This window comes from Haliotis asinina, chromosome 9 (assembly GCF_037392515.1).
Source record: "Haliotis asinina isolate JCU_RB_2024 chromosome 9, JCU_Hal_asi_v2, whole genome shotgun sequence".
In the NCBI taxonomy this organism is placed as follows: domain Eukaryota; kingdom Metazoa; phylum Mollusca; class Gastropoda; order Lepetellida; family Haliotidae; genus Haliotis; species Haliotis asinina.
In genome coordinates, this window is record NC_090288.1 from 35,924,497 (window position 1) to 35,996,585 (window position 72,089).

At 40.9% G+C, this 72,089-nt stretch overlaps 1 protein-coding gene and 1 long non-coding RNA gene across 2 annotated transcripts in view; one reads left to right on the forward strand and one right to left on the reverse strand.

The window, feature by feature from the left end:
* The first annotated feature begins 2,876 nt into the window (after positions 1–2,876).
* LOC137296666 (uncharacterized) lies at positions 2,877–46,174 on the forward strand. Its single transcript, XM_067828485.1, has 41 exons — positions 2,877–2,949; positions 8,092–8,196; positions 9,778–10,011; positions 10,655–10,825; positions 11,701–11,835; positions 12,167–12,304; positions 13,564–13,701; positions 14,607–14,744; positions 15,377–15,514; positions 16,934–17,071; positions 17,830–17,967; positions 18,783–18,920; positions 19,477–19,617; positions 20,043–20,180; positions 20,828–20,965; positions 21,072–21,206; positions 21,643–21,780; positions 22,922–23,059; positions 23,308–23,439; positions 24,484–24,621; positions 26,193–26,330; positions 28,263–28,406; positions 28,727–28,832; positions 29,382–29,461; positions 30,630–30,680; positions 31,220–31,542; positions 31,732–31,819; positions 32,125–32,201; positions 32,906–32,942; positions 33,374–33,471; positions 33,929–34,057; positions 35,546–35,688; positions 36,282–36,417; positions 37,080–37,226; positions 38,085–38,184; positions 39,649–39,722; positions 40,803–40,946; positions 41,808–41,942; positions 44,271–44,431; positions 45,286–45,421; positions 46,109–46,174. The coding sequence occupies exons 1-41, from the start codon at positions 2,877–2,879 to the stop codon at positions 46,172–46,174; spliced, it is 5,295 nt and encodes a 1,764-aa protein (XP_067684586.1).
* A 24,584-nt stretch (positions 46,175–70,758) lies between these two features.
* LOC137295700 (uncharacterized) overlaps positions 70,759–72,089 on the reverse strand; it is a 1,457-nt gene continuing 126 nt past the window's right edge. The window contains exons 1-3 of the long non-coding RNA XR_010957592.1: positions 72,049–72,089; positions 71,401–71,532; positions 70,759–70,840 (exon numbers count right to left, since the gene is read on the reverse strand). The exon at positions 72,049–72,089 is cut by the window's right edge and continues 126 nt beyond it. This is a non-coding gene — a long non-coding RNA (uncharacterized lncRNA). The remainder of the gene's footprint in view (positions 70,841–71,400; positions 71,533–72,048) is intronic.

The window sequence follows — 72,089 nt, forward strand, 5'->3', positions numbered from 1 at the left end:
TGTCCACCCAGTGGAGGAGGGAGGGGTCGGGGTAGAGAGATGGGGAAGCATTAACTCTGCACTCAGCAATATACAAATTATATGGCAGCAGTCTGGACCACACAATTTCGCAATCAACCGTATGAGTATCGATCAAAGCAGTTGCGATACGATGACGTGTCAAACAAGTCACCTTCTTGACCACCCGATCCCTGTACCACAGGTACGTACGTGCAGCGTAATGAGTCATACAATTATACTATTGAAATATCATTTACAAGTTCTGCACTATTTCAGTATTTCTGTATGAAGAAGGTATCCTATTTGTGTGTGTTAAAGAGACAGTTATGACCAAAACGGCAGGGGAGATCCTATAGAACCAAATCATGGAGCGAAGTAACTTATTTTATGTCACGTACTTATATTTATTCACGATACACGATACGAACTTTCTACTTTCATGTACAGGAAAACTGTAGTACAAATGGGGTTGTGCAACAGATAGAAAAATGACCACTCTTCCTTTGTGTGAGCGAACGATGAAAGGTTGTCAGCGTACACCTTTAGCTTCGGTTCAAAAATAGCGATGTGCTTACAGAATTCCTACCTCATATTTAATGATTACTCACGTAAAATATATTTTATTTAAAATTTTAAGCGCTACTCGGGGCATATGAAATAGTTTTTTCGCCTCCATTGCCCCTGCCAGTTTCAACACTGAGGAAATGGGTGTCTCTATTTTATGGTGGTGATATTATATTGATACATTAATATGACGTGTCCCTCTAATCAGCAGGGTCATTGAGAGGTGGTTATTGTGATTTGAAACCTCTCTTTGACCAAATATTATGAAACATTCCATCCAATAATAATAAAACATGGAAACTGTAAATGTAAACCTTTTCCTTACTTCTCAAAAAGCCTCTGTAATGAACTTATGCCGAAACACATTGCAGCGCCCTTTTCCACAGTACCTGTCATTACAGTAGATGTTATGTCACCACGTGTCAACGATGTATACGAGTACAAGGAGGTATTATTGTAGTATAACATATGTAGCACAATACACCTCAGTGTTGAAGCGACACCAGCTGAGCTGAGATATCCGACCACATTTCCATATGTGTTCTCTTGTGTTCTTATGTGTATTCACAAGTTGCTTTATGTGCTTTGTCCCCATTGTGTCCTACCGACACAAAAGTTATTCATTTCAATTTAAAGTGGCTTTTGTAGCTGCAATAAAACGCTTTCCCAGCCGAAATATGACTATGTCATCTATACTATGGCTGGGGAGGTGTCATTTGTTTACAGCCAGTCAGGCAATGCCCTGGGAAGTCAACGGTTGCAGTCCAATAGAGCGACATTCATAGGTGACTTTGAGGAGGAAACCTTTGAAAGAAAGAATAGACAAGTAATGCATATACACACTGTTACACTTTACCATTAATTGTCAAACTGTCAATTTTGATTACAAGACAAAAGAAAGGTCGGGTCGTGGATAGACAAATGTAAATCCTTGGTCAGATGGTTTGTGTGATACTCCATATCTGCTAATGAATGAGAATAATCGAAAGCTGATTTTAGGTTAATAATAACCATACAAACCGGGCACCAAGAGACGTATCGCACATGTCCCCATGTGTAGAATCAACCCCAGATACAAATAAACACTTTAAACATTATGCTGCATCATCGCAACTTCGATTATAATTCAACGCATATTCAAGGAACCCATTAATTAGTAAAACATTGTATAACTGATGCGTCATGTATAATAACAATAATTCTGTAAATAAATGTTTGAAGGAAAACCCAAACAATTATACACCATGCGGCAATTCCCCTTCGCATAGGGCAGTGGGGTGGCCTAGTGGTCAAAACTGGTTTAATTCCACACAAGCACACAATGGGTGAAGCCAATTTCTGGTGTTTACCGCCATCATATCATCATATAACGAAAGCACACACACGTTTTCATATCTTGGCATACTTTCCAATATTAAAACTGTGAAGCAGAGATTTCTCCTTTGATTACCACAATGTTCGACACTATAACTACAACTGTTGTGCATTCTTCATCTAACCCAATGGTCAAATAGCTTAGACATGTCATTATCCGACGATCATGTGTTCGAATCCGAAAAAGTACAGGTTTATCAACAACCGTCACAGAACTCGAGGATTCCTCAAGGCAGTTATACACGACCTTTCACCTTCACTTTCTCGATTAGCCGGCATTTTATCATCCAGCTATAAATATTTGTCAAGCAGCGTATAAATCAATCCAGTCACTCACATAATGCGTGTAGTACTATTGGTACTAGTGCTCAATTTGCATCCTCGTCCATTTGATGCAATACCATTCATTACCATATACATGATAAAGACTATCAAAAAGCTTTTCACACTCATTTGTATATATTCTTCTTGAGAAAGAATAAATGCAAAGTTCTGTCATAAGATGAATCAAGGGAAGTTGAACTTGATTGAATACGGGTGCCAGAAGTTTCCATATCAATGTGTAACTCACTTTGATAAGATTCAATAAACCGTAAAATAGCCCAGACATTAATACCGTCGTAAACCCGTTTGAAAATAAAATCCAGCATAGTCATTGAATCCTCTGACGTTTTCTGTATTCAGTACACTCCTAACGCGCAAGGCTATGTGTGAATAAGGTGGTGACAGGGGTGTATGCTACCTTCTATTCATTTCTGCATACGTTTCTATCATATGAAGAAGGTTGTGCTGTAGATGAACATGGAAACTGGTTCAGTAGGGTTAAACCACTACGCAATATGCAAACTCTTTTTCGGTGATCAGCGTGATTACTACCGGCTGAATTATCTGTGATGTATCGATACGAGCTCAATATGTAGTCCTGGGTGCTATTTAGGATGGATATATTCAGTTCAGTGATCCTCAGGAGTGTTTGTCTTGCCGTGGTGTTGTGGTCGTTCAGTACATCAGGTAGGCGTTGTCATTCTTCAGTATCCAGGAATAGCCTTGTGCTGTGTTCATGTGTATTGCCTTTCGTTCTGTACATGATCTTTTCCTAATAACATCTTTCAAAATACCTTCCGGAACACCGGTGTGCACCCCTTTAACTGTTGATTAGTTTTACTTATGCTGAATGCTCAGTGTGCTGGTATGTGTTCAACAAACAGTCTTGTCATTCTATCTGTCAGCATATGAATATGAATATCTGTCAGTCCAGTGTATGAATAAAGTCACAAATCCTCATAAAACATAATAATGGAACAATATCGAGAATATTATCTTCTGAAAGCTCGACCAGACCAGCCTGATTCGTAATATATTAGGGTAAACAGGACGAGGCCTGTCACTGGTCGCTGTATGATATCAACACAAGCATTTATTCTTTGCATGTAACAGTCACGAATGATAAATCGAAATGTAGACCATCAGTCACATTTCATTATTCCATACTTCCCAGAGAGCAGATACTACCTATTGTAACAGACTATTTCTTACTGACAACATTAAGTTTTCTTGATCATTTTGTTTTCGTGCGTGACTTCTATATAACATCGACACAAATACAAATGCACAAAAAGGTTCACAATCTTTTTACCTAAACATTTAGTCGGCGCTGAAACAATGCCATATTCATATCACAGATGCAATAGAAATACAGAATATCTCAACAGCCACACCTTCCAGCCGCGTACATTATTCCACCTGGTTCAACCTCTTTTATTCTCCTATTGTCCCAGTTACACACTGACATAGAATACACAGCTTTATCGTTTACTAGGGAACAAAGAAAATATTTGGTATACAGAATATATGTATGATCTCAACCGAATTCGTCATGTAAATAGCGTAATTTATTCCTGGTTTCAATCTTCACCAGCTCTGTGTCACCTTACCCTGTTTCACATAGTAAGTACTAGTATTCGCCACACACCGTCCTCGACAAGCTGTAAGCTGCATAAGAAAACATGGGTGACAATCTGGAATGAATATGAAGGTGAATAAGTGGGTGACCTCTCTCTTTCGACGCACGGTGAACCGATAAAAAGAATTTGGTTGAACATTGTATTGTAAGGTTGATCGCGGTATGGGAAACGTTGGTGGTATTCAATGTTGTACACAGCAAGCAAATACGCCCCGTTAGTTTATGTATCATGTTATGTAAATGTAACGTGCATAGGATTTTGTGAGAGGTCATGGTTTCTTTCACTGGTTGTAAGCTCACGTTCCCGTGATGGAGTGAGTGAGTGAGTGAGTGAGTTTAGTTTTACGCCGCACTCAGCAATATTCCAGCTATATGGCGGCGATCTGTAAATAATCGAGTCTGGACCAGACAATCCACTGATCAACAACATGAGCATCGATCTGCGCGACTGGGAACCGATGGCATGTGTCAACCAAGTCAGCGAGCCTGACCACCCGATCCCGTTAGTCGCCTCTTACGACAAGCTGAGTCGCCTTTTATGGCAAGCATGGGTGGCTGAAGGCCTATTCTACCCCGGGACCTTCACGGGTCCGTGATGGAGTGAGACTGATTCACGTGTACAATATTTATTAATATAAAACTGGTACACCCTGTATTATATTTGTTGGTGGTTCACTTTTAAAGGGATACCTTGCGAAAGCGGAAATGGGTATTGTCGGCTATATATTAAAAAAGTAGTTACATGAAACATCATCATAAAAACTAGCATCCAAAGGAAACGCCACCAAATATTTTTCTGGTCTAAAATAAAATTGAAGCAAAATATGGTAATTCTGTATGTTTCATTGCAAAAATCAAACGTTCTGTAACAATATTTTATGGATAACAAGAAGAAAAATGACGCAGCTCATGATCTAAGACACTGAGGTGCATTATCCAGTATTCGATCGCCAGTGCAGAATCGACTTGGACTTTCTGGGTAGCACATATTCTTCAATGCCACCTCAAGCTGTGATGCAGGTCCGAACCCGGCGTCAAACTGAGTAACTGAGTCCTCTGACGTCTTTATTCGGGATCCGACGCCATTTTTTAGCAAAGCAGCTACCAAAGCGTTCCTCGCCAATGGCTGATTTTGGCGTTTCCGAATATGACCTCCCAGTTATTCCCAAAGGTGCTCAAGTGGTGACAGATCTTGAGGAGCTGGAACTTGCTTCCGGCACCAAGGTTTACTCTTCGTCAGTTTCGCTGCTGCCAGTGTGGCACTGTCCTGGTTTATCTCAATCTAACACGTCGGTGTTGCCGAGACAGCGTCATGCCCTTGAAAGGTCGATCGACACAGAGGCCATACATGTGGAGTCGTCTGGTCACACTATACCTGCTGACTGGATGTCCAATACTGTCGGCACTTGATGGCATCACAGTGGCGTATCACAGTGACGTATCGGTCCCTCCAGCGCAACACCCATAAATACAGGTCTTCATGCTGGGTAGAGACCTTCAGTCTGTCACTCTGTGGCCTGTCTGCAGTACTGCCAGTCTGTCCTAGACGTATGACAAGTCTTTCGAAGGTGGATGTGCAGCCTCTAATGGTCCTAGCCACATGCTCTTGTGTCTGTTCCATTTGTAACATACCGACTGCCGATTGCTCTCGCCCTCTGTTCGGGTATTAAACGATTCGCGTTCCTGGTTGTCAGTCGAGTATAAACCTGGTTAGTTTTTATGCCCTGATTTGAAACAGGTAACTTTGTGCACTGTTTACGTTTTATTCATGTAAATTCGCCTTTTTCCCACAAGATAAGAAATGCAAGTGCAACAGTTCACTGGGAACAGACATGTTGTGTTCGAGATCTGTGTTTTTGGCTATTTTCAAACAGACTGACAATTTATTTTAAGAATTTACAGTCGTTTTTATTGTGGCAGTGTTTCCTTTGGCCGATAGTTTACTAAAATATGTTTATTGTAGAGGCGTAAATCGGCTAATTTGAATAGGTCCTGCATATAGATCTCACAGATGTTACGTTGTTCAACACACGGCAGTAAGTTCAAGGATGATCATGATCTTGTCTCAATATAGTAATACAACCGAAGAACAGTACCGCTCAATACAAGAATGCAGATATGTGTGTCCGTGCATGCGCGCGTATGTGTGTGCGTGCTTGTGTACGTACGTACGTAACGTACGGATTTATTGACTATGCACGTGAAAATATGTCAGTCTGCCTCTCTCCTAAAGTCGTATGATTATGGTCACTCATATGGCCACATATTTATTGTTGGCAATGTCGATAACTTACTCACTCACTCACTATCTCAAGAGACACACGACTTTCAGTTCCAAAACTATTTATTCAAAATTTTGTATTGTAACTGCGTTGTTATAGACCCAGGGCTAACCCAAAGTTAACCCCAAACAACTTCTCACTGAGCGAATGAGCGAAATTCTATTTGAAGCACATTGACATTATTTAAAGAAGTACATCTATTCAAAATTAAGGACCAACCATTATCAATATCACTATGTCATTAAAGTTAATGCTAGATACAAATACTGATCTCGTGCTGTTGAAAATACAATAAACAGCTTTACAAACTGATCCTAAAGCTATTTTGGAAAATAATTATTTTCCTATATTAAATTGCTGACGCCACACAGTCCTGTAATGTCAAGAAAGCTGCGGCTTTGTCGTAAACTATTACCACGTTATTTTGTAGGAATCGTTAGCATAACGTATCCAAAGTTGACTTTCTAGTATGTGGGTAATGCGGTTAACTACACATTAGTCATCATTAGTCATCTCAGTGGAGTATGTAACTTGGTAACCTTTGGATAATGGCATGCCCTCAGAAAATATCATATGAAATATGCATATAGTATTGGATGACTTCTCGTCATAATCAACAGAGTTGGATTGCTTGATTTATACTTAGGTGGGGGTTGTTCAGCACACCACCATATAAGTCTTTCAAAAACATTCAAGCTGGCTCTATTTTAATTATCTTGCAAGCTGACACTTGCGGGACCTTCCTTTATTTAGTTCGAACCCTTGGCATCATGCATGAATAGGTGAAAATATTTGAATAAGTTATGTGCTTATGATTGCAACATCTGACAGAGTCACTTTAACAAGCGATTGCAGTTTCATATTGCCTTTTCATACACTTTCAATAGTTTGAGTCAAGCCGACTTCTCCCTATCCCTATGTTCATAGAAAAATGTTCTTCCAAAGGTTGTTTCCTGAAATTCGTGCTGCATTTAAATTTATTGCAGATTTTGCGTTTTGGGAGGAGTACAATAAAAAAGGGGTCAAACAGCTTTGGGATCGTGAAGTTGAAACATAGCAAGATCAATTTGTTTGACAGATAATATATAGAAAAATCAAAATTATTATTTCCGAGGCCGACTACTTTTGACCGACCCACGTATGCCGATAGTCATTGAGTGGCAGCCGCATGCCGTACTTACTCTTGTGTTATGTTTAGACACACTTTTTGGAAGGTACTACAAGGTACTACAGCCCAATGACCCTATACCTTGCGGACTCATTTTCTCAAGCATATAAGGGTGATCGAAATCTTAAATCTAAACGGAAGTTAAGAGAAGAGGGCAATCTTTAATTATCATACTGTTTTGTTGGTTTCACACGAAGAGTCTAGCCGACTTCTGTCTGTCCAAAAGACACTAAATGTTTCTAGCATAGTTTGTTGGTTTCACGCACACTTTTTCTCATTTTGACTGATTTCCGGTTAGCGTTTTGCTTCAAATTGATAATCAGTTCGTAGCAAGAGGCATACAGTACATGTAATGTAAGTGACAAACACTTTTCCTCATCCATAAGACAACTACGTTTATGACAGACACGCGTATAACGAACATACGGATGTAACGAGTACTTTTTCGTCCCTGTCATATGCTGTACCTTTTATTCGAAAGACGGATAACTGCAGTTTATTCGAAATATATTCATTGGTTCCTTTAAATTCGTCATAACCAGATTTTCCTGTTTACGGTGAAACCCGATCATTTGCACGTTTTCGATAGTGAGTGAGTGAATTTAGTATTACGCCACACTCAGCAATATTCCAGCTATATGGCAGCGGTCTATTCTTAAAAAAGTCGATAAAAATTAAAAACCAGATAACAGGAAATCCGAAAACACTGTCAACAAATTGCTTCTATTTCTTTGTTGCAGGCCAGGACACTTGCCATTGTTTAAACCCTACCCAGTGTTCCACTTTCCGGGAGCAAGGATGTTCCCCATGTCAGTCTCCTTGGTGGGGACCCTACTGTCAAGCACGTAAGCTGAAGATACATCATTTAACTAAAGAATTTAGCCTAACATACGCTCAGGACATAAAAGCACGTATGTCATACCCCAGTAACTGATAATACTTTGTCAGAATTTTTAGCACTGTATATTCTAAACTGTACACGAATCAGAGAGCTATATGTGGACAACTAGGGGCGAAAACTTAAATTTTACAAACGTTTCATTAATTGGGTGGTGATGGGAAACTGGACCATTATAAATGTTAATGATATCCATTGTGAGTTGACAGAGAATGTGGTTTGATTCGAAACTTAAGTGAAAGTATTTTCAGAGTTGTTATCAAATGACGCAGAATCATAGTTGTTACCGTTACTAAATTTTGAATATTTACATCTTTTGTAATTTTTATTTATTTATTTTTTGAAAGGGAAGCAGAAATGTGCAAATGATCAATACAATTCATCACTCGTGTTTTTTTTTAATATGGAAATGCTCAACGGGTCTAAGTCAATTGGTTTTAGCCGATGTAAGCTCTAAACAGATTCTCCACGTACTCAGCTCGTTTTTATACCAATATATTCAACATAGAATACTCAGATTCTGTGTAATGTCGATATGGTGAGTGAGTGAGTCTAGTTTTTCGCCGTTCTTAGCAATATCAAAGCAACATCACGGCGGGGGCACCAGAAATGGGTTTCACACATTGTGCCCATGTTGGAAACGATGCCGGTTTCTTCGACGTGACAACGGACGCTTTAACCACTAGGGTACCCCAGCGCCCCATGTCGATATGGAGAGGATCAACTGATAAACAATATAACCATACCTCAATCCTGTACATAGTTAACTATGTTACAACCAAAACCATTACAACAAAGTGATGTAACGATTTTTTATCCCGACCACTTGCGATATATTTTTTGGGGGAAATGCGTACAACGGTTACAACGAACCAAACTTAATTACTGGCCCAACCAGTTCGCGATAACTGTAGATATTTCCGGTCACGATATGGCTGCAAAATTGCCAATCTGACAATAAAATTAACTCACTCACTCACTCACTCACTGTCGCACGATCGTTTCGAACCAGAGTAGGGGTGGTGGGGTAGCCCAGTGGTTAAACCATTTGCTTGTTTCTCGAATACCCGGGTTCGATTCCATCGATACAATGTGTGAAGCCCATTTCTGATATCCCCCGCCGTGTTATTGCTGGAATATTGCATAAAGCGGCGTAAACCTAAACTCACTCACTCGAACCACAGTAGCTAAAATGCGTTAGGCGGGGCGGTGGGGTAGCCAAGCGGTAAAAGCGTTCGCTCGTCAAACCGAATGAATTTCTGGTGTTCCTCGCCGTGATTGAACTGGCATATTGATAATGTATTAAAACTACAAAACGTTCCTTTGTAATTTTAACCCCCCCCCCCCCCCCCCCCCCCCTAAAATGTTAAAACTACAATAGGTTCAATTCCTTTGTAATACAATGATTATTGAGCCCTTGGCAGATCTTTAAAGGCAACTGAAGGCAAATGAGAATTGAAATATGACTAAAATCCATGCCGCATTGTGGGTTTATTCGTTTAAACGTACATATATTTTGTGTTACCAGAAAACATAGCTTACTCCCAGGTCACCGAACAGAAAAGCGTGTACATTGAGTATGACGGATTGGGGAACATCGTCAGTATAGGCAACAGCAACCTCGCAGTAGATGGCAGCACGGCTACGACTGATATTAGGACCTGTGCTCGGACGTTACGATATACTACAGGAACATATTTTACCCTACGTCTAACTTCATCGCCCCGGATCGCTGGCATACGGGCATATTTCCCTATCGCAGGTAAGTATGATCCGCATGAAGAATTTGCCATTTTTATCAGAGAAGATCCGGGCTAGAAATGACTTTCTGCAACTCCATGGATCGGGTGGTCAGACTCCCTGACTTGATGTGTGTGTGGTTGTTGCATGTCATCGTACCCCGTTGAGGAGATGCTTGACACTTGCCATCGGTTCCCAATTGCTCAGATCGATGCTCATGCTGTTGATCACTGGATTGTCAGGTCTACATTCGAGTATTTACAAACCGCCGTCACATGGAGGGAATAATGCTGAGTGCGGCGTAAAACTTAACACACTCACTCACCCCATTTAGGATATCGATACGGGTGATGTCAGTAACTTGATTGTTTGATCCAAATCCGATCCTTTACAAACAACCGTAGCTGGAATACCGCTGAGTACGGTACTAAACACAAAGCAACAGCACAGAAACAAAGAAACTTGTTTGTGTGCGATTTAGATTGTTGTGGTGCTTGGGTTTTTTTTAACTTTTAACATTTTTGTTTTCGTTTTTTGGATTACCGGAAGGGGTGTTATGTGTCATTTACATGTTTCTTGAAGTTTACATGAATCTTACGTCTCTGTTGGTTTAATGTTGAAGGTAGAATCACAAGATTTACATTACTGGCCTTTTTCTTCACCAGGAGATTCACTGGAAGGTCTCCAGATCCTTGTGGATGGCGATCTGTGTTTCGAGTCCACCACAGCGACATTGCCAGTGGACATACCGTGTACTTCAACATTGATAGGGAGTAACATCACACTGTACCTACCTCGTGAGAGATACCTCTCGGTGTGTGAGATTGAAGTCAACGGTGAGTGGAAACAAGACACCTTTCTTATTAACAATGTCCTCAGATGTACAGTTGTACGAGTTGATGATTGATTCAAAGCGTTTGGGTGAGTGAGTGATTTTAGTTTTACGCCGCACTCAGCAATATTCCAGCTATATGGCGGCGGTCTGTAAAAAATCGAGTCTGGACCAGACAATCCACTGATCAACAACATGAGCATCGATCTGCGCGATTGGAAACCGATGACATGTGTCAACCAAGTCAGCGAGCCTGACCACCCGACCCCGTTAGTCGCCTCTTACGACAAGCATAGTCGCCTTTTATGGCAAGCATGGGTGGCTGAAGGCCTATTCTACCCCGGGACCTTCACGGGTCTCAAAGCGTTTTGGTGATATGGTGCTTGCATCTTGGCACCCGTTCGACAAAGAGTGCTGTTGTAGTGGCCAGGCCAAGGATTCCAAAACAGAATGTTTCCAGCATTCGTATTTGCAGGGAGATGACATTTAGTTCCATTTTAAGCGTCCCGGGTATCCTCCTGTTGCGATCAGGCTTGAACGATATACCTATTTAGGTAGTGAAATGAGACGTGATATGTATCACACATGTATTTAGAGATTATGTTCAATTGTCCTGTGCATCGCCTTTTGGACAAGTAATATATGTTCCCGTGTTTCTTCAGTTGAGCGGCTGACTTGTCTTTGCACCTGTTTGTGACGGTCATAATTTGGCGAACTCTTCAGTTCATCATTGTTTGAAAGTCATTAATATACATGTGCTCATGTTATAGTTGAAATCGCTTTTCACAAATATTTCTCACGGATGTGGAAAGAGTTATGTCTGTTAAATACTGGTATCATGGTTGCGAATGCACTCTGTATCCTGACTTAAACTTTCAGTATGTGGAGATGGGTGGTATGGCGCCCAGTGCGAGAAGCGATGTACATGCAAGGAAACTGACCCTATATGCAACCCCATCAATGGTGCTTGTCCTTCCGGTTGCCCAGATGGCTATGGTGACGTGGACTGCAAAGGTGAGTAGTGACTTCGTTTGATTTAAGACGAAAACGCTTTGATCTATTTTGGTCTGTGTAAAGCTAAAACAATATTTATTTCTCATTATACGCGCACATGAATTGCCTGATGTTATACTATCGTATCGTAACAATAATGTTATTACCTTAAACACACACAGTTCTGTGACTATGGGACAGGTTCCATTGGTTGAATGCAACATAACAATTATCATTACGATAGATGTTAAGGTACGGGACTGATGGTTGAACGAAAGAACTAATTCAGGTTGGGCAGGAGAAAAAAAGGCGATTATTATGTCATGTGTTTATGATTGTGTTTATGATTCAGTATGTGCCGATGGCCGTTACGGCACCAACTGCTCCGGTGTATGCGGCAACTGTTTAAATGGGGTGGTATGTGAAAAGACGACTGGAGAATGTCCAAACGGCTGTGCTGTGGGGTTCTTCACGTCAAAGTGCAATACACGTGAGTATACCTTGAACTGATTTACGGACGTTGTACGTGTGACACTGTGTGGCAAGGCATATGTCAGCATTGGTGTTGTTTAGTAATGTTAGAAATGCAATACATACATTTAATAACAAAATACAAAGTCGTACCCAGCTTTGTGAACGAAGGTGTGTTTTCAGTATATGACCTCCATAACTGGCTTAAATTTCTCAAGTTCCATATACATGCTGTAATTACTGTTGTAAACTATTAATAGTTTTAAATGTTTGTTGACGTTGGCAGGATTCTGTTTAGTTGTGAGAACCTGAACTTGACTGATCGTGGTTTATACATTGTAGTACATGGTATTTGGTTGGCATACTAGCAGCTGGAACACATGGCACTTTGCGTGGATAGCAACAGCGTCTTTTATTGTCTTTAACCCGTGAATATCCGGGTTAGAATTGGTCTTCTCGTAAGAAGCGACTAACGGGATCGGGTGGCCAGGCTTGCTGAATTACTTGACACATGCCATCGTATCTCAATTGATGGATGTTTCAGTGGCATAGCTGGAAGTCAGATAGAACGAATACGGATGACAACGCTGTGCTCTTGAATTACAGAATGTGTCTTCCATATATATTTATTCTGTCAGTTGATGGATGTTCATTAAATTGGTCCCTGGATTGTCTGGTCTCAATTACTGACAGACAGCCACCATACAGCTGGAACAGTGCGGCGTTAAGCAACAAACAAACAAATAAACAATTATGCTTCTGGCATCCTCTTCAGGCGAATCAGGATCTTGAAATACCTCTGAAACGTCGGCCGAAAGAATACAAGTAGTATCTATGTTATGGAAAGTGTCATATATTCAATGACATTGGTTACACATTGCCATTTAGAAAGTGGTCAAATGTAACATGTGTCATATTTTTTGTTATAACACTTTCTTCCATTTTCGTGGAAGTCGCGGTGGCAGAGCGGGTTAGACGGCTGACTTTGTGTGATGGCGATTAGGTGTCTGACTCTGTGGGTGCGGGTTCGAATCCCAGATGAGACTCAACCTAAAAAGCACTAGAATTGGTATTTTACTAAGAAAGTGTAATCCCTAATATGGCATGTTACTTTCAATGACTTTGTATCATAAAGCCTGGCACAAAAATACATGTACAAGAAAATCTTTAACCCGAGCAAAGTTTTCATGCCACATCTATGATCATTTCGTAATGTCTGTAACAATATATGAATGATCAAAACAAAACCATTGAAATTAACCCACAATATCCTTTCAGAATGTAGCGATGGAAGATTCGGACCTCAGTGCGCATCAGTGTGTGGGTCGTGTCAGAACAAGCAGCCTTGTGACAAGCAGACAGGGGCGTGTCCTACTGGGTGTGCACCGGGATTTTCCGGAATCATGTGTTCGACACGTAAATACACGTTATTACTTTTCTGATAATATGCTTGGCTTGCGTGGTTCATAACTGTCACGTCCAGCTACGACAGTGAAAACAACTTGAACTGTCGCTTCGAGCACCCGTTCCACTCGTCTTGAATTAAAGTACTTTAGGTTTGAATCGACCGTTCAAAAAAAAATTAAAATGAAGGTTTCAGTATTTTAGTATCCTTACACCATTCTTCTTGAACTGAGTCACAAAAAAATACAATACAGATAGAATTAAGAATACGCAAACCTGTTGATATTTCGTTAACACAAAAATATATTTACTTATTTTTTATTGGTTACAAGTCTTTCTCTATTTATTTCTGTATTCGTTTTTGCGCTTTTTATTTATTTATTTATTTATTTATTTATTTATTTATTTATTTATTTATTTATTTATTTATTTATTTATTTATTTATTTATTTATTTATTTATTTATTTATTTAAATGTTCTTTGCCACAGGCATGTGACCACAGGTTTTAATTCATAGTAATATCTAAATTTCACTGAACAACGTAGGTCCGATGGTGCCATGCCTGTCATGCCAAAACTCATTCATGAGTGCAACTGTATCTTTGTTAGGTTCCGGTCATGATGCAAGTTTATGTCTCGTGTTCCGTCCCATTCAAGGACACGTGAAGATCGGACTAGAACTGTCTTCAGCAACCATGCTTGCCGTGATGGGCGACTAACGGGATCTCGCGGTCAGATTCTCCGACTTGGATGACCTATCTCGCACACTAGTTGCTTAGGTCGACGCTCATGTTGTTGATCACGGGGTTGTCTGAGTGCAGCAAACGTACCTGACACCCATTCCCATTTTGTTTTTGTTATATACAGCTGTGATTTGGGTCTACTCAGCCCTATGTGTTATGTTTCGTGTACCCAGCTTGTACTGCCGGAACGTATGGGACCAGGTGTCAGTTTGCTTGTGGACGATGTCGTAATGGTGACATATGTGACACGGTGACGGGGATATGTTTCAAGGGATGTGAAGCTGGGTGGACGGGCGTTACGTGCAATACAGGTAATCATTCTACGTGTCACTGTTCTATTTGGCTGATCTATGAGCTGGAGCCGATCGCTGAAATATCTTGTGCTGTGGAGATTAATTGCACGTACGCAAGTGAGAAAGGCTTAACCCCTTTAGCAACATCATAGCAATGTCACGGAGGGGACACGAAAAGTGTGCTTCACATGTTGTAGGCATGTTGGGAATCGAACTCGGGGCTTCGTTGTGACGGGGGAACGCTTTCACCAATAGGCTACCGAACCGCCCCTATATTAGCACCATATTACGTTACTATATGTAAGTGCATATGCATGAAAACATATTATGGAAGAATTATTAGACAAATGCTTGTACGATACCAAATGTCAACAATACACATGTGAAGTCCATTTCCATATCACCCCCGTGATAATGCTGCTAGTCGAGTATTTGCTAAAAGCAGCGTAAAACTAAACTCGCTCACTAGCTTGATTAATAGAAATAAATGATTTTTACCATTCGCAGTTATGCAGTGATCACTTCAAATAAAATCCTTTTGGAAAACGATGCACGTGTATGTGTGTATTTCTGTGACCATGGTATAATCAAGGTTTCGCAAGAATCTTCAGTGTTGTTCCTTTCATCAGTGAATGTGTTTCTCTTGCTAGAATGTGGATTGGGGACGTTTGGTCAAGACTGTGTCCAGACTTGTGGACACTGCAAAGTGAACACTGTGTGTAACACTGCCAACGGATTCTGTCCAGATGGGTGCAGTCCGGGTTTTGCAGGGTCGATTTGTCAAACAGGTAGAACGATAAATGTTTGGTAGTTTAGGGAAAGGTTGTGTAACAGTGCAATAAAGGCATGTCTGTTGACAACATTAAGTGTCTGTGTACACACGTACGTTTTAATGCTTGTGGAAGCCAGCATACGTGCACATGCGTGGGAAAGGCAGCGTACGTGTACATGCATGTCGGAGCCAGCGTATGTGTACCCGCGAGCGGAAGCCAGCGTACGTGTACACACGTGTGGCAGCCACGTGCACATGCGTGTGGAAGCCAGCGTACGTGTATATGGGCGTGGTACTGTTGTGAGTAACAACCATCACCTTAATCATCCGGTACATTTGGTTGCTAGTTACGACCAACAATGGTTACTCGAAACCAGTTCTCGCCCATAAGTACAACGGGGGATCGCGTTGTGTTACGATTAAGTATTCGCTTTTAAGTTTGCATGTAAACCATCCGACAGGCGTGTTTATCAGTCAATGACCCACAATGTATGTGTGGCAAGGAAAAAAACAAATGACAACCCATATATGCAAGGCAGTACATTACCCACTGTTATGAATGCGTAGCTGGAACCACATTACTTGTACGTGTGGCGGAGAGGTATTCACTTAATGCACGTACGCAAGTGAATTGTCCATTTTATGTGTTTGGCAACACAGACGATGGAAGACTCATTGGCAATGCATTTATGGCAATGCATGTCGCTTTACATGAATGTGTTCACAGAAGTTATGCATTTGTATGTATGCCTGTGTGTGCAATATATGTCGATGAGCGAGCACTGAATTTTTGTGTTTATGTAAGCGTGCTCACCCTAGCCAATCGAAAGTATTTAATGCATTTATGTCAAAAAAACCCATACATTGTCGAGCAATGAATTGAGTAGTAATGTTTACTTCCCCGTGGTCTTAAGATATCACTAAATGAAAACTTACAATGAAACTTTTAGTTGTAGAAACATGACGGAAACCTTGACTTGTTACTTTCAGTTTTCTAAACTAAGCGGAAACTCTCATTGTCTGTCTCCGGATACTGAAACCTAGCGGAAACCTACATTACTCAGTATGCATTAGGTTTCTGCAAAAACCGGAAACTAAATTATTTTTGCTGTGACGTTTCTACATTGCATAACGGAATGCCAACCCTTCACCTTTTGTCCAGTGGCATACATTCTATGAGCATTTGTGTTGGTTCTTTTGTTTAGAACTGAGTGATATTTTATTACAATACAAGGCACCACTAACAGATAGAAAACATTTTAAAAAGTTCTCTGATAAAACAATTTTTTCACAAACAAGCTACATCTAATTTCTGCATTCATTTTAACTTACTTTTGGTAGTAATTTATGTATTTATTTTCTAAATTAATTTATTGTGTTTGACTTAAAACTGTCAATTCATTTATGAATTTATCATTTGTAAATTGTATATCAGAATGTCCATCCTTCACCTATGGGTCCAGCTGCAGCAACAGATGTGGGCAATGTAAAGCCTCAACACCTTGCGACAAGATAACTGGCTTGTGTCCTAACGGCTGCGAACCAGGGTATAAACGGCCTTACTGTCGATCAGGTAAATTAGTATTGACCAGCAACATAGTCAACACAGGCCCTCGCATCCTTACGAGGACTGGAGATAACATAAAATGAGACGGCCCCGCCTCGAAATGCTTCTCAGTACTGTAAATCATGATTTATTGCAATGTTAAGCATTTCGAGTCGTCTATCTGTTGTCGACTGATTGCGTTGTTGCTATGAAATTCTTTTTTTCACTTTTCACTTGCAATACAGTTCTGATGACAGATAAATCTGAGCAAAACGTCCATTTGGAGGAAACACTTAAAATTCGTATTTCACAGTGGTTGCATGTTTGATTTAATGTAAAATACCCATGTTGTAGCATGTGATGACAGGACATACAGCATAACTGCGATTCTTCCTGCATTTTTTGAGTATGATTTAATATATAAAATCCCCATGATGTAGCATCTGATAATGGGACATACAGGGTTAACTGCAAAATCTTCCTGCATGTTATTCAATATGATTTAATATTAATTCCCAAAGTAGCAGCATATAATCATGGCACATACAGGGTAACGTTTTAATCTTCCTGCATGTTATTGGACATCATTTAGTTTAAAATCCCCGTTATGTAGCATGTGATAATGGGACATACAGGGTTAACCGCGAATCTTCCTGCATGTTATTCGATATCATTCAATATAAATCCTCATGTTGTAGCATGTAATGTTGGAACGTACAGGGTGAACTATGAAATCTTCGTACATGTTAATCAATATGGTTTTCTATAAAACCCAAATGTTGCAGCATGTGATGATGGGACATACGGTGCCAACTGTGAGTCTTCCTGTGGGTCGTGTCGAAACAAGGCACCATGTGATAAAGTAACCGGAAGTTGTCCTAGCGGCTGTGACCCTGGGAAGACTAGTAACCTCTGCGTGGAAGGTAACGAGATACATCTTGAATGTTTAACTCGAATCTAAACATCGAAATAAGAAAGCAATAACCCCGGAACCAATATGCAAATTAGCTTGAATATTAGCTTTCTGTTCCACTCTGTTCGATAGTAACATTTTCGGAGCATATGTCATGACGGTCTGAAAACAAGGATTATGTACTGAGCAGTACTAAATGATGAGCCCAATGAGACCCCTGGTCTTCAGGGCCATGTTTGTCGAAAGAGGCGACCAATGCGATCGTGGTTAACACATGTCATCGTATCCCAACTGCATATATCGATGCTCATGCTGTTAATCTCTGGATTTGCTGGTCCGTACTCGGTTATTTACAGGCCATATACAGGTAGAATATTCCAATGGACATGTCAAGCTAGCAACAAAATAGATAATGACTGATCTATTTATGCGTAAAACTGTATATGTGTGTGTGTGTGTGTGTGCGTGTGTGTGTGTGTGTGTGTGTGTGTGTGTGTGTACACAGTTTATTAATATACTAAACTAAAATACTAAAAATATTTTAAACACCCAATATGATTAGACAATAATAAACTAGGTCAACCAGTATTAGGACTTCATTTCTTTCTGAAGATCCGATAGCTGAGTGAATTAGACCGTTGACCTGTCTCTTAGAGCGGGGGTTCGAATCCTGAATTGGACTCAACCCTAATAAGAAACTGTATAATTACACTTTCAAAAAATATTACATGACGTACGTTACACTTAAAAAAATAATAGATGACCTTTTTCCGAAAACAGCAAACACGTGTATTCACTTCAAACTTTTGATATTTATCACTGCAGATTGTGCGGAAGGTACCTATGGCTCCGGGTGTTCATTCACCTGTGGCCGATGTCGACCGGGTGTGGTGTGTGACCGAGTGGATGGTTCTTGTCCGTCCGGATGTCAAGACGGGTACAACGGGACGCTATGTGTGCAGAGTAGGACTTTTTTTTTTCACCTTGATAACATTATTGTACAATGATTTTTCAAACCGAATGATTTTATCATATATTGGAATGTTTTCATGATCCTGATAACGTCAATTTCTGCACTTTCGTTGATTCTTAAGGTCGAAAGCGTTATTCATTACAGATGAATTGCGCACAAATATCAGATAATATTTTTCTGTATAATATATTGGAATGAAATACCTCGTTTTATTGACCGCTTCAGTATGGTTTCTAGAATATTTTTGGCTTTTTACATGGAGGACCGAAATTCCATTGTCCATTTTTGACTAATCCTTAAAGATTCGGGTTAGAACTGTTCTTCAGAAACGCTTGCTTGTCGTGAGAGGCGACTAACGATCGTATCCCAAATGAGTAGATCGATAATGCTGATATTGATCACTGAATTGTCTGGTTCGTACTCAGTTATTTACAGACCACCGCCATACAGCTGGAATATTGCTGAGTGCGGCGTTAAACAACAACCTGTCAATTGCAATGCCTCGAAAAGGAGAAACTATGCTTCACCTGCACTGATTCATTTCAGCTTGTCCCAGGGGCACTTATGGTTTTAGCTGTTTCAAGAGATGCGGTCAGTGTCTTGACCTGGATTCATGTGACTTCGCTACTGGAGTATGTCCATCAACCGGATGCCGTCCCGGTTGGAGAGGGGCGCTCTGCAATGAAGGTAGAGCGCGTGCTATACATTGGTTTCTGTCAGAAATAAGGCTTGGGAAGTTTAGCAGTGTTAATGAGTTTTTAGATCCTGACACACTCGTTATTACAAACACTCATTCTCATAGCGAAATGCATCCTCGGAACGAGGCCAAGTCAAAGTTATTTTTGTTAAATGGCAAAAAAAATTAAAAAAAAAAAAAAATAAGAATATAAAAAAATGTTACGCGCACAAATAAAAGTGACGCGATGCACAAGGAACATTTCACTTTTTTATTTCGCCTTACACTTTCAAGCGTGAACCGCACTGGCTATATTCTGGGATTAACGGTCTATATTTCATGTACGAGTGACACAGATAAGTACTATTAGGCGTCCACGTCCTGTGTAACGTCAATATATGACTATGCGTTTACAAAACTGCCCTCGTGTTCCCAGTGTGCACGGGCAGGACCTATGGCAGCAACTGTAACCAGCAATGCGGCAACTGTAAAGACGATGACCAATGCGACAAGGAAAATGGACGGTGTCCCAACGGCTGCAAGCCAGGATACAAATGGGAACAATGTCAAACCAGTAAGTTTGTTTGTTGTTATTGTTGGGGCTTTGTTGCCAGCTTCGTCTTTTTGTTTTGTTTTGTTCGTTTGCTGGGGGTTTTGTGGGGGTAGTGTGGTTTTTCTTTGTCGTTTGAGAGTGAAATCTTTGAACATTCCCCAAACAATGTCTATATTTAAGTGTTAAAAGGTTATCTTAAGTTATAAAGTGCTTAAGCGTTTAAGCGCTTAAGCGCTTAAGCGCTTAAGCGCTTAAATGCTTAATTGATGCAAATTGCGAGTTTCGTTCTAATGTAAATCCACATATTTACTGTCGTGTTTTACATTGCCGCGTATAGGTTGACATATATTTTGAAGGTTGATTACGGCCTGCTATTACACGTACACAGTACTACTTAAATCGTCAAAACCAATGCTGAAAACAGACAACATACAGTAATTTACATATTCCCTCATATTGTAAGAAGGTCTGGCCCCAAGCCACACAGCGTTTGTAGCGTTACGGCCTATCGTAACGCTATGCTTTAACACGTGCTTACGAATGGCTCAATACTAAGAACGCTTTGGTTCTTGCCAAAGCATTAATATTACGTTGCATATAACGACAGCCAACAAGGCACTATGTACGAAAACCTTGGAATATCATCAAGCATACAACCACTCTTTCAGAATGCGACCCCGGAAGATATGGACAAGGTTGTAGTCTTGAATGTGGGAAGTGCAAAGATGGCGCTGCGTGCGATCACGTCACCGGATCTTGCCCAGACGGATGCGTAACTGGTTGGACTGGTGTTAACTGCGACAAAGGTACGGCATGTCAATACTTTACACGAAACTCACAAAATTCATTCGCCGTTTCACCTCCTAATGTTCATTAATCAAATTTTGTTGGTGAAATCGTGTTTATTTCCAGAGTGTCCGAACGGTTACTATGGTGACGCATGCGTGAAATCATGTGGCCGATGCAAGGACAATGCCCCATGTAACAAAGTCACAGGACTGTGTTCCGCTTGCGCCCCTGGCTGGATAACGGTCTACTGTAACACCAGTAAGTGCTCCTGTGATGCAGGACTGTGTATACAGCATGTAAACAACCTGTTTTTCTAAATCTGAAGACATTTGGCATGAGTGAAAGAAATGTATATCCACAACCCCAGAAGATCCGGGATAGAATTGGTCTTCAGTATCCCATGCTTGTCGTGAGAGGCGACTAATAGACTCGTGTGGTCAGGCTCGCTGACCGAGTTCATTCATGTCATTGTATCCCAACTGCATACATCGATGCACATGATGCTGATCACTGGATTGTCTGATCCAGACCCACTTATTTACAGACCAGCGCCATATAGATGTAATATTGTTGAGTGCGGTGTTAAACAACCAACCAACAGTAATTCATATTTGATAAGCGAAAGTCATGTCAATTCAGTGAACGGTCTCAAGTCTTTTGCTAAATAATTTAACGTCTTGTGTGTTTGTTTCAGACTGCCCAAACGGCACCTTTGGCACGGAATGTAATTCTCCTTGCGGTGCCTGTAAAGACGCCGCTTACTGTCACCACGCGACGGGTGATTGCCCGGATGCATGCGAACCCGGATGGCAAGGCCTCAACTGTCTGACGGGTGTGTGTTTCCCCAAGGATCATCTATTACACAAATATTACGTATTTTACTGATATACCGGTGTCATTACACATTCTGTGGAAAGGAGCTTTTAAACTGATGACTTTTACATTGCTTACATGCACATTTACATTGTAAAATATGTTATACGGAATGATCACTCGGTAATGATATCACGTCTTGATACAATCGATGACGTCATAAGGTCATGATACAATCGATGACGTCATAGACCTCCTCTAGATTTGAACCCTCCCATTAAATCAATGGAAACAGACAGCTGAATGGAGCATCGACCACACTGTTAAATCCGGAAACATACTTTATGAGGAAGTTCAAATGCATATGATTTCAGAAACTGCATTTAACCGTTTTCAGTGCTTTACGACACAAATATTCTAATGAAACCGGAAAACTAGTTTAAATCATAGTGCAGATAGCCAGGGCGGTTGGGGAGCCATGTGGCTAAAACGATCTCTCGTCACGCCGGAGACCCGGATTCGATTCCCCACTTTGGTACAATATGTGAAGCCCATTTTGGTGTCCGCCTACCGTAATATTGCTAGAATATTGCTTAAAACCCAACCCATGCCACTCACTTACTTACTAAAGAAATACCTGAGATGTTCTGCAACCTATGTTTAATCGGGTGGTCAGATTTTGTGACTTATATCCTGTCATTGTATAAATATTGTTCATATCGATTCTTATGATATCAGTCGACCGATATCCGTGATCCGGACTTGATTATTTACAGGCCGTCGTTAATACGCTGTTCAAGCCCCAAAGCACCAGAAATATATTTTATATAGCTCTTTTAATAACCAATTTTGTCAAAATAATTTGGCTATCTACAAAGGACGCATTTCTGTCACATTTTCATATTCAGCTGTAATGTATTGAACAAATGTCGTTCTTTCGTAATGTCGTGAATAAAGCTATCCTCACTTGTAAGACTAGAATTCAGGCTGAACTCCATGCCTAGTATTCTTATATATTGTATTCCCTAAAAGGTACAATGTGTGAAGCCCATTTCTGGTATATCCAAACGATGGTATTGTTAAGAGCGGCGTAAACCTATACTCACTCACACACTCTGTCACTCGCTGTATTAATATACAGTTTTATTCTGTTTCTACAGAATGTGAGAGCGGCACCTATGGCGAGCGGTGTCAAGAAACCTGTGGTCAGTGCAAGACGGGGACAACATGTAACAAGGTGACAGGGGACTGTGAGAGTGGATGCGGACCTGGGTTTAAAGGGACCCAATGCAGGGAAAGTACGACACCCAGCCTTTTATTCTCTATTAACTTGTTCAGAAATGTCTTCAAGAGTTATTGTAAAATCTAACAATTCATTTGTCGACGTAACTGATATTAGATTGTTAGTATCTATTTACATCTAAAGGACTGTCATTTCACAGTCCGTCCATTTGTGATGTCCACTGCCGTGATATTGATTAAATATTGCTAAAATCGACGTAAAACTCGACTCGCTCGCTCACGTCATATGACGTTCTGGTTGTAGCTTGTGACGCTGGGACGTTTGGAGACGCATGTTCATTGACGTGTGGTCATTGTGACACAACCAGCTGTAACGCGATCACCGGCGCTTGTCCCTCCTGCCTTGCTGGATGGAAGGGCGATACTTGTATTGAGGGTAAGATACAGATACGAACCTATTTATTTTTAAATCTAGAGTTAGACACCTGTGGGCCTGTTTGTCTGTCGGTTAAACAACGCTAAATATAATTTGGAACCGACCGACGTTTAAGTGTTCAATTTAACATGATTTCAGGTGGAGATAGTGGTGTTCTGATTTGAAACTCGGGGTTGTGTGTTTTGAAACTCCAGCGAGTGGGTTCTTTTTCACTTTCATGGAAGAGGATCGTTTAATTGTTCATATTTGTATCCTTACACAGACGAGTATGATCTGGCCTACCGCCGGGAGTATTATAGTGGCCAAATACATCCTGGGTAAAACATTATTTGATAGTATTCTTTTAAAGCTTACCAATACCAGTTCTTGGGCAGAGGGAGACAAGTTCACTTTATCTTGTTACACTCCGAAAAGAAATTGATTTGCGAATAGTCATGTTGTTTTAGACCCAATTACCAATATGAACATAATGCACCAAGCCCGTTCTGGTACATCCGCTGTGATATCGGTGCGAAAACCAACTGATTCGTTCATCTTATTTAATTGCATGCTTTTATTTAATTTCATCCCACCAATCACATATTTAGTAGGTTCAAAAGTGTTAGCTAGTCTTTGAACTGTTCGTTTACCATGTCAAAGACCAATGTTGATTCCTCACCTGGGTACAATGTGTGAAGCCATTCCTGGTTTCTTGAAATTCTGGGATGTTACTACAAGATCCGTAAAACTTTACTCACATATTTAAAAAAATATTTAAAAAATATATTACGTCTTGTTGTAAATCTTCTGTGAATACATTAATCTATGTTTCAATAAAAAAATTCAAAATGTGTCAGATACCGTTTAATGCATTCAGGCACATATTAATCAATTCGCGCACGCATCTATGCATTCAAACGTATCTGAACGTATTCAATACAGTATAATATATGTTTTTCACAAGTCTCGTTAACAGGAATAAAAATCATGACATTTTAACATGTCCTTACTGTCCTGACTAAGGAAGAAAACATATACATTTAGTGGTGGTGTTTTTTTTTTCAGAATGCGAAGACGGCAAGCATGGTCCTAATTGCGCAGATCAGTGCGGTCCCTGTCGGGATGGCCTTCCCTGTAACAGGACATCTGGAGTGTGTCCTAGCGGCTGCATGCCTGGCTTTACAGGACAAGACTGTACTCGAAGTAGGTACATGGAAATAAATCATGTTATTAAATAAGTATGATAAATTATTATTTCGAGCTGACTTTACTGAACGAGTGTCTTAATGTTTAGCGAGACGAATATATATCACTGAGGACTTTTGAGTGAGTGAGTGAGTTTAGCTTTACGCTGCACTCAGCAATATTCCAGCTATATGGCGGCGGTCAGTAAATATCGAGTCTGGACCAGACAATCCACTGATCAACTACATGAGCATTGATCTGCGCAATTGGGAACCGATGACATGAGTCAGCGAGCCTGACCACCCGATCCCGTTAGTCGCCTCTTACGACAAGCATAGTCGCCTTTCATGGCAAGCATGGGTTGCTGAAGGCCTATTCTACCCCGGGACCTTCACGGGTCTGAGGGCTTTTGAGCGAGTGAGGTTTGTTTTACTCCGTCTTCAGCAATATACCAGCTATATACTGACGGTCTATAAATACTGGTAATCATGTCTGGACCAGACAATCAAGTGATAAACAGCTTGCATCGATCTGCGCAACGGGGATACAATGACATGTGACAACCAAGTCAGTCAGTCTGGCCACCAGTCCCCTTTTGTCGCCTCTTACAAGCACGGGTTGCTGAAGATCAGTTCTAACGAATATCTTCACGGGTCCAGCTTGCAAAGAGCATCAAGCACCTGCAAAAGGGTTTATCTGTTACCCAGGAGACTGATGTGTCAACGTATGGAAGTAGGAATGTTTATGAAGAACCTCGTCTTTTTTAGGAAATGGAAGCAGACCGTGTCAGTTTTAACCAATATTTATGGTTATAACCATCTTTCACCTTAGCACCATTTGTGAAGGCCCAGGTATGAAAATATTTATAAATGATCGGGAACAGTTGGTTCAATTCAGATGTTCTTGTGTGTTTTCATAATCATAAACTGGTAATTAGTTAAAACGCAATCAATGTCCTAGATCCAAACATAGAAGCCAGCCTTTCGTTCCCAATGGTGGCTTCCATCCTAAACACGAGATGAAATAAGCATAAACAAATATTTGCTACGATTTCTTGTTTTTTTATGAAATGAGTATCCTGGTACAGGGCTTACATTGGAACTAATTACTGGACGTGATATTACTAGAATATTGCTAAAAGCGGCGGAAAACTAGACTCACTCATACTGAGACTCTAGACACCTACTCGACTCTGCTGAGACTAAATGCGCACAGCTGAAATTTTCATCATCACCTTTAGTGAGTGAGTTTAGTTTTACGCCGCATTCAGCAATATTCCAGCTATATGGCGGCTGTCTGTAAATAATCGAGTCTGAACCAGACAATCCAGTGATCAACAACATGATTATCGATCTGTGCAATTGGGAACCGATGACATGTGTCAACCAAGTCAGCGAGCCTGACCACTCGATCCCGTTAGTCGCCTCTTACGACAAGCATAGTCGCCTTTTGTGGCAAGCATGGGTTGCTGAAGGCCTATTCTGTCCCGGTACCTTCACGGGTTTACATCATCTTTAACACCAAGTAGCAGTGCATGTTTTGTGTGTACAGACAGTACGATACTATCCAGTTGTGTCTATAACCTCCAGGGTGTCCGGATGGTAGCTATGGAGACGGATGTGCGACTGAGTGTGGACGTTGTCAGAACAGCGCCGCATGTCACTACATCACGGGGGTGTGCCCAGAGGGATGTCAGCCATCTTGGATTGGAGACAAATGTGATAAAGGTTAAATAATATAATATCTCACTATTCAGTTTAAATATGCATAGACCTTTTTCTGATATTTATACTTTTTGTCTAGTTTAATTCGCAGTATATGTTACAGCTGATTATGGCGCCAAGAATCACATGACACGCTGTAGGGGGTGAGGTGTGATTTATTGCGAATTTACACATCTGTAAGCCCTGGAATGACGTAACATTCTTATTAAAATTTGAACAATACATACTATTTGGCATGGACAAGCAGTTTGTCTCAATAAATTCTGTAATCCAGCAATCACAAGTAAGTTATACAACATAACTGATCAAGGGAAATAATCACATGACATTGGTTGTACTATCAAGGGAAATAATTCATTGTCCAGTAACACAGTGTGCGAAAAAAAACTGTTAAACTTAGCAATATGTACACATACATTGACAGGCAAGAGAGATCACAATTATAAAGACATACAACCAGATACCTATTTGGTAACCCTTCATGGATACTAGAAAGATGTACATAAAAATAGACATATATGGACAAATGAGAATACATCTTACCCATCTGTGGAATAGAGGCTAATATTTGATTCTGATAAGCTGGGTCATGTGGTCACATGTGACCTGTCAAGTGCAAACATCATTCATCATTGTTACAACACATTCACTATGACTGACGATCTCCAGTCACACAATGGAAAGAAACCCATTGCATGCATAAACACAGGGAAAGCTGATCACAATGGATGCAGATACAAATCATTCGGCAGTATAAAAACTCTTTCATCTATATCTCTGCTCTCCGCTCACAAAGCAAACAATAAACACATTGCACATATATACATCTAGACAACTGGGAATCATGGTTGTCAACAAATGGAACAATACTTACAATACTATTTGATTTTACACAAAAGCTATAATACAATACGACATGAACTTTGGACTTAAACATAAGTTATCAACTTTGTCAAGTTTACAACATTACCATATGTAACAAATTACCAAATGACATTTATAATGTAATTAATTTAATGAAGTTATAAAAAAAACAATGCACTTGAACTTACCATCTTGTTAAAGTATTAAACTGACCTGTTTGATGTAAGCTGTATCCCCAGGGACCTTGTTCCTTCTTGCTATACTATGCTATACTGAAGTATTGTTAGATGAGTACCCAGATGGTGCATAGGAATTATGGGAATTTTTTAATTTGCCAGTTGGGAGCTATAAATTAGGGTCAGGTGATAAACAATAATCCAGAGTGAGAAAATACTCTTGAGCCAGCAGTTTTCTGAACCACAAATGCAATAGAAACGTTTCAGATGAATGAAATGCATCTAAAATACTTGCCATACCTTACTAAATATCGGTATGATTGACATATGCATGAAACCACAAACTTTAGAACACTACCACCAACCTTCAATATTTTTAGTGACCTTTTTATAACTCATATAATATTTTTATTCTTTAAAGTTATTTCCCTTGTAAAGAATAAAACACTGTAACACCATGTTATAAAAGACAGTTAAAAAAAACCACACAAACCATACTGACTTATGGAAAACATGAAAATATCACTGCTAAGTATATAACAACATGATCTGATATTTATTCCCCCACAGATAAAAGCATTTCAGGTTTTGAGTTTTGGTCTAGGTTCTAAGACAAGTAGAGGTAGGTCGACCTGTGGTTAACTATCGTAAATATCTTTCTCTGTGATTGAAGAGACACGCATTTGATTGAAGACAAAATAACCTATAACTCATTAATCACTGTAATGTATTTATTAATTACTTATCAAAGCTATACTTCATTCTCATGTGTAAATGTTAAAGCAGAGGAGACGTTGCCATCCATATATTCGTCTTATATATTCACCAACTTCGAAATGCCTCTAAAAAATCTCGGCATGGCGGGAATTTAGATGTTATTATTGCCATTTTTTAGAATGCGACATTGGTTACTATGGAGACGATTGTAACAACACGTGCGGCCAGTGTGCAGGAGATAAAGGATGTGACAAAGTTACAGGGGCGTGTCCTTTCAAGTGTCAGAGGGGTTTCACTGGTTTACTCTGCGTGGAACCCGTCGGTAATATTTGCGAAAAACATCTTCTGAACAAACAATTGACTTAAACAACCGAAACAGCTTCATCCATAGTAGGGGCGTTTATTAAGTCTACTGGTACAGGCATTTACATGTACTCATCAAGCGAAAGGGTTTGGTTCGATACTTTGAAATTACTTTTGTTCCAATTTTGGTTGGATTTTCGCCATTTAAATCTAACGGATTTGTCCAACACCGTACATGGTGGAAATAATCTGTATAGCTCAGTACAAAAATGGCTGTGTATATATTTGACGTGCAAATGCAACAATGTCAAATTATTCTATCAATGCTTTCAATTTCAGATGTTAAAACGCAGGAGGGAAATATGTCAACGATCCTTGCTGTCGTCTTCACTGTCGTGCTAGCGTTGGCGGTGATACTCTGCGTCGTCGTTGTGTGTTGTTACAGGTAGTTGGAATGCGATAATGTGTTGCCTCTGTAGAACGAACCGATAAGCTATATATTTTTAACACCGCACTCAGCAATATTCCAGCTATATGACGACGGTCCGTAAATAATCGAGTCTGGGTCAGACAATCCAGTGATCAACATGGTGAGCTTCCTTTCTTTGTCATAGTTCCATTGTCACTGTCGAGTTTGTCATGCTTGTCGTGATATATTTAAAACTGTCATTGCAAAATGGATGAGTGGGTTTAGTTTTACTCGACTTTTAGTAGTATCCCAGCAATATCACGGCTGGAAACACCCTGGGCTTCATACATTATACCCATGTGGGCAATAGAAGGCGGATCTTCGGCGTGATTAGCGAACACTTCAACCACTCGGCTACCCCGCCTTCCCGTCATTGTCGACAGTTATTGACATTGTCGTGAATATCATGATTAGGCCTAAATTTTATGCCAGAGCGTCTCATTGTCTAATGGACATAGATGGTCGACAATCCCAAAATCATTTTAGCAATGCTTAACATTCAATGATACTATGGTTTTATTGCAGGAGAAGGAGGGAGAGAATAAACAGAAACGCAGGCGAAACGATTCTGGATCCGCTGGACGATGGGGACCTTTTCTCAAGAGGTGGGTGAGTTTAGTTTTACGCCGCATTCAGCAATATTCCAGGTATATGGCGGCGGTCTGTAAACAATCGACTCTGGTCCAGACAATCCAATGATCAATATCATGAGCATGCGCGATTGGGATACGATGACATGTGTTAACCAAGTCAGCTAGCCTGACCACCCGATCCCTTTAGTCGCCCGTGTCGGCATGCATGGGTTGACCAATATTCTATTCACGGGGACACAAGAAAAGGGCGAAATCGAAGCCAGGTCTAAGCCGCGAAGAGCGAACTCTTTAACCATTAGGCTACCCCACCACCACGGGTCTAGATTTTCAAAGCTTTCTTAACGCTAAGATGGTCATAGGCGCGATATATCAGCATTAACTTACGACTATCTTAGCGCTAAGACAGCTTAGAAAATCTACGCCCTGGGATGTGTGACCTTTCAACTGAAGCAAAATATGACATGAAGGTATTCAAAAGTACACACAACAACAATACAGAGAGTTTACCAACGTCATGACTGAAATGGCATAATACATTAAGTATTCATCATTGATATGGTACTAGATTCTCCTGATTATAGACGTGCATTACTTGCAATAAAAGCTATTTAAAATAGATACAAAATTTAGGGGTTTATCTTTTGTACCATTTTAATTTCTTCATGTTTCGGGTGTTGGTGCTTTATCATATCTTTGACGATTTAGTATTGGTATGTATTTATAGTTTTTGTATATATTTATGGCGGAGATGCAGGTAGACGGAGGTAATTGAATGTTCTTCAGTGCCGCCACTGTCAGCAGTACTCGATCTAAAAATGTCAAGTATTTCATCAAGTAATTAGTGAGTGAGTGGATATGGTTTTACACTGCTTGTAGCAATATTCCAGCAAAATCACGATGGGGACACAGGAATTAGATTCACGCATTGTACTCACGAGGGAAATCGGCCCAAGCTTTTAGCATAACGAGCGAACGCTTTTAACACCACACTACCCCACTGCCCTTATTGAGTAGTTAACGGGTACAAACTGCTTCCAGGCATTGCTAACAAACCACACTGTCTCTATGATGTTATATGGGGCTAGCGATGATGATGGTTACTTTCTTGATATCTAGGATGAATAAATTATTGACAGCGATAAAACATGTCGTTTGTTGATATGCTGGTTTTTCTCCTCAGCTTCTAATGGCAAGGTCCCTATGGCCTTTCAAAACCAGATCTACAACACAGGTGAGTGTGCGAACTAACGGTTTGGAAATGACGTCATAACATGATGGTGATGATCGATGATGATATCGATTCCATGACAATGACAGTGATTACTTCATGATGACGAAGTAAAATGGCCACGGTATTTACAAGTCCGACACACACGGATCACTTTTTTTTGCCCCTATATCAATAATAATAATGGTCATGACGAAAAAAATAACTTTCCCTATATTGTCACATAAATCGTAAGTATTATCAGTTTAATATCGTTTTATTATTAAATAACTTTTTCTTGTGTATATGTGTGTGAACCATATGTGATATATTTACGCGAAACAGATAAGAAAAGGTGTCAAGTGTAACCGCTACAACTTAAAAATGGTGTACGTTGAGTTAGTGATTCTGTGCGAAAATTAAACTCTTGCCTGGGGCAGTAATATGATATGAGAGATATGAATTACAATATTCATCATCATCATGATGATGATGATGATGATGATGATGATGATGATGATGATGATGATGACGGACTAGTTGAATGTCTCCGTGTATTCTAGCCGGGCGTGGGAGCGTGTTATCAGTTCAGTCCGAAAACAGTAAACACCGCAGTGACCTTCTGTCCCAACTGGACCCTGTGCCGGACACAGAGTCCTCCTCTCTCGGCTTCCACGCCACGTCAAACACCACAGCGACGTCAACCTCGACACCGTCTAGGGTTCAGGCGATCACCACAGACGACGATATGTTTGACATTAAATCTGTCAGTTCAGAGTTCAACTGGCCGAGCGAGGACAATACATCAACCGCTTTCTCTGTGTATGAGATTAATGAACATGTTGAACTGAAAATGGCGGCTGGGGGATTTGAAAACGAATTTTCGGTATGTGCTGTACTCATTGTGTGTTTGCTTGACAAACGTTTGACTTTCGAAATATTACTATTTGTTTGTTCGTTTGAACGTTTGTACTTTTATACGTAGACATATTAAAAAGTAATTGTAGGGCAAAATCAGTAGTATAGAAAGCACAAAATATTTTTCTGAATGTTTCATTTTATTATTTTCTCACAGCTTCTTCCAAATGGGTTAAGGAAATCCCACGCTATTGGTCTACTCCCTGAAAACCAATCCAAAAACAGATTTCCAAGAGTCTTACCATGTAAGTACAGCTCATTATATACAGCAACCTCTGCGATTAATGGTACTCCATATCTTTGGCATGGAGACATGTAGCTAAAATACACATGAAAGCACATCTCCTTTATTTTTTTTCCGAAGTTTCGCCACAAGCTTTCTGTTGCACAGCTTGTGAAGAAGCGTAGAAAAAATAAGGGATTCTATATTTTGCCCCTCAGTATAATAACGATGAAATGTTTTACACTCTTCATTTCCCAAGCTTGCAAATCCCACTTCTCTTAGCTTAATGCGACGTTTTTCGAATTCAACTATGACGTTATCTTTCAGACGATGACAGTAGAGTGGTTCTGTCACAAAGTGATGGCACAGAATGGTCAAGCTATATCAACGCCAGTCACATAGACGTGAGTGTGCCCTTGTAGATAACTTCACGTGACTTGTATAATGACTATTAATGGCCCAATACAAATATGTGAATGTAGGTTTTCAGTTGCAGGTCGAGACAAAAGGGTAGTTTGTACTTATTGGGGCTTTTTGATACCCTAAAATGAATTTGACACAACCGAGAATTTAGCTCGAGACAACAGCGTAAAATAATGATAAATATAAGAAAATCGACAGGGACCAAGAGATGAGTTCGACACATGCGAGATATTCGGGTTCGACTGTATAATGAAAACAAGCAAATGTTTGGTGTATTGTCTCTGATCAGCATGTCTTATCCCCTTAGGACATAGTGGCCAGTCACTTTGTAAACATAACTTGCCCTGTCAGAGTAACCAAAGACAAATACACCATTAATTAATTAAGACTTGGCTCGACCATGGCTGTAATTACGACGCCATCTTGTCGTTTCATGACAAATGTCCAAGAAGATGTAGACTGAATGTGGACTAGACAATCTAGTGATCAATAGCATAAGCATCAGCCAACGCAACTGGGATACGATGACGTGTGTGAACCAAGTCAGCGAGCCTGACCACCCAATCCCGTTAGTCGCCACTAACGACAAGCACGGGGTTGACCAGTTCTAACCCTAATCATTCCTCACGTTTCCCAAGAAGATCTAATACCGAAACGTGTATAGTTGTGTTTGTATTATTTTCAGGGATACACAATTATGGAAGAGTACATAGCTACGCAAGGTAGGGAAGACAAAATTAAAGAACAATGGTATAAACTGACAAATATAAGAAAGTACACAACTGTCTTGATCAGGTTTTAAAAACCCCAAATTTTGCAACGTGTTTCGATTGTGACTTACAAGTGTCAAACATTGTGTTAGCTTCGCCTATGAAAAAATATAGCGAGCTCACAGAATTATTCACGTGTATCGTTGTATACGTGTTAACGATCGTTGAATACGTGTTGTTACAGATCGTTGTGTGCGTGTTGTTACAGATCGTTGTATGCGTGTTACAGATCGTTGTATACGTGATGTTACAGATCGTTGTATGTGTGTTATAGATATTTGTATACCTATTGTTACAGATCGTTGTATACGTTTTAGAGATCGTTGTATACGTGTTACAGATCGTTGTGCACGTGTTACTGTAAGACTACCCCTTTCCTTCAGGTCCAACCGAAAAGACCGTCAACGACTTCTGGAGAATGTTGTGGGAAAAGAATGTCTGCAAAGTAGTCATGTTGGGCAGAACAAAAGAGAATGGAAAGGTAAGTTCATATCTTATTGATAATTTGCACCATTTATTCAGAGAATGGAACACTACCTCTATCCAAATGGCTTAAGAAAGTCAAGAATCCGTTTTGTAAAATGTTTATATGTAGGAAGACTCGTGAGTATGGGAACCATTTTGAAATTTTGTTTATCATATTTTGTATTTGTATGTCAACAAAAAGCGTAAACGTCCCACCGAATCACTGGATTCGAGACTCTTATCTCTTATAATTAATGTTCAGTTGCTTGTCGTAAGATGCGACTAACGGGATCGGGTGGTCAGGCTCGCTGACTGGGTTGACACATGTCATCTAATCCCAAATGCTCAGACCGACGACCATTGCTGAATGGGTCATGAATCTAAACTAAACACACTCAGTGGTATCGGCGTACAATCAATGCGGTTTATGTTCTGACGTGAGCGGTTTACTTTTGGACGCACGTACATTTCAGGTGAATTGCCATAAGTACTGGCCTGACATCAAAGATGGGAAGACGTACGGAAACCTCTCTGTGACGTGTATCAAGATGGTGAGCCGAGCTCATTACACCGTCAGGGAATTTTACGTCTACGATCACCAGGTAGGCACAACCTCTGACACTGAGCAATATATACACAAAGAACTTAATTAAACAGCCCCTGTATCTTGCAATGATAGGTTTTCAATACCTTATGCACGATGGAAAATCATGAGTTTTTCTGACCCGTGAAAATGGTTGGTGCCCATGTTGGGTTTATGATAACAATTGCTGATTTGCTTTTTCATACAAAACCGTGTCTGTACAAGTATGGACCTGGACTGTGTAATGTTTTATTTCTTGGTGAATGTGAAAATTCAAAATGTCATTTTGAGCGTCTTACACGATTCAAGGTCAATTCTGAGTGTAACCTCCACATGACTGTATGACAGACAACACTCTCCTCCTCATACCCCCGCCAGCCTCCTGATTCTCTGAAGGGGCAGTCTATGCCACTCCTCTTTTAAAGCAGTTTCCAAATGGACTGGATTCTTTTGATCCTTTTATTGCTCACGATGACCAATCACGACCCAGAGATGCTCCAAAGGGTTGAGAAGGGTGCTCATTCAATCGTGAACTATACCAGGGTTGCTTAACTAAGTTCTTTATCATATGTGTGTGTGTGTTTGTGCGTGTGTGTGTATTACAATCAGGTATGACATTTCTGTGCTACCGATGAAGACACTAGCGTTATTTATGCCATACTGACCCTGACATCAAGATTTCACACAATCGGCTATGTCAGGGAACCAGTGGCATCAATATCTACTATATCGGGTATATCGATTCGGTGACACTAACGAACTAACGATGACTTCAATATCTGCCGAGAATATCAATCTCGACAATGACATCAATCTATACTACAATCGAGTATGTTATACCGTTGCTATTAATAACACCATCAAATATGTTCTGCCATTGGCCCTGTCAGTCCTGTGAAACTGACAGTTACATCAATATTTTATACACAGGGTATGTCACCCTCAGACAATAGCTTCAATATATAGTACCATGTGTATCAACCAGGTCACACTGACAATGCAGTCAATGTTTTCGGCCATTATGACAGAGACTTCAGTTGGTTGATTCTTACAATAGCAATCCACGGCCATCCTGATCTGGGCCGCGATCCACAAAGCGTTCGTAACCTTACGACCTGTCGTAACTCTGTAGTTTGTCATAGGATTACGAATATCGTAACGTTCGACTTGTCTTAACTCTACAATTCATCATAGGATTACGAATGTCGCAGCGCTACGAATGTCTGGTGGATCGGGACTCAGGAAGATAAAATCTTTGTTGCTTACAATGGTGTCAATATCTCATCACTGAAAGGTTGAGCACACCTTCCGTGCTGATAATCAGACCAGTTTGAACGACAAAACTGTAGCTGTTACGTCAAGTATAGGACTAGACGTTCTTTCTTGTTCATTACTGAACGTTTTCTTCAACCACGATAACATACTGATATCTTCTCACCACACGCAGGAACTTTGTTCTTACATGTTAAAACAAAACACGGTGATATTTAATTTGGTTGTGTTCAAGGCTGCAGAGAAGCGAGTGGTGACCCAGTTCCAGTTTGTGTCCTGGATAGCAGATGACTTCCCATCAACTCCTGCTCTCGTCGGTTTTATCAAACATGTTAACAAGTTGGCCAGTCCTACCTGTCCAGTGGTTGTACATTGCAGGTAAACAAGAGCTTCACTGAATAAATCATTTGTTCTTGTTAACAACATATTTATCCCAACTGAAGACAATTCACTTTCTATCTATAACTATCGACACCGACAATATACTTTGTATATTCGCCTCGGTCGTATTCAAGTTTTAGAAATGGATACAAATGTCTTGTCCTAATGTTACCTTTACCTCATTAATAATGCCATTGTAATACTGATATTATAAAGTATATAGGTTTAAAGTAAACATGTGGGTGACAGTGATTCAAGCGGTCAAATGAAATCCCCGTTACAGCCTGAACTTGCGTTTGCTCATCTGAATACTTGCCTTGTCTTTACATGAGTCTATGGCAGATGCAACATGTGCTGCAGGATAGAATCACCACAAGGAATCATATCTGTTTATTCGATATTCATAAACACAGCGACAGTGACATACTGAGTCATTTCCAAACAGGGTAACAGTAGGTGCCACCCGAGTTCACAAGTTATCTACTTGGCCAACGGTCCTGAATTTTAATATTTTTCATACTAATTACATTTGATATTAGTTCATACCAGATGATTCTGATAACAATCAAACTTTTCCACCACTCCTGTAGTTCTGGTGTGGGACGAACAGGAACCTTTATTGCTATAAACGCCATGGCGGAACAAGCTCGGGCGGAACCGGAAGTGGACGTCTTCAAATTTGTGTGCAGGATGAGGCTACACAGACCGGAAATGGTTCGAACTAGGGTATGTCACGTGTTACGGTTTAGAAATTGTGACAAAAGGTCCCTTTTGGACACAGACAAGTCTATAATATTCAATTATACATCGTTTCAACAATGAGTAAGGTTACAATGATTGATAGGGCAGATATCTACCACAATACTGCTGGGTTAAAAATCTGATATATCAGCTAAGTGTCTATAGTAACCGGAGTCTTGATTCTTGTCGATGTACTGATTGAAGATTGTTGACGGATTGTGAAAGTATGTAGACGATATGTTGATGATGAGCGTAAATACAAAGTCCTGTCGAACATCATCAGTCCTTCTTTCCTTGTCATACAATTCTGGACATTTTCCTGCAGTGGCTACGCCTCACTACGACCATTTAGATCACACTACCAGCTTCTCAGCGCTTCAATAATCGGACTGGGGGCGGTGTGGTAGCCTAGTAGTTTACGTGTTCGCTCTTCACAACGAAGAAATGGTTCGATTCCCCACATGAGTTCAATATGTGAAACCCATTTCCCCCTCACCATCAAGACTGAAACTATGTAATCCAACAAACGTACCGCCCAACCACTCAACCACCCAACCACCCAACCACCCAACCACCCAACCACCCAAGTACTCACTTACTCCTTCACTAACCAACCAAGCCACTTACTCACCCCTGTCTGTCTCCAGGTGCAGTATGCAGGTGTCCACCTAGCACTTCAGGAGATGCTGGCCAGTAAAGACACTCTCCTGAGCAGCGCGGAGCTCATGGAGAAGTACCGGACACAGTCCTTCCGATCTCTGTCAGCCAGTAGTCGGCCCCGGGCTGAATACCAGGTGAGCTACACTTTGATTCACCATCTGATGGTGCTAGTAGAATGACAGTCTTCGGATATGGTGTTTACATCCAGTGTGTGAAATATCCTGTGGCCCTGTAGCCCGTGGCTAGTAAAAATCCGGTCGGGTCAGTAAATCGCTACAGTCACTGGTCGTATCGCTACAGTCACCGGCCCTACTGGCTAGTGAATTTTAGTTAGGTCATTTGGTAAATGTTTACTCTCTCTGCAGCTAATTGAATTATAATACACGTTTACATGATGCAAGATTATGACCTGATAAAAATGTTATATTAGCAACGCAATGATGAAATCCGTGTTTCCATTCAAACATCGGAGTAGTGTATTATTTTGTGAGCTAGAAACCTTCAGGCTTAACTAGCTCGACTAGTTAGAATAAACTGGAAACCATTTCGTACACTGTTTACATCTAGGTTGATAACACTTACATGATTTGTTACAATAACATAAAAGATTGACTTACGTTGAACAAAACTTTCGTACGCGTAGGGGATACTTATGCCGCCGTATATGTTATGATGATCGTGCGCATACACACACGCGCTTTACCTATCTTGCGTACTAAAATACATATCCATACTACAGTGGAAATAGTCCAGTATATTTGCTCTCATTGCAATTTGACTTAGGTTTTCTTTTCATTAAGTATCTCAATTTTTTCCTTGATTAAATTTTCCTGGTTTTCCTGGGTTGGTTGTTTGTTTGGTTTGGGTTGGTTGTTTGTTTGGTTTGGGTTGTTTGTTTGTTTGGTTTGGGTTGGTTGTTTGTTTGGTTTGGGTTGGTTGAGTTTTTCTGTAATGTATTGATAATAAATTAAAGTTCGTATCTATGCTTTCAGATTCTAGAAAGTATGCGACCTTCGCTGAGCGAAGAAAACACTCAGTTTGCCCGGAGACAAGAAAATGTTGAGAAAAACAGATCGATGAATATCCTGCCAGGTACGTTTAATACACCAAAGTCTGTCATAATACTTACAGTCCCTTCCATTCCATCTAAGACCGATGAATTGCTCGCGAACACAAAATCTAATACCTGCAGCAAAACAATTTCACATGAATCGTCAGACAAACAATCATTTTTTCCTTTGCACTATTAATCTTACTGGCTTTCTGGTCTTGTCGTCTTCATGTGCAACATCTTTTTTTAAAGATTTTTTTAGATTTTGTGTTAGTGAGCAATTAATTCATACGTATGCTTCAAACGTTACATAAATATTTCACTGGTTCGTTGGATTTATGCTACAAAGTGTGGAGTCATTAATCTTGATGGAATGCCAACGGGAAAGGTGTGTTATCAATGTCGCGATTGGCAGATGTGAAAGCTGTGATTAGAGGTTCTACTCCCGCATTAATCTACATGGCGTTTCGGTATTTCCAAGTGACCGTGAGTGCAACTGAAATTCTGTTCAAAACTCATTCATACCGTGATTAGATCCAGTAATGTTAACACCGTGGTGTATAAGAAAAACTGCCCGACACCGTAATAAGAACATAAAAACAGTTACTGTTCACTGTTGCTGCAAGAAGTAAGCCCTGTGATTGGTCAACACTTGTAAATCTGCACATTCTATAAAAAATTCCTGGAAATTTTACTTTCATCCCCTGCTTGACGTAGAAATGTGAGAATAGTCTTTCCAGGAATGGCCTCTCAAAAGAAATCACCAGTTTAAGTACGTGTATCTGATTAACAAGCATAAACCAACAAGGGGGATACTTCGACTACACCCTTGCTTTGTGCGGACATGTCGTCATCAAGATTATATAGTTTATATAGTAATCAAAATCGAGTTCCAGTCGACTTGCAGAAGTATCAGAAAGAACTGGTAGGTGTAATGGGTGGTGATCGATGGGCCAGTTAGCCATGATTACTGATATGATTACGTTTTAATCGATTGCATACGACGATAGCGTAGCGATCGGCAAAAACAGACGGGTGGGGTACACAGACGAGTCCGGCCTTGTCATGATCTGTTGTACTGTGGAGCATTTATAGTCGGAGATCATCTCCAAAACAATATTTTTTCGTTATTAATTCTCGTAAAGACACAAAGGCCTGTGATTAAGATCTCGCCAATCGAGCATCGATCCTTGTTCTTGCCTCGTCGGAGTCTTACTTCCTGAACCACGTTAGACGGTTGTTGAAACTAAATCAAACAGATAATGCATATTCCACTCTGATGGATGCGGGTTTCATTTTCAACGATATGTTTATGGTATTTCAGCGACTGTTGTCATAAAGTTTGATCAAATCTGAAAACATGACGCGAAATCGATATTTGTTGTTTCTTTTGTCCGTCTCAGTCTTGATTTGGAGACAACTTGAACTTTTCTTATTCGCTTTTCATTGTTTTTGTCCTCCATTTCTTTTTTAATCACGCCACCACCGTGTCTACATTTTTGCAGGTGCTTTACATCGTGTGCTTTTGAAAGGAACGACAAGACATCCAAACCCCTACATCAACGCTGTGTACCTGCCGGTAAGATAGAGCAAACTCATCATCATCATCATCATCATAACAATGTTTCACCTAACCATACATGTGAGCGAGGGAGTTTAGCTTTACGCCGCTCTTATTCCAGCAATATTCCAGTTATATGGCGGCGGTCTGTAAATAATCGAGTCTGGACCAGACAATCCAGCGATAAACAGCATTAACGTCGATCTGCGAGATTGGGAATCGATGATATGTGTCAACCAAGTCAGCGATTCAGATCACCCGATCCCGTTAGTCGCCTCTTACAACAAGCATAGTCGCCTTTTATGGCAAGCATGGGTTGCTGAAGGCCTATTCTACCCCGGGACCTTCGCGGGTCTGAGGACTTTTGAGCGAGTGAGGTTTGTTTTACTCCATCCTCAGCAATATACCAGCTATATACTGGCGGTCTATAAATACTAGTAATCGTGTACAATGCAAGATAGGCTGTTTACGCATGGAATCAATGGGCATGACATATATAAGTTGTTTTCATAACTACAGGTTATAACTGTGAAGATCCAGGTTAGAATTGGTCTTGATAACCCATGCTTGTCGTAAGAGGCGACTAGCGGGATCGGGTGGGCATGCTCGCATATCTGGTTGACATATGTCATCGTATCTCAACTGCGTAGATTGATGTTCATGCATTAATGCACTCGATTATTTACCTACCTAGTTTGAACATAAACAACATACCAACAAGACAAAAAATGCTGATGGAACTTTGACGTGGTATGTTGTGTCGCAGTGTGTGGAGCCGATTTCTGGTGTCCTCTGTGATATTGCTTGTATGGTGATACAAGCGGCGTAAAACTCAACTCACTAACGCACCTTTGACAAACAGGTGGGTGCTCTTCTTCTGCAATTTGATTTAGACTCCCAGCTGCTGCTATTTTATTTTGTTTTAATACATTAGCAGTTCCTATAACTGTTTCCTGGGAGAAAATCCTTTCACACACGCACGTGCATGCACATTCAATAAAAACACAAACAAACCAATACTTCAAACGTGGATGATCGCAGCATTATCAACTATATATCACTTCACATACCTTATTTTTGGACATTGGACTGTTCCAGTCAGTTCTACACCGTCGGGGCTTCATCGTCACCCAGCAGCCTCTGTTCCACACTGTAGAACAGTTCTGGACCATGGTTCAGGAGCAGGAGTCGGTGACCATTGTGTCACTCACACCCCCTGATCTCAACCCTGTCGACTTGAAGGTGGGTAAGCTTAGTCATCACCTCATCATACATTTGGTTAAGGTTGTCATCAGTGGCTTTGATTCGCAGGAAAATAAATTTATGTCCGTAAGTGAGTTTGTTCAAAACTGCCTCTTTTCACCAGCCAAAAATGGGTACCCGGTGGGGTAAGTCATATAACTATTACCCTTCCAGCGTCTCACAAACAGCTTGGGTTATCAGGAGCAATAATGTCGGTTATCTTGTACTCGCTTATAGCATGTCCGTACGGCGAGGAATTATGTTATTTGGAATACATTTTCCATCAGTTTTGTTGACGTATCATATTATGGTCATTCCTGATTTTTAATTAAAGTATAATGGGACTGATTCCACAAAGCGATGGTAGCGATACGACTGTTTCACGTAGTCTTAGCTGAACGACAGTTATGGAGGTGACTTTACCATCCCCTTCAATCTTATCTTTGACTTACCGCAGCATGTTTCTTCTTATGGGTGGTTATTTAATAATCGAATCATTCAAATATATGACAACACGAATACGTGGTAAGAATAGATATTTGGTAATTGGGTATCAATTCGAATGGAAATGAAATTCACTGGATAATCTTTGACAGGTAATATAATATTATTGATAGTATTTCATTTCCACAATCGACTTCATCCTGGAGTTTTTTCAGAATGGTAACCGCAATAATATATCAGTGTGATTAAAAAGTTTTAAAATGCACATCCGATATTTTCATCAGAATTAAAAGTTCCTCTGCAACATTCAAGTACCATATATTTTTTCTTAAGCATCGTTGGAATAGGGATTTAGTTGAAAAGATATGATGATAGGGTCATTGTATACTTTCAGTACGTAAGATATGTATATTACAGGATTATGGTGAATATATGCCTCTGAGGGAGGGTGAAGCACTGTCGGTTGGAAAGTTTGATGTTCTTTTGAAGTCTACGGTCAACACGAGGGAGGAAATCCCAGAAAAAACTCTCATCTTGCGAACTAGGGGTGAGGTAGGTATCAACAGACGTTGCCACATCTCAAGAAAGGTTACAGTCATATAGATTCATAGATCTAACTTAATGCCTCACGTGTCCGTGAAGATGCTTGTCTTAGAGGCGACTAACGGGTTCGGGTGGTCAGACTCGCTGACTTGGTTGACACATGTCATCGGTTCCCAATCTCGCAGATCGATGCTCATGATGTTGATCTCTGGGTTGTCTGGTCCAGACACGAATAGTTTACACACATCATTGTATCTTAATTGCGACGATCGATGTCTATGCTATTTATTACTGAATTTGTGGTCCAGAGTCGATTGTATACAGACCTCGGGATATGGCTGGGATATGGCTGGGTGCGGCGTCAAACAACATTCAATCAATCATGCATCATGACCGAGTAGTGTTGTACCGAGATGCTAATATACATGTTCAAGTACACCCAACTATCAACCAAAGAATATCCTTCTTAGAATCCCCCAAAATGACCAGTTTAACGTTATTAGTTTATGTATCTAGACGGCCCATGAGATCCTGTGAGCAATACGTAAGGCAACAGGAGATGTTTGTGTTTGGTCTAAATCATATACACGAGTATTTAAATGTGTATATCCAAAGAGAAAGTCTTCGAGACAAGCAAACACCTTTTTTCGGTTTGGTCACATGCTGAAGATCTGTTTTTGATGACGAAACATTCTGAACAGACCCACTTAATAATATCTCTTAAGCATGAATACATTGCATATTTACTGTTCTTGGAGTACAGTGTTGAAAAAACGTGCCACCGTTCTTGAAGTAGAGTGTTACTGTTTTTGAAGTAGAGCGTAACTTTTCATGTACTGTCACTGTAGAGTAGAGTGTTTAAAGAGAGTGTCACAGTTCTTGAAGTGGAGTGTCATTGTTCTTGAAGTACAGTGTTGAAGTGGTGTCACAGTCTTGAAGTAGAGAGTCACTGTTCTTGAAGTAGAGTGTCACTATTCTTGATGTATAGCGTCAGTTCTCGAACATTGTTGAACAAGCAGTTCTAAGACATACGAGGGGAAGTCAATAAGTTCATAGAAGTGGGTGCTGATATATCCTTGGTGATGTTGTCATTGGTGTCATTATTGAGTTGATTCATCTGTGACTCTGTATACTGATACCCAACCTTCCTCGAGCATTTACTTGAGAGTTAGAGCCTTTAAAAGACGATTACCCTGCACAAATCATGGAAACCTCCAAAACTGAGTTTCGTGCAGTTATCAAGTTTCTCACTAAAGAAGGTGTGAATGCAACCGAAATCCACAAACGCATGATCAATGTGTATGGCGAGGAAGCCCCTCAATATTCCACTGTGGCAAAATGGTCAGCTGAGTTTAAGCGAGGTCGCAGCTCCTTGGAAGATGACCCACGGTCAGGAAGACCTTCTGAAGCCATTACAGAAGATACAATTGCCCGGATCCAACGCTTAATTATGTCCGATCGGAGAATAAAGGTGGACGAGATAGCTTCAGAGTGTGGCATTTCACATGGAAGTGTTTGCACAGTGATCCATGAACACCTGCACATGTCCAAGGTATCCGCAAGATGGGTCCCTCGTAACCTAAATGCACATGATCGTCACCAGAGAGTTGAATCCAGTCGTGAGCTGTTGGACATCTACAACGCTGATCCTGATAACTTTCATGCTCGTCTGGTTACTGGGGATGAAACCTGGATTCATCACTGGGATCCCGAAACCAAACAAGAATCCATGCAGTGGAAGCACAAGCATTCTCCTGCACCCAAGAAGTTCAAAACACAACCTTCTGCTGGCAAGATCATGGCAACCGTTTTCTGGGATTCAAAGGGTGTGATTCTCATAGACTATAAACCACCTAAAACTACGATCACAGGGGCTTACTATGCTGACTTGTTGAAAAGATTGAGAGCGGCCATCAAAGAGAAGAGGCGAGGGAAGTTGACAGCTGGAGTCATGCTTCTCCACGACAATGCACCAGTCCACAAGAGCCGTGTTGCACAAGCTTCTCTTCAACAATGTGGCTTCGAACAACTAAACCATCCCCCATACAGTCCAGATCTGGCCCCCAACGACTACTATCTGTTTCGCAATTTGAAATCTCACTTGCGTGGAACAAGATTTGCCAATGATGATGACCTCAAGGCAACAACAGAGGCGTGGCTGAGGGACCAATCTGAAGACTTCTATTTCAAGGGCATAGACAGTCTCAAAGACAAATGGGCAAAATGGTTCAGGGAGACTATATTGAAAAATAAAACCAATATCACAACCATTGTGTTCTGTTTTATATCGAGTTCTATGAACATATTGACTTCCCCTCGTATCATGGTATTCCACAGGATGACTTTACGCCCAGCCGTCATGTCAAGGTCTTCAGTGTACCCGACTGGTCAGGGAATGAGGACATTCCTTCCAACAAGTTTGTTCTTCTGTTGCTCCTGGAGATGCTGGTCAAGAGGCAGAAAGATGCTGGACTACACCCAATCATCATTCACTGTTTGTAAGTCCACGAGTACCGGGTGCCGTTTCACAGAGCTCGATTAAGTAATTCAGGGTCCTCCCAAGCGGACATGTTAAGAGCGTCTTGGTTAGATTTATCACATTTAAATTCCAGAATTCACTAATAATTAACTTATAATAATAATAGATGATATTGACCTGTGTCGTAGGTTATGAGACAGCATAATGCGGCATATAAAATGCAAATACCGAGCTTCGAATGGTCAGAATTGAACCACAAGGAAAGAATATTACCCATACTTAAAATGCATTTAAAATATGAAAATATTGTCAGTCCAAACAGAAGAGACTGATGGATGTATGGATGAGTGGTTGAATGGATGGATGATGGATTGACAAGTGAACTGACCACTGACAAACGTGCACAACATAATCTCAATATGTAAAGTATTATGGAAATCAAGCCGTGAAATTGTCTGCTCATTTTGGAACATTCATGTGTCTCGAGTAGAAGAGTAGAAGAGGTTCCGTCATTTACTGTAAATTATTTAAGTGTGGACTATGCTTCCACAAAACAACATTCAGTTATTCAGTCCCTAAGTTACCTGTTAATGTGTAACTGTACAAGAGCAGTCTACTTCCCACATTCGCTGATGACCCCAATCAGTGCCTACGTGCACATGGCGATCGATCTTAGCGGTAAGACCGTCATAAGTCTATGTTGGGGTGTGGGACTTATGATTGTTGTAGCACTAAGATGGTTTTGTGCAAGGTGACACGGGTGTGCAAGGTGACACGGGTGTGCAAGGTGACACGGGTACTGAACTGTTTCAGTTTCAGGGAGGCGCCATGTATTGCTGAATGCAGCGTAAAACTAAACTCATTCAATTTCAGGGATGGTGCTAGCCGAAGTGGTTTATTCTGTGCTGTGTCCAACATCATCAGTCGGTTAAAGATGGACAAAGAGGTGGACATCTTCCTGATTGTGCGCGAGTTGCAGTGTATTCGGCCAGCCATCATTACTTCAGCTGTGAGTCGCACTGAGAATCTTTGTAGGATAACAATGAGAGTGGAGAGTACCTGTTACCCTTTCCACGTGATTGGATGATTGAAAAGCATCCGTCTTGTCGATGTTAACAGCCAGTGATGTATTATGCTGCCAAGTTATGCACCGGTGTTATACCGGTCTCTGCTTTTGCTGGTGTTTTACACCGCACTCAGCAATATTCAAGCTACATGTCAACGGTCTGTAAATAAATGAGTGTGGGCCAAACAATCCAGTGATCAAAAGCATGAGTATTAATCTCCATAAGTGGATAAGATGGCATGAGTCAACCAAGTAAGAGAACCTGACCACCCGTTTCCGTTCGTCGCCTCTTACGACAAGCATGGGATACTGAAGCTCATGTCTGATCGGAAGGCTCACTAATTTATATCGTTCTAATGTATATTGACTTATTTTTTATTATCATTATTTGAAAACAAAATTAAAGAAAACGTGCAATTCAGTTTCTCAAAAATGATTGACTACCCATAAGATAGCGACGACTGACTCGATCAAAAAATAGATAAAATGAAAGTGAAAATGCAACGTACGTTGCCTAAATACATGACGCATCGTTATGGAGTTTCTTACTATGAATAAAAAATCTGTGATTGAATATAAATCATTTACGCACACTTATAAAACTCATTTAGCCTCATATCTCTTTTTCAGAGCCAGTACACTTTCTGTTTCGAGGTAGCAAGGAATTATCTGAAAAATCCCGAACCCCTGGCATAACATCAGAAGCATTGCTGTGTCTCATCGGCTTTCTCAGTGGAGGGATAACTGGGGTGGGGTTATACATTCTCGTGCAGTCTCCCGCCCAAACCAGTTGAACATAGTTCACCGACACAGTGTGAAATGGACACATAAATTGCACTTTATATATTAGTCTTAATAGAAGGTGATCTGTTTATATATTTTGTAATACGAATTTCATCAGCATTGCAGAAGTTTTAATATCATTGTAGCTTTTCAGGAGAAAACCCCCGTGTGCCAACTAGAGTGCGGTTTCGAAAGTATGTTGAAAGATGAAAAGATATGTGCAGGAGTATTTGACTAACAGGTTTAATGTAATTTTTTTAATTTCAAATTTTAAATTGATATATTAAATTTAACTTTTATTACAAGCAAAATAACATCGGCTTTGTATGTAGATCTAGCTTTTATCACAAGCAAAATAACATCGGCTTTGTGTGGCAACCGAGTTATGTAAGTAAGAAAAATATAAAATACATATAATTACAAGACGAACATGAAGCTGGCAATGTGAAACGGTACAGAGATGTTCTATATCAGTGTTATTTGAGGGACTAGTTCTTGATGCTTGAATTCCGACTTGACTGAAAGATAGTTCCCAGATTGTGGTACCCTATTTGGTTGAAGTTTGCCGCATATACGTCATATATGACGATATTCCGACGATCACACATATGGTGGAGAAACGGAACTGATATATTTACAAATATAATGCTATATACGCATGTGACGACCGTGTGAAGATCTGTAAACATAGCATCCAGGTTCTAAGTGACATTCTTCAAGTCACACATATCAGAACAGGCGCAGCCAGACAGCTGAATTATTGCTGTGTGGGACGTAAACTAAACTCCCTCACCCACTTTTGTCTAGAGTTATCTGATGTACAGGTAAACACTTAATTTCACCGAAAGTACTGAGAAACCTTTTGAGTTGTATGGTCCCCAGGGAGTTGAAAAAGAATCTGAAAATATGTTTGAGGCGACGTGCTTGGACATGAGTGCCATATAAGCGGATTATTGATAATATTCATTTGTCTTGGACAGAAATGGCATTAAAAGTACATTCTGTATGTGTATCAATTCTGCAGAATATCTAGCATTACGTTTCTGTCTTGGGTAACTACATGTGTAAAATTTGCGCATTTCAGTTTGTTTTGAAATGAATTATATTTTTACTTTTCGAATTTAATTATATGTTTTAAATATAGGTAATTAGCAGCGCTTGTACTTTCAAAGTGGTGATGTCATGATATTAAATGTTGTAAATACTTTATGGACATTTTGTGTTTTGATTAAGGAAACTATAATAAAATCGTTTGAACTTGTATTCGAGTATTTCATAACATGTCACAATACCGATGGGTTGAAAGTCATGACGCCGGATTTATTGTAACCAGAAGAGATGACGCAATATACTGAACAGCAAAATCATGTATGTAGGCCAACACGTTTAGAATTACTGAAGAAATCGCTTATGCAGATCAGCATGTTGAAGATTACTGAAGAAAATCGTCTACAGTGGCCAGGGCGGTACATATTACTGTATATATCGTGTGTCGACCAACATGTAAACGATTATTGTATGCACTTATTCAGTTTATTTACAAATGCAGCGGTGAACCCTAATGAATATCTATCCAACGAACCAACTGTGATTTCAGTGGTTTTAATCATTTATACTCGATACCAAGAAGCTGTATGTATGTTTCCAACATATACGTTGCACAAGCTGATTAACTAAATAACTTTCTTAAACTTAGACCGTCAAATACATTGAAGGAACTCACTTGAGCTAAACTCAGTTTGTTTAGAAAAGACGAATATTTAATCTGCCATCACACCCGACTTCCAACTCTTTCAAGTAATCAAACGTGCTACAGTGCTACAGATACATTCAACTTTACAAAATCTTTTCAAGTTATCATGAGTACGAGATTTCATATAAATATAGAAATGTGCGTTTTTATTGATTCTAAATCTACCCGCACCAACTGTACCTGATTCACACGCTCTCTCTCTCCCCGAGATTCATCACATATTTCTTTACCCGCACCGCCTACTCACCAAGCCGGAACAGATCTCACAGAGACCCGCCCGCCAGTCCTCCTCCAATTCCAACTGCAGCATCCGCTCCATCACTAACTACCATTCTTGTACCTCGCATTTCTACTGCACCCGCTTCAGGTCTCACTGAACCTGTCACTCGTCCTCGTGTTCCAGTGACTGCACCTGGTCCAACTCCACCACCAATTCCCATTCCTGCACCTCCTATTCCAGCTGCTGGTTTCACGGACTCCGTCATTCCTGGCTCCATTCTAGGTACACCACCTGCTCCGGCTAAGTCAGTGTCACCGTATCCTAGATTTACTTTCTTTGCCCATTCACACTTTTTGGACCACTTCCTCAGTCGACTGCCTGTACGGTAATGTCGCAAAAATATGATTCGTTTCTCATATCAAAGTAATAAGCCGTCTTCATACAAAAGTGATTGCGTACATCACCCTTATTTTTGATGCAACAAAATAACGTAATATTTTCATTTGTGAACTTTTGAAAATTACATTAACAATCGTGTTCTATGAGAGAGTATCAAGTCATCGACATATATACCTTAGGCCTACAAAAAGAGATACTTTATCATTATTAAATATTGTACTCTTTGTTAACTTGGTTCAATACGAAGAATTGCGCTAGGTAATTCAGGACAGTCATCATCCAAATGTCTCTAAAAGCCAAAAACCTTGCAACCAAGCCATATGAGACCTATTTGTTAATTTCTAATCTGCATTCTAAATGTTTATCACTACCGCAGTGTTCGTTGCCTTCTCAGTCACCATTTTCTTCTTTGTCACTTCCATTAATTACTGTATATGACATTTATGGCCTATATTGGTCACCCCACCCCCGGCTCTGTCTGCAATGACACCAACTGTACAAGGAAGTGCTATTGTTTCTCTAACTGCCCATCGTTGAGTATTTGCCTGTCCATTTTCGTCAAAAACTCTCTCTCTCTCTTTCTCTCCCTCTCTTTCTCTCCCTCTCTCTCTTTCTCTCCCTCTCTCTCTCTGCGTGCGTGCTCACATCTCTATTAAGGTGGAGTCAGGCAGTCCGAAAATGTGTGTAGGGTTGGAACTAGAACACCGGTCACCTCCTACATGTACGCTTATTTGTCATGTCTTGTGTAACTAACCAAAGAATCCTGAACTCAGCTTTGTCTTCGTCGTCATCAATGTATTCGTTCATCTTTATAAACGTAATGTTCGTCTTAATCATGAGCTAATCCCCGATCGATCCACGACATGAACGCGTTGACACTAGCAAAAGAAACAGATGCAAATAGATGACAATGTGTGTAAAGTCAGATGTAAACTGATGCCATTGCTGTATGGTGCAGAAAAGAGCCTTTAGCATTCAAATGGTATTTTATTGGCAATGGAGGATTCCTGAAATATACAGAATTCGGAGAGGTCAGCGGGAGGTGAACTTTTCTTAAATGTATTCAGTTCAGTCTCATCTGATATTCTGGGCAGGGAACTGGTAAAATGGATGTGCGAACATTAGAGAAACAACATGCTGGATGTCCTGAAGAAGACATCAAAGTGTAAAGGAATGCCCAGCCTGGACTGTCCACAAAAATATATTCCATTTGATGTAAAGTCGAACAAAAATGTGAAATTTATATGAATGGTCTACTTAAGTCAGTGATGACCCCATGTGTTGGCGATTTGGGTAAGACTACCCTTCTTGTAGTAACGGTCATTCACAAAATATGTGTGCCTCGATTCTAAGGAAGTAATTCTCACAAACAACGAGCGTCTTCTTGGGCAAATACTAGTTGGTGGGGACAATTGTAAACGGAACCTTTATGGTGTCATGAACAACGCCACAAATTGAACAACGAATAATTACTAAGTCACATATTTTAAAGAGGGGAAACTAACATATTTCTAGAAATATAAATACTCGTAGCTTAAGATGTTTCAAGACCATGAACTCAAAACAAGACAATGAGAACCACGTCCACCCATGTATCTGAATAACATGCTTCGGTCACAACAGCTGCTTTCCCAGCGTGTGTTGCCCCTGTATACGATCTCTCAGTTGCCCTCACAGTTAGGGTGTCGGCAAAATCCTGGCTCTAACTGCTCGTAGTCGGCCATAGATGCCTCTACCACCAGGAATGTTCCTTGTACGGTAAATATGTCCATGTCAGCAGTGATGGTCAGGTCCATGTAAAACTGGCCGTTCAGACCACTGACTGTGTCAGAAAGAGCAAAGCTGGTTAATTCCATTCTTGTAAATATAACATTCACCTTCATAGTGGATCAAAGAAGCCGTTGAACGGTATTACGGTATTTCAGAATCTCTCAGGAAACTGAAACCCTTGATCGTGATTTCAGTCAATGACAAAATAACCAAGTATCAAGGATTCAACACGAGCAGTGGATCTGAACAATGCTAAGAGATCTTGGCCAACCGTTCCCCTGAGTTACTGATACAATTAGGTCAGGTGATCCTACTAATGCATCACTGCCCATATCCAATTATGTTAATGAGCAGCGCTCACTAGCGGCACTGTAGATCATAGTTCAACCGGTGTGCGGACAATTCCTCGTTAGGGCAATTCCCCGCACGGCATATATAGTTATAAAAGCAGTTCAATCAGTTCAGTCAGTTCAATGAGGTCATTGTCAGATTGAATAATATGAAATTCACTTGGAATGGTGAATCTTTTTCGCCACTGACAACGGGAACTACTCTAATGTTCTCTGATTTTCATTTTAGGCTGGACACAGATTTTCAGCTGAACGTGTTGATCTCATTATAAAACCATTATAATGACCAACATATAATGACCTCTAATGCAATGAATATTTAAATCCATCGGAAAGTAATTACACGAAGAAAATTAATAAAATATTTAGCCGATACATATATAACGCCAACAAACATCATGCTCACATCATACTTTGAAAGCTACCAACACTACTGTCTTCGGTAAAGACAGCATCATCACTGGTGCTCATCAGTTTACCACAGAATGATTTCGTGGACCATTGAAAAGCGTATCGGTTGATGTCAGTTACCAGTTCTGAGACGTGAATGTTTGTGGAAGCAGCGTTAGCTGAGTCGGTTAGGTGTTTGACATTGTGTGCTGGCGATTAGGTGCATCACTGAAAGTGTGGGTTCGTATTATACCAGATCTGACTCCCCGCCCCCATCCCACCCCAAATTTCTTTAATCTGTATAATCTGTAGACTGGAACACCGAATAATAGTCATAAGGTCATGAACGGGTCAATAACATTTGTCCTTCGTTCAGTCAGTTCAGTGACCTGTGCTTGCCAATACAGGATAGCTGAAAGTAATTAAAAAACAGGGTGTTTGACAAACCTCATGTCATCTTACTACTCTTCTAATGACGTAATCAATAGAAAGCATAAGGTGACGAGAACCGGATGTTGGGAGTGCAAAGATCACGTTTTTGTACAATGAATGAGTTTGGAAGAGGCTAAAACACATCACCGCAACCTCTCAATGTGCTGGACTGCTCTCTCACACGACCCATAGGTTCTTCATGAATGGATTCTGAAGTGTCTACGTTGTATTTACCTCGACTCAACTTAAGACGTACTCGCAAAGACAGGTGCAGATTTCGGAATCTCTTCCTGTCAAAGGGGGATATATTTGAGGGAGACGTATTCAGTCCTTTTGTTTTTTGTCTTGAAATTCTTTGAAGTTTTTTTCTCAGTAAAGAGAAGGTTACCGCCCCGGACCTCCACATCATCGATCCTCAACACCACTTTCTCATCTCCTTTATAGAGATGACATCGAGTTCCTTGCCAAAGGAGATATCAGTTCGAAATTACAGGTACCCCTTCGAGTCTTTTTCTAATGAAACGTAGCAAAGTACTAATGATGGAGATGGATTGGTCAAGTTACAGGGGAAGGAACTATTGCGTTTCATGTGGATGCTCGGATCCAGACCTACGCCTACCCTGGAATGCAAGTCCGAGACAAGCCCCAGAATGCTTTGATTCAAGTGTAACTTCGGGCCGAGTATAAATCCCGTTTAAAGAAAATCCGCAGTTCTGAGCGAAATGCTAAATCCTGTCTTAATCGTTTACATATGCCCTTCCTTGGCATCATACCTTAAGATACATGATAGCATGGCTCGCTGCTTCTACTTGCGTCCATGAACATGTCCAGGGCGTTATAGAAAATAACGCTTTTAACCATCTCTGGAAGGCTAAGACCACTAGGGGATGGCCTAAATGTCATCAACTATACATTTTCAACCAAACCATACCTAGAATTCTATCTACCCAAATGCGCAGATTTCGTTTTAATACTCTGCAATCCATTTTAGTAGTACCCGGCGGCCCGGCCCGGCCCGACTTTTCTTGGCCTAACTTTCAGGCCATCCCGACCACAAGGCTACCACACCGCCATATCTGAGCACGAGGTTATGAGATATGGTCTTTTGGGATAGGTGTATACCCATAATGGACCCCTGGCGATTACGTAATAACCTAATTTCCACAACTCGTTAAGAAGGTGTGAGCGTAGGGGCTAGTGTGGGACAACTTATTAACAGTCGAAACAAAGAGTTGATCTGCTACTGTGAGTAGAGGACAGTAGTAATAAGTGTTAGTGCCAGTGCGGGAGCATTTAGGTGTTGAGTCGTTAACAAGGCTTGAAAATTCAGGGGCCAATGTGGGAAGGGCCACTCTGACAATTAGTCAAAAATGAAGAATTTCATTTGACGTTAATTGTGAATCCAATATTTGAATTGCTGGGTTACCACTTTTATGACGTTGATTAAGTATTTAGGTTAGAAGTGATCATCCTCATTGCGTCTGTTCTCTCTCCTTACTGAATCATCCCTTCGTATCAAGCAGAATTTCTGCTCACTGTACCAAAAAGGGGAATTTGGCTCAAAAGAGAAGCTTCTGATAGGTCGATGATCAAACATCGTTCAAAACAGGTCGAATAGACCATTTCCATCCTTAACCCGTCCTGTTTAGAAATAAACAAACCCATGTTACCACAAGATCCATGTCATATATAGTTGCATACATCACGCTTCAGAGTGACAAAATGGTATCCATTTGATTGTACTAAGACAAGTGTGATGATTTCAGCTCGTAGAAACGTCATCATCAATTAGATCTTTGAAAAGATTCACAATGCTTTTGATAGATAAATTTTAGGAATTCCCAGTTTTACCATTTGACCCAGTTCGTTTGGGGTTTTGAGGGATTTTTCGGTGGGTGTTTTATTCTGGGGTCTTTTCTTCTTTGCTATCATTTCAGGGGGACAATTTACTCATTATTCATTATTATCTAACAGTGATTCATAAAACGTGAATGGGTAAAGTGATTCTAATAATAATAATGTGCGCCCACAGCGCTAACACTGGGAAAAAAGTTCACCTTTACAAGCTTGTAAATCTTTTGTAAAGATGATGTTTACAAGACATTTACAACTTTGGAAAGATGATGTTTACAAGACATTTACAATTTGTAAAGATCCACAAGGGGAGATAACTGGTGGGTGATGGTAAAACGGTCTGCAAGGCCTCAAATTCACACCTAATAAATCCCAAAGGCTAATTACAGTTTGACCCCTGGACATAATTAATGAGGTAATTGGGGCGTGAAATAAGAGTGGGACAGACCACTGTTCAGTGGACAGGGGTCACTCTGTTAGGGGTAGGATGCTGATGCTCTTACTACAGTGTTCGGTGGAGTGAAGATGCATGGGTGTGTCTTTCACTATGCCCAAGCTGTTTAGAAAAGAATTCCGACTCAGTATCCCACTTATTTTGTGTTTGAGAACAGTGAATAACAATAACCATAAACAATATCACCTTCTCACCTCTTATAATATGCTAAATGATAGAGATTGTGTTGTGATAACATAACACATGACAGTATATGTTGCTATGAATCATGTGGTCGATCCAACTTTTACCAATAGTACCAGTGATACAGATGGGATAGGTCACCTTTTGAAATATTTCACAATCATATTTGATTTTTGTTGTTTCTGTTGATTCTTCCTTTCTGTGGTCAGGCAAGCAACAATCCACCATAATCCCATAAAATCATCGAGGCATGAAGTCCCATAAGTGGGACTACACCTGTTGTACACGGGCTAGTTGCAGTTAACACATACTGCTATATTTAACATAACTAAACAATAACCTTCAGGAATGGAAGCCCATGACAGAAATGTGCCCTGGACAAATGACAGGTTGGCATGGGAGGTTAAAGTAACTTGTTGGAAAAACCCATCCCAACGTTTTCGAGATGATAAATTTCATGTTGAACTGGAGACGCAAATTGATAAACTGAACATGGTGCAACATAGTGCTGGCCAGACACTGCTCCCAAAGAAAAAGAAACATCAAGACCTCCAGAGAGAGCTGCCCACCCTGGAACATAGGTCATTATTGATATGTTGTATTATTTTGATAGGTTATCTCATGGAACGAAACTTTCTAAAAGGTCACATGAAAAAGGAAAACACAACATTGCAGATTCTGATACCTTTGGGTAAGCACTTACCGAAACAAATCATAAAAAATGCCAATTCAACCCATGAAGAAAACAAACGCGATGGAAAAAACCCGCGAATTCGGAGTTCAAGCGATTCACTAAATTTCCCACACCTATATGTATGGCTGCCTGTCTGATAAAGACAATATGCAATACACAGCTTCAGTCATGGACCACATGCAATTTAAACTTAACACCTATCAGGCTATACGCCATAAACAAAATAAATTGATTGATGACTCATGCGTCCGAGTCCTGTCTCAGCCACATTATGTAATTAAGCAGGTGTGATAGTTGTACATATGACATGTTTTTATGTCTATGTGTTGCAAAGAAACTACATCCGTTTTTCTCGGATGACTGGATCTCACGGAAACTGGTGCAAACGCTTGTCAGTTTCAAATCCTGCTTTGTACTTGGACGAATTACAATTTCCAGTCGTTCACCATCTCTACTGAGATGATTTTTTATTGGATCGAACGCAAATTCAGAGATGGGTTTACAAAACCCAACATCTCTACATACATTCTTTATGGATAACAACATAGTGTATATGATTTTGTTTGACAACGGTATATCAATCCATAGTGAAACGACGCATCATATACAATACAAAAAGTTGTTATCCATAAAGAATCTTACTTTCTTGTGACTCGCCATACTTCTAAAATGCCCATCAAACACATCATCTTTCTGAACACACTATGGGCCCCACCTTATGAGACCTCGGCGTATCAGTAAATGAAGCAGACAATCTGTAGCCGTCGTTACACTTGAGTGCACATCCACCATCTATGACTGGGTTTGGTCGTTACGAGGGACGAAAGTCCAAGTACAACCAGGGATACTCTACAATACTCTATATAGGCTCCCTGGTACAACATATTGCACTTCTGAATCGCGATTGTATGCTTGTAATTTTATTATTTTCTTACAAACAGCAGAACTGATATAATGGAATATATGTTACTAATACTTATAGTGGTGGAATATTTGACATGTTGATATTTCATATGTTTTGGGGTTTTTTTATCTCGTGATCAATAGTGGTAACGCCAAATACTAGTAAGTTCTTATCCACCTTGTGCCTGTAAAAACACAGAATGGCCTTCGTTCGACTTTGTGCACTGTCAGTTTATTCACATGGCATAGGAACCATATTTGAGGTGTGGCGAGTCACACTGCTTCCATTTCCCTCGCTACTCTGATACATCTTTATTGGATAAAAAATTGGACAAAAAAACATTTTGAAATTGTTTCTGAGGAGTTGTAGGCTGGTTTGACATCTTGCAGTGTCATCGTCGCGATAATGCGCCGAGGAGTGGGTTGTTTAGGTGGTGAAAGTTGTAATGTGCTGAATTTGGTTTATGACGCGTGAACAAGGAATTTAGCATATCATAACATTGAAATACATTTGATGTTCGCTTGATAGTGCTCCATGGTCAATACTGCACTGTTGATGGAAATGGTATTCTTTAATGCGGAATTTGTTTCACGTTTATAATACTCCCGTCTTTCATGCAAATTAAATTATCCCAAAACAAATTGACAGTGTCAAGCTTACACTAGATGTTTATTTACAGATTATAACAAGAGGAAGATTAAATTTCATACAAAAACATTCCATTTACAAATTTACGGAAAATATGTTACACATTATTATCAAATATACAATCAAAAACAATGGGGTAGCATTGTAGTTGTGCATTCTTTAATACTTGTTCATATTTTGCTTTCTTATGGCTGGGGAGGTCTGCCTGTTGCATCCCTTCGACTCGATTTCTGAAGAAAACAGTCATTATGATTATACTTGCATTAAGTGAATGGTAAACCAATGTGAAAATAGAATCAATGGTTATTCTCATAATCTCACAGCAGGTATTATTGATACTTGTGTATTTAGTGCATTAGAACACAGGGGTTGTATGGTACAACCTTTTTTCTCCTTTGAAAGATCACACGGATTAATACTGTGGGGTGATTGTTACTGTATCTCCCAGCCTTGAACAAAGCCTCAACACATAACAAGGCGTAATCCCTTGTTCATTGATGAGCAAGTCATGTCAGTAAGGGTTCAGTAATTAACAAGGCCTAACGCCCTGTTAATTGATATCATCTCAGTTAAGATTCATCAATTAACATGCCTTCTTCTTTTCTAATTGATGGTAAGCCAAGTTATGTAGTGCATCCTCTTAAAAAAATTTTCATCTAATTCTTGATTCCCGAAAGCTACTTAAATTGGTTTTCATGTTTACTTACTGTAGTTTTTCTGGAACTTCTTCTCATGACATCATTGTGTTTGTTTTGGTTGTTTTTCTTTCTTGAGACGGTTTCCATTTTTGTCTGCAAACTTCAAACAAAATACAATACTCTGACAGAAACTATATGTTTCAATAAAACTGACGTATATTATAGGGTGATTACAGAATTATAGCAAGAATTCGTCGCCAAACACATGCACCCGATTCAAACGGTTGAACAAAATCGCCCATGAACATCACATTTTGTTACATAATTTTACTGTTTGGAGCTCAAGAAATGAGCATTCTTATTTATATGACAGTGGGTTGTGCTCATATTTTGTTGTGCACTGATGCATATAGGACAGAGCATTAAGCAGAACTGCAATACCTTGAAACTCAGCGTGCGGAATAACCGGGAGAGCTGCCTTAGCGTCCTTATTCTGTCCTGTTTCCAACCTAAACAAATACAATTCTAAATTTATTGTCAGCACAATGAAGATAAATTCATGTCGAAGCACCTGAAGTTTTACTTGTTGAATGGTTTAATGCATTGAAACTCTTGCAGTTACTGTATTTAAATCATATCAAAGTATATTTTTACGTCTGTTGTGGATTTAGGGTCATTCCTTCTACAGACTCAGCATTCCGTAGAGCCTGCCTCACAGTTGTCTGTGAAAGTAAATTCATGGGGAAAATGCAATTAGCATTTTGAAAAACCTAACAAAATGACTAGCAGGTATTACAACTAAAGTCTTAAATAAAGTCGAATTACTGCTAATACAACATCGTATAAGAATATCTTGTCTGAAAACGTTACAAACATTTACAAAGGAATAAACAATCAATTTAGTTTTTAAAATATATTTGTGTTAAATTTGATTTTGAAATGCCTTAGTGATTTTGAAAAGGATATATCTATTAAAGTCACTATTCCATCCATATAATGACGTGTGATATGGGAACCCAAAATACGTATATGCATGAATACTGGGATTAGTCTGTATTGCTCCGTCATTGTTGTTTTTGATGAAACCTATCTCTTCAAACATAAAACAGAACATTTTACATCTGTAAGAATATGTCCAAAATCAGTCTTATACTGATTATACATTATGATTGAAATTACATGCAACAGGTAATCCTTCAGCTCAACCACTAAAAACAGCTGGTGTTACCTGGGGAATATATTCCAGCCCCATAGCCTGATTAAGTCCCAGGAAGGATATTTATGACATGTAATAAACCTTTGATCAGCCAATTAGTCGGGCTGTTGTTCTCATATCGTGATTCAATATACTAAACACTTACTGAATGGCAGGGATACTCTACGACTCTGTATATTGAGCTCCCTGCTAAATGATATGGTAGTCTTGATTGTAAGATTTCTCAACAGCCATGCTGCTGAAGGAACACATGGCATCATCAGGGTTGCCTTACTGATTTTACAAATAATATACTTGCATCATCTGCAATATACTCACCTGAGCTGAATGTGCTCTCTGAAGAAATATCGCTGACAGACATTCTGAACGGCTTTGTAGATGTAAAGTCTCAAATTCACGATAGCAAAAATGTCCGTATGTTGGTGTGCAATGATCAACTGCATTTTCCCATCGGGTGTTCATATATGTATTTAGATCTCAAAAGGTCATCAAATTACTTTGAGTTACTCTTCCTCTCTGTAACTTCTCCAACCCAGAAATACAATGGACAGTGCACGTGTACACAACGGTTTGTGAAACATGTAAATAAAGGTATGTCACTGAATTTTACCAATTGACCATGTTGTTGAAATAGACTATTGTTCATCAAGACTAAGCGTTATCAAAACACTAACTCAAATCGGCCAAATAATCCCACTAGTGGTATCCTCTTTGGACTGAAGTTGTTTATTTTAAGGGTAAGAGAATTATAAGGCATGCTCAACTGGGTTTGGTCGTTTAATTAATCCCACACAGCCATCACCAGCAGAGGGAATGATTTACACATCTCATTTTTTGTGCTTAATTATTGTGTTTGTTTTTATTGATAAAAAATGACATGGGATTGTGAACAGCCTTACAGTTTATATCGACACCGGTACCATACAACATACAATAAAAAATTTAAATGCAGCATGTGTTGTCACATATGTATATAAATTTGAATAACAAACATGGGTAAAGCTTGAAGACAATCTTATATGGAAACAGTGAATTATCTGATCTTAATAATCTGTCCACCTTAAGATCTGCCTACCTTTTTTGGTGTCTTGATGGTAAAATTGTGGATGGTTACCGAAGTAACCATAGACTTAAGACAAAAAACATCTTCAAGCAGAAAGGAAGACCATAACAGAGTATGGAAAAGTTTTTTCCCATCTTGTTGGGTCAGTTGTGTATGAAGTGAACTATCACTGTTGACACTGATGATGTATGATTGTGTAGCACTTTAAGAATTTCTTATATTCACGAAAGTCACCAAATGCAAAGCAGATTGTACAGTTATGTAAGTTATGTTTTATGTATGAATAATAAATTAACAATTTATGTACGCCGAACATAAACAAACAAATGATAAACCGGCACGCACCATTTAAATATTCTGTAACATAATTCTTGTAAATGATTATATAAATCTTGTTACACAATGATTTTTATTAATTCCTTTGACTACTCGCTCCAATCCACACGTACTGATATCACAACCAATTATCTATTGACATGTTTATGAGATTTCTTGAATACGCCAATTGCATAACACCGTTAATGAGCACCAACATAAAAGGTCTAGTGACAGGTGTTATTTAGAGAATGCATATAGCTCCCATGGAGTAGAGTGGTAAAATCATCGGAATGACCTTGGGATGATGATTTCGAACAACGTCAAGACATCTGTTTTAACAGGCACAAGTATTTGGTATATGGATCAATGCTGGCCGTACACATGAACTTTCATGTTTTCACGCACCAAACGCAGTTGCATTGATATGAAGCACAAATGGACTACGCAAAATATGGCTAATTCCTTCAGTTTTCATGAGCACACCACAACATCCACCAATGCATGGCGCACCGCCAAAGGCATACATGAGTACACCACAACATACACCAATGCATGGGGCACCAGCACCCTCATACAAGAGACACAACCAACACATCCACCAATGCATCGCACACCGCCACCGACATACATGAGTACACCACAACATCCAACTATGCATGTCGCACCACTATCGGTATCCATGAGCCACCACCATCTCATCCACAGATGCATGGCGCATCGCCATTACCATATATCAGCACACCCCAACATTCACCAATGCTTGACGCACCGCCACTGGCATCCATGAGTACACCAAAACACCCAACAATGCATCGTTCACTGCCACGAGCATACATGAGTACACCATAACATCCACCAATGCATGGCGCACCGCCACCGGCATACATGAGAGACCATCATCACATCCACCAATGCATCGCGTACCACCACCGACATACATGAGTACACCACAACATCCATCAATGCATGGCAAACCGACACAAGCATACACGAGTACACCACAACATCCACTAATGCATGGCGCACCGAAACTGGCATACATGACACACCACCATCACATACACCAATGGATGCCGCATCACCACTCGCATACAGGAGTACACTACAAAATCTACCAATGCATCGTGCACCGACAACGGCATATATGAGCACACCAAAACATCCACCAATGCATGGTGCACCGCCAAAAGCATACATGAGTACATCTCAACATCCACCAAAGTATGGGGCACCAGCACCCTCATACATGAGACACCACCATCACATCCACCAATGCATGGCGTACCGCCACCGACGTACATCAGTACACCACAACATCCACCAATGCATGGCACACCACCACCGACATACATGAGTACACCAAAACATCCACCAACGCATGGGGCACCACCACCGGCATAGATGAGTACAGCACAACATTCACCAATGCACAGGGAAACCCTACCCTCATACATAAGAAAACCAACACCACATTCAAAATCCATGGCGCACCACCACCGGCATACATCAGTACACCAAAACATCCACCAATGCATGGGACACTACCACCGACATACATGAGTACACCACAACATCCAACTATGCATGTCGCACCACTATCGGTATCCATGAGCCACCACCATCTCATCCACAGATGCATGGCGCATCGCCATTACCATATATCAGCACACCCCAACATTCACCAATGCTTGACGCACCGCCACTGGCATCCATGAGTACACCAAAACACCCAACAATGCATCGTTCACTGCCACGAGCATACATGAGTACACCATAACATCCACCAATGCATGGCGCACCGCCACCGGCATACATGAGAGACCATCATCACATCCACCAATGCATCGCGTACCACCACCGACATACATGAGTACACCACAACATCCATCAATGCATGGCAAACCGACACAGGCATACACGAGTACACCACAACATCCACTAATGCATGGCGCACCGAAACTGGCATACATGACACACCACCATCACATACACCAATGGATGCCGCATCACCACTCGCATACAGGAGTACACTACAAAATCTACCAATGCATCGTGCACCGACAACGGCATATATGAGCACACCAAAACATCCACCAATGCATGGTGCACCGCCAAAAGCATACATGAGTACATCTCAACATCCACCAAAGTATGGGGCACCAGCACCCTCATACATGAGACACCACCATCACATCCACCAATGCATGGCGTACCGCCACCGACGTACATCAGTACACCACAACATCCACCAATGCATGGCACACCACCACCGACATACATGAGTACACCAAAACATCCACCAACGCATGGGGCACCACCACCGGCATAGATGAGTACAGCACAACATTCACCAATGCACAGGGAAACCCTACCCTCATACATAAGAAAACCAACACCACATTCAAAATCCATGGCGCACCACCACCGGCATACATCAGTACACCAAAACATCCACCAATGCATGGGACACTACCACCGGCATACATGAGTACACCACAACATCCACCAATGCATGGGGCACCACCAATGGCATACAAGAGTACACCACAACATCCACCAGTGCATGGTGCACAGCCACCATCATACATGAGACATCACCATCACATCCACCAATGCATGGCGGCACCGCCACCGGCATGCATGAGTACACCACAACGGAGACCAATCCATGGCACACCGCCACCGGAATACATGACACACAACCATCACATACACCAATGCATGGCGCACCGCCACCGGCATACATGAGTACACCATAAAATCCACCAACACATCGTGCAACGCCACCGGCATACATGAGTACAACACAACATCAATCAATGCATCGTGCAATGCCACCGGCATACATGAGCACACCACAACATCCACCAATCCATGGCGCACGATTATCGGTATCCATGAGCCACCACCATCTCATCCACCAATGCATGGCGCATTGCCATTACCATATATTACCACACCACAACATCCACCAATGCTTGACGCACCGCCACTGGCATGCATGAGTACACCACAACATCCAACAATGCATGGTGCACCACCACCCTCATACATGAGACATCACCATCACATCCACGAATGCATGGCATACCGCAACCGACATAAATGAGAACACCACAACATCCGCCAATGCATAATCCACCGCCACCAGCATACATGACACACAACCATCACATACACCAGTGCATGGTGCACCGGCACCGGCATACATGATTACACCACAAAATCCACCAATGCATTGTGCAACGCCACCGGCATACATGAGTACAACACAACATCAACCAATGCATTGTGCAACGCCACCGGCATACATGAGCACACAACAAAATCCACCAATGCATGGCGTACCACTATCGGTATCCATGAGCCACCACCATCACATCCACTAATTCATAGAGTACCACCACTGTCATACATGAGACAGCACCATCATATCATTGGACATTGCCACACATGAGTACACCACAACATCCAACACTGCATCGTTCACTGCCACGAGCATACATGAGCAGACCATAACATCCACCAATGCATGGCGCACCGCCACCGGCATACTTGAGACACCACGATCAGATCCACTAATTCATGGGGTACCACCACCGTCATACATGAGACAGCACCATCATATCCACCAATGCATGGCGCACCGAAACTGCCATCCTTGAGCACACCACAACATCCACCAATCCGTGGTGCCCGCCACCGGCATACATGAGTACACCACAACTTACACCAATGCATGGGGCACTAGCACCCTCATACAAGAGACGCCACCATCACATCCACCAATGCATCGCACACCGCCACCAACATACAGGAGTACACCACAACATCCACCAATGCATGGGGCACTAGCACCCTCATACATGAGACACCACCATCACATCCACCAGTGCATGGCGTACCGCCACCGACATACATGAGTACACAACAACATCCACCAATGCATGGCGCACCGCCACCAGCATACATGACACACCACCATCACATCCACCAATGCATGGCGCATTGCCACTGGCATACAGGAGTACACTACAAAATCTACCAATGCATCCTGCACCACCAACGCATACATGAGCACACCATAACATCCACCAATGGATCATGCACCGCCAAAGGCATACATGAGTAAACCTTAACATCCACCAATGCATGGGGCACCAGCATCCTCATACATGAGACACCACCATCACATCCAACAATCAATGGCGTACCGCCACAGACATACATCAGTACACCACAACATCCACCAATGCATGATAAACCACCCCCGGCATACATGAGTACACCACAACATCCACCAATGCATAGCGCACTGCCACTGCATACATGACACACCACCATCACATCCACTAATTCATGGGGTACCACCACCGTCATACATGAGACAGCACCATCTCATCCACCAATGCATTGCGCATCGCCATTGGCATACATGAGTACACCACAACATCTAACAATGCATCGTTCACTGCCAGCAGCATACATGAGTACACCACAACATCCACCAACGCATGGGGCCCCACCACCGGCATAGATGAGTACACCACAACATTCACCTATGCATAGGCAACCCCCACCCTCCTACATGAGACACCACCACCACATTCAAAATCCGTGGCGCACCACCATTGGCGGACAGGAGTACACCAAAACATCCACCAATGCATGGGACACTACCACTGGCATACATGAGTACAAAAAAAGCGTCCACCAATCCATGGGGCACCACCACTGGCATACATAAGTACACTACAACATCCACCAATGCATGGCATACCGCCACCGACATAAATGAGAAAACCACAACATCCACCAATCCATGGCGCACCACCACCGGCATACATGAGTACACCACAACATCCAGCAATGCATAAGGCACCTCCACCGGCATACATGACACACAACCATCACATACACCAGTGCGTGGTGCACCGGCACCGGCACCGGCATACATAAGTACACCACAAAATCCACCAATGCATTGTGCAACGCCACCAGCATACATGAGCACACCACAAAATCCACCAATGCATGGCGTACCACTATCGGTATCCATGAGCCACCAACATCACGTCCACTAATTCATGGGGTACCACCACCGTCATACATGAGACAGCACCATCATATCCACCAATGCATGGCGCACCGAAACTGCCATCCTTGAGCACACCACAACATCCACCAATGCATAGTGCCCGCCACCGGCATACATGAGTACACCACAACATACACCAATGCATGGGGCACTAGCACCCTCATGCAAGAGACACCACCATCACATCCACCAATGCATCGCACACCGCCACCGACATACAGGAGTACACCACAACATCCACCAATGCATGGGGCACCAGCACCCTCATACATGAGACACCACCATCACATTCACCAGTGCATGGCGTACCGCCTCCGACATACATGAGTACACCATCACATCCACCAATGCATGGCGCACCGCCACTGGCATACATGAGTACACCACAACATCCACCAATGCATGGGGCACCACCAAAGGCATACATGAGTACACAACAAAATCCACCAATGCATGGGGCACCACCAAAGGCATACATGAGTACACAACAAAATCCACCAATGCATGGGGCACCAGCACCCTCATACAAGAGACACCACCATCACATCCACCAATGCATGGTGTACCGCCACCGACATACAGGAGTACACCACAACATCCACCAATGCATCGTGCACCGCCAGTAGCATACATGAGCACACCACAACATCCACCAATGCATGGCACACCGCCACTGGCATACATGAGGACACCAGAACATCCACCAATGCATGGGGCAAAGCCACCGGCATACATCAGCACACCACAACACGCACCAATGCACTGGGCACCACCATCGGTATATATGAGCCACCACCATCACATCCACAAATGCATGGCGCACCGCCACACCCATACATGAGTACACCAAAACATCCACCAATTCACAAGAATGACTGCATAGAAAATAAAAGTCACCGGAACCGTTATGTTGAAAGAAAACGTGTTTAAAGTCGGAATGAAATCACATCTGATCTGAACGCCCCGTGGTACAACTTGTCGTGTATTTGAAAGGCATTAAATCTATCGCTTCTCCAGTAACACTTAATTTGCTTTCCAGAAACCGCTGACACAAATTGCATGGTGTTATTTCCAAAACAGCCCCCGTCAATTTCCCATACTTTGGTTCGGCTCGTGTTAAAGACGTCATTCATCCTGCCTTGCCTATTCCAATCTGTTTTTTGCGTCATCGATTCCATTCCGTTAAACCAGTCTAACTTACTGAATGGTATAACAATGGTTCCTCCTTACACGTGTCTGACATCACATTTAGTATCAATCTTGGGATAATGCAAACACGACTCAGTGAAGAATGGCCACCCCTATCTATCGATGAACGTTTGGATGATTCAGGTGATGTATTATACCATTATATGAAGTGATGCATTATACCATTGTATGAGTGCCCATGTCAGATTGAGATTCATAATTTACCTTTACAGACAATCAGTGGTGCCTACAAAGACGAAAGTTGGCACAGGTGGATGACGAAACATTGATTATAATATAGAATGTTCAGAAAGTACCTTATTATTTAGCATCATTTCATTTCTGAGACAAGAAGATTTATACAAATATTCACCTAAATTACACAACTGTTTTACATTTCTAACACTTACAAGTTGAATGCGTTTATGCATTGTACTAATTTGGTTTTATGTGTTAGTAATATGGCATCTGTAGTAATATGGTTTTATTACAGTTTTCTGTAATTAATAAAATAGCGACATACTACTATAAAATGCAACTCGTCTTCAATGTCGTCTTCACAAAAAAACATAGTTTCTTTCTGTTATTTCAACATGCTGTTTCTATAGTTGAGTTACGTCGAAATTTAGATAAATATTTCCCGAAGATGTGCGGGATAGCTTTACATAGGTAATACAGCAGAGTGCAAATATCAATAATATTTATATAAATTACACATACATTTCGTATGTAAGAAGGTAGGTATGCAGGACATACTTCATCTCTATGTCATAATTCATTGATACCAATGTTAGATTAAATATTGTTCACCTGATACGCCCAGCTATTAACACGGCGGTTCTTTATTTCTGACAAAAGACATTCATAATAATTTCGAAGGATAAGATCATTTGTGTGAAGCAACTTGCACCAATACTTTATCATGTTAAATTGTCTCTGATATATGCGAGGGAGACGACCCAATTCTGCATAAGCCATAGAATAACATGTATAGTTTTTTTTAACTTCAGTGGAGTAATTCAACAACGAATCTGACTGCTTTTGTGAACCATCAACTGATTCAGAAATTAGGACTCGTCGTCTGCATACAGTAACAGAAAAATACTTAGGGATTTACATTTATAAGAAATTCAGTTATCTTCAAAAAAGGGGTCTCAAAATCACTGAGATAAAATGAAAATAGAATTGGAGACAAAACATCGCCTTGCATTAAATCCGAATTATTCTTGAAGGATTCACTAAAATAGCCGCCAACTGTTAACTGTTAATCACTTTTGATACATTCAGAAGCTTACAATTTGTTCAGTTGATCTGCTTTGATATAGATCTCTCTCTGATGGCATACTGACTTTATTGCATTTACTCTGTGTCAGTTCAACCAATCCATGGGGAGCAGCATCTCTCGACATCAGAACACCAGAATAGGGATAAGCTGACCAGCACAAATGCTCCAACCATGGTCAATTGGTTAAGGAATATGATTGGCAAACATGCACTTCGTTGTTTACTTGCGCAATGTAATATTCTAGACTGTTGGATGTTGGTGGGAGCTTTTCATTTAATGTCTTGTCTCATCTACAGACACCACTGGATTGTTTAGTACATGCATTGAACTAAAGGTCTGTGCGATGTGATCTAGTAATGTTGATAGGCTTTTGTATTGTAAGTTCTGGTTTGTAGACATTAGAATACCCCCGTGTATTGATCTATTGTTTTAATGTTGGAATTGTTTCGTGATGTGTTTCTGTGTTGGCGGTGTTTAGCAGTGCATGGCAGTATATGGCTAAAAACAAGCACTCCTACAAGGCGATAAAGTCGTGCACATCCGATTTCCATGGACAAAAACAATTCTTCTCAATTTCACAAGTTTCACAAACAAAACAGCAAAACAAACAAGTACAATTGGACCAGCTGTGCGGATTGTTTTATGAATGTCATCATTCCCAACATGGAACAGTACCAAATCCTCGAACAGAAACACCAACATTGTTGTCGCAGAATGTGTGTCTAAATTGATCTTGATCAAATTTGAGATTTGAACAAGGTCAAAGGTAACTGAAGCCCGACACGTAAAACCAGAGATAAAAAACATTTTTGAGAAAAAAACTCTGGAACCGTGTTCCCTCAACGTATGCAACGCTACCTATTCTACTGGAGGGTTTACAGTAGTAGAGACGCAGAGTACATTGTCACAAAATGTCCGAACAGTAAAACATCCACATGCTGCTCCAGAAGAATCCTTGATCCACTTCTGTCCATGGAATATCTCCTTTGGAATATCTTCTTGGCAGTCGTCCTGCCTCTGGGGGACTTCAGGGTCCATTTCCGCCCCCAGGACGATGGCATCCACGCTCCTGATAATAAAGGTAAACATATTTTACATCATTTGTACTGTGTGCATAAATGCAAAATATATGATTCCACGAGAACATATCTCAAACACGAAAATCAAGTTGTGACTTGGCAGTAGACGTCATTGTACACAAGGAGGCACTTTATGTTTTCTTTCAAAGATCGTTTGGAAGAACACAGTGGCTTCTGCTAATAAAGGTAAACAGTATTCTGTATCATAATTTATACTTCCAGCACATATTAAGACTGCATGAGTGTCGGTTTCACACTGCTTTTACCAGCATACCAGCTATATCACGGGGAGAAACAACAAATATCGGATCCACACATCATTCAGATATGGGAAATCGAAATAGGTTGTTTGGATCGACATGAGCGAACACTTTAACCATTCGGTTATTCGACGATCCCCTTACATTTAAATGCAAAGCAAATATATCGGGACGTGAAAAACAAAATTTCATCTAAGTTTTAAAGTGAAATAGTGAATGCTTTACCAGGAGGTAGGCCAGTACACTGACTTTCAAAGTGACCATCCGGGATTAGCTTTGTCTCGAACTACCTATTGAAGGACGGAATGGTGGGTTAACACTAAGTTATACTATCTATAGATAGCATCGTACAGGGCATGCACGAAGGGGGCCCTATCTACACTAACCCCTAATCTACCAGTCAAGTGCAGTCAGCATTGGGTCTACTGGGGGTGCTGAAAAGACTGGGGTCACCAGTGTGCCAACCCTAAACTAGCTGGGTTGCTATAGCAACCATACTGACTGTACAGTCAGGCCCTAGCACCGAACCTACTCCATGTACGCTCGGCAGGGGGCTACGCGGAGAGCAGACGCACAATGGAGCCACCATGAGACAAAAACTCATCCCATCGGACCCTTGGAAAGCCAGTGTACTAAAGTCCAGGTGGAAGGGTTTAGAGTGACACAACACCAAATCCAGAGTGTGCCAGGGTTCCTGCGTCTGAAAGAAATGAGTCATGCATAAGCATCAGTAATCACATTTCTCTCGGATGTAGATTGGATTAACAACAGCGAGTAAGTGTGGTTTTCTGCCGCTTTGGACAATTTTTCCAGCATTTAGTGGGCGTGGGGCATAGTATTTAAGTGAGGACTCGAACAATGGTACTGAACATGACGTGCCACCACTTGAACAACTAGGCTACACTACCACTCCGTTTACATGCAGAAACCAGTATCAACCTTTCCCATCTATACCTAAATGGCTGTGACTATGCTGGTCGTAAGAGGCGACTAACGGGATCGGGTGGTCAGACTCGCTGACTTCTTGGTTGAAACATGTCATCGGTTCCCATTTGCGCAGATCGATGCTCGTGTTGTTGATCACTGGATTGTCTTGTCCAGACTCGATTATTTACAGACCGTCACCTTATAACTGAATATTGCTGAGTGCGGCGTAAAACTAAACTCACTCACTCCTAAATGGCTGTATACTATGAGAGAATTAGTGTGCACAATATATGAAACAAATATTTTCTTCCAAATAGAGTTGAAAACACCTGCCTGTCTGGTCCTCTGTCATCCTTCCGAAGAATCCTTGGTTCACGTCCATCCATGGAATATCTTCTCTTCTTGGCAGTCGTCCTGCCTCTGGGGGACTTCAGTGTCCATTTCGCCCCCAGGAAGATGGCATCCCTGCTCATAACAGTACAGAGAATATAGTTTACATCGCTGGCACTTACTGTGTGCATATATGCAACTTATATGCCTACACGTAAAATCTCAAACATGAAACTCAAGTTGTAATTTTGCAGTAGACGTCATGATAAACAAGGATGCATTGCATGTTATGGTTTATTCAAAAGATTGTTTGAAAGGAACAGTTGCATGTGTAAGCAACGGTTCTACTTAAAAAGGCAAAGAACACTTTACATAATTTATGCTTCACACACAGATTATGACTGCATGAGTGTCCTTTTACACCGCTTTCAGCAATATACTAGCTATATCACGGTGAGAAACAACAAATATATGCTTCACACATCATTCAGATATGGGAAATCGAAATAGGTTGTTTGGATCGACATGAGCGAACACTTTAACCATTCGGTTATTCGACGATCCCCTTACATTTAAATGCAAAGCAAATATATCGGGACGTGAAAAACAAAATTTCATCTAAGTTTTAAAGTGAAATAGTGAATGCTTTACCAGGAGGTAGGCCAGTACACTGACTTTCAAAGTGACCATCCGGGATTAGCTTTGTCTCGAACTACCTATTGAAGGACGGAATGGTGGGTTAACACTAAGTTATACTATCTATAGATAGCATCGTACAGGGCATGCACGAAGGGGGCCCTATCTACACTAACCCCTAATCTACCAGTCAAGTGCAGTCAGCATTGGGTCTACTGGGGGTGCTGAAAAGACTGGGGTCACCAGTGTGCCAACCCTAAACTAGCTGGGTTGCTATAGCAACCATACTGACTGTACAGTCAGGCCCTAGCACCGAACCTACTCCATGTACGCTCGGCAGGGGGCTACGCGGAGAGCAGACGCACAATGGAGCCACCATGAGACAAAAACTCATCCCATCGGACCCTTGGAAAGCCAGTGTACTAAAGTCCAGGTGGAAGGGTTTAGAGTGACACAACACCAAATCCAGAGTGTGCCAGGGTTCCTGCGTCTGAAAGAAATGAGTCATGCATAAGCATCAGTAATCACATTTCTCTCGGATGTAGATTGGATTAACAACAGCGAGTAAGTGTGGTTTTCTGCCGCTTTGGACAATTTTTCCAGCATTTAGTGGGCGTGGGGCATAGTATTTAAGTGAGGACTCGAACAATGGTACTGAACATGACGTGCCACCACTTGAACAACTAGGCTACACTACCACTCCGTTTACATGCAGAAACCAGTATCAACCTTTCCCATCTATACCTAAATGGCTGTGACTATGCTGGTCGTAAGAGGCGACTAACGGGATCGGGTGGTCAGACTCGCTGACTTCTTGGTTGAAACATGTCATCGGTTCCCATTTGCGCAGATCGATGCTCGTGTTGTTGATCACTGGATTGTCTTGTCCAGACTCGATTATTTACAGACCGTCACCTTATAACTGAATATTGCTGAGTGCGGCGTAAAACTAAACTCACTCACTCCTAAATGGCTGTATACTATGAGAGAATTAGTGTGCACAATATATGAAACAAATATTTTCTTCCAAATAGAGTTGAAAACACCTGCCTGTCTGGTCCTCTGTCACCCTTCCGAAGAATCCTTGGTTCACGTCCATCCATGGAATATCTTCTCTTCTTGGCAGTCGTCCTGCCTCTGGGGGACTTCAGTGTCCATTTCGCCCCCAGGAAGATGGCATCCCTGCTCATAACAGTACAGAGAATATAGTTTACATCGCTGGCACTTACTGTGTGTATATATGCAACTTATATGCCTACACGTAAAATCTCAAACATGAAACTCAAGTTGTAATTTTGCAGTAGACGTCATGATAAACAAGGATGCATTGCATGTTATGGTTTATTCAAAAGATTGTTTGAAAGGAACAGTTGCATGCGTAAGCAACGGTTCTACTTAAAAAGGCAAAGAACACTTTACATAATTTATGCTTCACACACAGATTATGACTGCATGAGTGTCCTTTTACACCGCTTTCAGCAATATACTAGCTATATCACGGTGAGAAACAACAAATATATGCTTCACACATCATTCAGATATGGGAAATCGAAATAGGTTGTTTGGATCGTCATGAGCGAACACTTTAACCATTCGGTTATTCGACGATCCCCTTACATTTAAATGCAAAGCAAATATGTCGGGACGTGAAAAACAAAATTTAATTTAAGTTTTAAACTAAAATAGTGAATGCTTTACCAGCAGGTAGGCCAGTACACTGACTTTCAAAGTGACCATCC

Excerpts from the sequence above, each read along its gene's own strand:
- LOC137296666 (XM_067828485.1), top strand. The coding sequence starts at position 2,877 with ATGGATATATTCAGTTCAGTGATCCTCAGGAGTGTTTGTCTTGCCGTG. Across the intron at positions 37,227-38,084 it reads GGCCCCGGGCTGAATACCAG|ATTCTAGAAAGTATGCGACC; the intron begins GTGAGCTACACT and ends CTATGCTTTCAG. Across the intron at positions 38,185-39,648 it reads ATCGATGAATATCCTGCCAG|GTGCTTTACATCGTGTGCTT; the intron begins GTACGTTTAATA and ends ACATTTTTGCAG.